The 72,089-nt window shown below is 38.5% G+C and overlaps 1 protein-coding gene across 1 annotated transcript; it reads right to left on the reverse strand.

Moving 5' to 3' along the window:
- Positions 1-15,127: 15,127 nt before the first annotated feature.
- LOC126163072 (specificity protein transcription factor 3-like) lies at positions 15,128-52,864 on the reverse strand. Its single transcript, XM_049919977.1, has 5 exons — positions 52,614-52,864; positions 52,458-52,514; positions 23,081-23,209; positions 17,204-18,959; positions 15,128-17,068 (listed from the first exon to the last, which is right to left on the reverse strand). The coding sequence occupies exons 4-5, from the start codon at positions 18,922-18,924 to the stop codon at positions 16,894-16,896; spliced, it is 1,896 nt and encodes a 631-aa protein (XP_049775934.1). The 5' UTR covers positions 18,925-18,959; positions 23,081-23,209; positions 52,458-52,514; positions 52,614-52,864; the 3' UTR covers positions 15,128-16,893.
- Between the last annotated feature and the right edge of the window lie 19,225 nt (positions 52,865-72,089).

Here is a 72,089-nt window from a genome sequence, read left to right on the forward strand (position 1 = left end):
TCTATTTCTAACTATTACGATCATTAAAAGACACAGCCAGTGTAGATCCCTTGAAGTTGGTGTACCATGCCCAGTTTGAGTCTGTCTTGAGCTATGGCCTAATCTTCTGGGGAAAGAGCTCTGATTCTCTCACAATTTTCAAGTTACAAAAACAAGTAGTAAGAATAATGAAACGCAAAAAAAGAACTGAACTCTGTAAACCACTATTTCAACAGCTAAAAATCCTACCACTGCCATGCCTCTATATATTGGAACTAGCTTGTTTTACAGTACAGCACTTGGACGCCCTTGACAGAAATGCAGACCGCCACACACATGACACCAGAAACAAAACACAGTTAAAAATTATAGCCCACAACACAAAATTATATGTGAATGGGGTTAAATGTATGGGCATTAAAATATACAACCACCTCCCAACAGACATAAAAACAAGCAAAAACCCAAAAATAATGAGAATTAAATTAAAGGAATTGCTACTAAATCAATGTTCCTATTCCGTACATGAATTTCTTGAAACAAAATTTTAATTACTTGCGATAAGCTGTTTATTCAGTTGTAGAAGTTTCTACTTAGTAAGATAATTTAATTATTGTTTGTAACTCATATTCTGTCTGTATCTCATATATGTATTCTGCTATGTGAACTATGTACCACAACATTTTAATCACTCCTAATAAGCTGTATATTCACTTGTAGATATTTCTACTTAGTAAGATAATTTAATTATTGTTTGTAACTCATATTCTGTCTGTATCTCATATATGTATTCTGCTATGTGAACTATGTACCACAACATTTTAATCACTCCTAATAAGCTGTATATTCACTTGTAGATATTTCTACTTAGTAAGATAATTTAATTATTGTTTGTTACTCATATTCTGTCTGTATCTCTTATATGTATTCTGCTATGTGCAGTATGTACCACTGTCATCTCTCATCACACACCACCTTTTTTATATTTTGTCTATATATCCTGTATGTATTCTGCTATGTGAGTTATGTACCACTACTGTCATCTCTCGTCATATATCATCTTAACATAATTTTTCAAATTGACTTGTCCTATATCATCATGTGCTTTGCTGTACAAATTGTATGATCTACAGGACCAATAATAAATCAAATCAAATCAAACAGTTCAAAATATTTAGTTGCACGTTTTACACTGGTATCCCCATAATATACAGAATGTGCATCAAATGAAGCCCCAACACAGGCTACAACTCCCTGAATTTGCCCTTCGTTTTCTGACGCGCACAGAAATGGATGACAAGTGACCAGGGAACATTCTTTGCACTGACAAGGCACATTTTACTCTGTGAATGCCCAAAACATTTTCGTTTGGATTTCTACTCTGCCACATGTCGTACAAGAATATCCACTGCACTTAGCTCTTTAATTATCAGTTTGTTCTCCTTCGAGATGATATCTCACAGGCCTATACTTGTGTGCAACCTCATTGTTCCTACATCTGCACGTTATAAGGATCTCCTTGTGCAACACGCAATTCCAGCTTTGCAAGAACATAACTGTGTTCACACCACCATTTTAATCCAAGGTGGGGCAACATCACACATTGATTGTCAGGTGAAAGATCTGCTTTGAGAAATGTTCAGTAACAACCACATCATTTGTAGGCAATCTCAAGATGTATGGCCTTCCAAAAACACCAACCTATATCCATGTGATATTATGGTTGTGGGGATTCCTGAAAGATCGGGTCTGTCAGTGGTTTATCCGGACTCTTCCTGATCTGGATAGCTTACAACAACTGATTACACCAGACATGCTGCTAACAATATGCCCTGTTATGGATGCAGCATGCTGCTGAGTCAGAAAATCATGATGAAAACATTTTGTAACTTGTGACTATATCCTAATAAACGTTCCAGAACCACCATTATGTAGTGTTTGATTGTTCCTCTCCTTTTTCTGTACCTTACCATATTCTGATCACGTACAGCGCCATATTTTCACATAGTGGCAGAAAGTGGAACTATCCAGCATCCTTCTTGACTGCCCCAATTAACAAACACACCTATGATGTATCAGATTCCTCCAGCAAGTACAGCTTGCACTACAGCACCTTGAACACCATCAGTTTAATTATAAACACACGGTATATATTTCTGAGAACACTAACACACTGGATCATTATCTTCTTTGTCAAGGTGTCTTAATAGAAATGTTGTTGAAACTGACTTAAAAGCACTCTCAAAATCTGTGAAGCCCAGGCAAAGCAGTAATTTATACTCATAGCCATGTTCAGTCATTTCATTCATGACTTTCAAGTAGTTTGCTGTGCTATATCCACTTCTAAATCCAGTTTGTTCCTTTGCTTGATGAAGATTCATTGGTTTATTTTTTCCTTTGTAGTTGGTGATAATTTTAGCGAATAGTCCGTACAGCACAGAGTAAGCCAATAGGCCTAAAGTTTTCAATATATATATCTTTTCCCCTGGCTACTTTCTTGTGAAACACACTAAGTATAGCATTGTTCCAATTTTAGGGACTTTTCTTCCTCTGCAGATACTCTGTAAATAATTTAATGCATTTCTCTTTCATTACTTTTGCTCCAGCACAACCAATCCCATTGGAGCCTTCCCATCAATATTATTTTTTGAATGTTCTTTCTTTACCCCTAACTTGTCATACCACCACACCACTACTAACTTCTTATGTTTTCAGATCTCTCCTGTTGCTAGTATTTTATTGACCACTGCCTTCTCATTCTGCACATATTTTTGGAGGCTGGTTTATTCATGTGTGTCCTTGTGTTGGTCAAGTAAACATGCTACTACATACGTGTATGTGCCAAATATCAAATGTAAGAGGGTTGCCTTTCCTCAATTTTCTTTTCTTTTTGTGTGTACTACACAGTGGTATACACATCAGAGAAGCAAATTTGATTTTTTTATCCTCTGAATGAATTTTTCACAGTTCAAACAAGGAATACTGTCACGTAAGTAAAGACAGGCTAGGAACTAGGGTTCAGTTTATCCCAGTGGAAAAAGGACACGATAAGAATACCAATGCAAATCTACTGTAAGATATGTCTGTGATTCTTAGACAAATAACAAGTACATCACATGTGCCAAATAGAAGTTTAAGTAATAGAACCCAGTACATTGTCTTGACAGCAAGTGTGCATCAGAAACAAGTGTAAATTCAGGAGTGCCCCAGGGAACTGTGATAGAACTTGTCTTATTCTCCATATAAATTAATGATCTGATTGATAGGGTGAGTAGCGATTTACAGCTGTTTGCTGATGAAGCTGTGGCGGATGGGGAGGTGTCATCGTTGGGTGACAGTAGGAGGATACAAGATGACTTAGACAGAATTTTTAGTTGGTGTGGTGAATGGCAGCTTGCTCTAAATATAGAAAGCTGTAAGGTAATGGAGATGAGGACAAAAAACAATCCTGTAATGTCCAAATACAGCATTAGTAGCATGCTGCTTGCCACAGTCACATTGGTTAAATATCTATGCGTAACATTGCAAAGCAATATGACATGGAACAAGCACGTCAAATAGGTAGTAGGAAGGCAAATGGTCATTAGCTCTATTGAGAGAATTTTGGGAAAGTGTAGTTCATCTGTAAAGGTGACGGCATACAGAATACAAGTGCAAACCATTATTAAGTACTGCTTGAGTGTTTGGGACTCCCACTAGGTCGGTTTAAAGGAAAACATCAAAGCGATTTGGAGGTGCGCTGTTAGATTTGTTACTGTTAGGTTCAATCAGCAAACAAGTATTACAGAGCTGCTTCGTGAACTCAAATGGAACTCCATGGAAGAAAGATGTTCTTTTCATGAGGCACTACTGAGGAAACTTAGAGAACCAGCATTTGAGGTCATTTGCAGAAGGAGTCTATTGTTGCCAACATTTATTCCGCATAAGGACCACAAAGATAATATGAGAGGAACTAGGGCTTGTATAAAGGGTTATAAACACTAATTTTTCCCTCACTCCATTTGAGAGTGGAGCAGAAAAGTAAACGACTAGTAGTGGTCCATAGTATCCTCCACTACGCAGCAAGGGTGGCTTGTGGAGTATGTATGTAGATGTAGAACAGCTCACAGTGTGGCTATCTCTAGAGACATTAAAAGCTACTTTAAGTCCCATGTTTTGATGACACTGTGCACCTACTTCCATGTGAATCACACTGTCAAATTCCTCTTAGGTCCAGTTCATACAGAAATGGTGTGGCACTGTTTCATGCCACTTCCATGTTAACAAATGGAGCAATTTGCACAGAGATGGTATGGTAACGATGTGCAGCTTCATGGTCCATGCCACATGTGTTTCTTGTCACTGGTGGCGCACTGCAGGGATGCATGGCAGAGATTCCAAGTGGCACGCTGCTGGTTTCATTAACTTGAAGTCTTCTTATGTGTCTCAAAAAAATTGATATTGAATTCCCCCCCCCCCCCATTATAACCCATAGTTATTGTGATACTTCCCAAATAAGTAAACCACTGGGCGGCATATTTCGTAAAGTTTGGAGTAAAGAATGTTGTCACTGGCCCGTTTACTTTCGGTAGGTTTTAGGACATAGGTTGCTGTGTATAAAATATAGCTAAGATATCAAAATTGTTTTTAACTGTGTAAGGAGAGCGATACATCTTTCCAGTCCCGAGCAAATAAGTGATGTATTTTGGCATTCGGCCGCAGTGAGCTATTATGCGTAACATTTGATGTTATGGCCGCACACTAAGCTTATTTGTAGCTTGCATTTCTCTTCCATATGTGGTTTATGAGGTCAGTTAACACATTTTAAGCTAATACTGAATTCAGAGTGATTTTCATTTTAAAACCAGAGGCAAACAATCGCTGATCCAGTGCAGGGTTAGCTATATACCTTATAAAGAAAATTTTTCTCGTCTACACTTCTACAGTCATAAAACACTCATATCTATTTTCATTCACATATTGTCGAAATAAATGGCGTGTGTTCCAACAAATGATGAATGAGAAATGGGATTTTGCTATTGATGTAACTTCAATATTCTGTGTTCCAACTGTTTTATGCTTACCTATTTTATGCTTGCACACATAGGTTATCGTGATCCAGACAGTGCATAAGAGGTAAAACACCATTTTGCATACTTTCAAAACAGTTATTACACAATTACTCATGTTATATTTGAAGAAAATAGCACTATCTTTTTTCTGGATGAACAATATTGAATCTATGCAGTTACAACATTGTGCTGCTGAAACACACTGGTTTCCCTGTGTTACTTAATGCAGGAATAGAAATCTTATTCCTAGAAAAGTACAATGCATGTAACATTTATTGCAATACAAATCCGCCCAAGCAGCATCAGGAGTTATGGTGAAATGTAACACCATTCCTGTTGCAATTACATTAAAAATAAACAATCAAAATTACATTTTCAGGGTTTTGCCAGACAGACATGCAAATCTATTATTCACTTGAAACTTGCTCAGAGAAATTCTGTTTTTCAGCTGAAATATACTGTCACATGTCAGTTAAGGCTTTTTTCTTGGCACTTTTAATTGGCAGAATTTTATCATATGAAGTAGGGAAACAGTATGTTCTGTAGTGGCATATTTCTTTACCCAGCACTTCGCTTCTTAGCAGTGATTTGACAAATCCACGATTGCTGGATATTATGACTTTCTCTTGTTCTTAGTGTAGTAGGGTTGTCTGATGAAATATGTAGCCAGGCATACTCAGTTATTCTGCCGCTGATAACCACGCAGTTGTGCGCCCCACAAACCAAACTCAGTTATTCTGAGTATGCCTCTGTGCAGGCTGTGGTGTAGTGCACCAAGATCTCTGAAATCTTCTGGTTCCATCCTGCACAGAAGGAATCTATTTTCCTTCGCATTTGCAATGACTGGAATCCAGTCTTCTGGGGGAAAGGATATTATGTTTCTCTCTATGAGGGCAAAATCTCTATCACATGCTAGGAAACTATGCCCTGTAATGAAGAATTTATGGTATACAGGGGAGTCATAAGGTTTTCCCCCAGTTTATCGAGGGTATTTCTTAGGTCATTTGGGAGAAAAAATGTAAATAAAGCAATGGGATCAGATCCATAATTAAGGAGCTACAGTAATTGAAAAACTCATGAAAATGACAGAAAAAACTTTTATTGAAGGATTTCACAATAAAAAATGCACATAATAATTAATTTAAACTATTTTGTAGCAGTCTCTTTGCAATCACAGTGGATTTAAAGCAAGTGATCAAAATTTCCTCCCTGCATTTGAAGGCAAAGATTCACACAGGAGTGAACTGCCCAAGTAGAATTTCGTAATTTCAAATGCTCGTTCCTTATTGAGGTTGTGGCATCAACAATGTGTTGTATCAATTCTTCTCTTGTTCCAACCTTAACTTCATACACGATGTCTTTCATCCACCCCCAAATGCAGTAATCTAGGGGTGTTAAAATCTGGAGATCTGGCAGGCCAGTTGAGAGGGCCCCCACGACCTATCCATCGATGTGGGAACTGCTGATTAAGATAAGCTGTTACCACATGGTGGAAATGTGCAGGTGCTCTGTCATGTTGGATGTACATGTGACGTCTTGTTTCTGGAGGAACATGTTCAAGAAGCTGTGGTAAGTCTTCTCGTAAAAAGTTACCGTACATCTGACCATTTAAATTTCCTGGGAGAATAAATGGTCCCAGTAACTGGTCACACTCAACACCACATCAGACATTGACACTGAATCTGCATTGAAATTGAGATACTACCACGGCATAGGGATTTTCATCTACCCAGATAAGCATGTTGTTGATGCCATCTCTTGTAAAGGTTGCCTCATCATTGAACATTCTGAAGCAATAGAGCTGCCGATTTCCATTTAACCAGTTACAAAAGTGCAAACAGTTGGCACAATCATGTGGCTCTAAATGGTGAACTTTCTGCACATGAAAAGGATACAGTCTATTCTCATGAAGAATCTTACTTACCTTAGATTGTGAAACATTTAATGGGGTAGCTAAGTGTCTTGTACTTGAACGAGATCTGCGCTCTACTAAATTAAGAATGTTCTCTTCTTGAATGTCACGATGTCTATCGGAGTGAATACGAATACTGTGAAGAGTACCAGTTTCTAGCAATGTTCGATATGTTCCACTAAATGTTTTGGCATTCTGAATCCTACAATTAGGATACCAATTGTGATATTCAGGAACAGCAGCTTTCGCATTAACATCACATAAGCCCGAAATGTACACCATCTCTCCATACTCCTGCGATGAAAACTTGTACGGCATCACAAAGTGTACTATACACAGGAGACAATAACAGTAAACAGTGACTGCAGTATCAACAATGTAGTTTTTATGCAAACATACCACTCGCTGCACTTGTCTACCTAAGGCTGATCATGTGTCCTGAGAACACAAGTGTAGCGCTCCAAACATTGTGCCATGTTTCGGAACTCTGTTGTAGCTCCTTAATTATGGATCTGATCACATTACTGTATTTACATTTTTTGTTCCAAATAAGCTAAGGAATAACCTCCAGCAACCGGGGGAAAACCTTGTGACTCACCCTGAATAGCAGCAAAATATTTCCAGATGATCAGATTTTGGAAGAGTGTCATAATATTTTTAACATCTCTCACAAAATCAGCAATGTTTAGGATTACACTTAAATGAATATCACACGAAAAACAGGATTTATGATCAAAAACATTCCAGTTTTGTTGCTTTTCTCTGAATGTCATTCCTCAATTTGTCTAATGCAATGTAGAAATATTTTTGAGACACACTGTAAAAAAGCTGGAAATGTTTGGGATACATATTCAGTTCTTTAATGATGTTGAATGTGCCACATTTCTTTCCTTTTTCCACCATAGTGGATGTACCTGGTATCTTCTTCACTGCTCAACTTTTACAGTTTATAAAAGTTTTAGTGCACCAATATCTTGATTGATAAAGATGACATATTCTGATCCATTTGTAGCACGACTGCCCCATGTCTCTCTGACATCGCCACATCAGTGCGAATTGCTCATGTCCTGTCCGTGCCACGTCCCAGACTCGCCACCGCTAGGCATCTGTGCCACGCCATTTGTGTGTGAATTGGGCCCGGTACATAATCTGGATGAGAAACATTTTAAATAACAGAAAGGGGGTCAGTTTACTTGTCAGAAAAATGAGAAGTTTTTTTGTTGCTTCCTTGTAAGAACTAATATTGACCACAGGTGGAAGGGGGCTAGTTGACCAGTATATAAAATCGAAATTCAGAACACTAAGAAAGACCTCCGCAGTGGGTAGCTGACAAACAGACAAGATTATGATCTGATGAGAAATTTTACGGGAAGATAGAAACTTAAAACATCAGTCAGAAAGTGAATGCTCCAGTTTTATGATCATATTTTCAGAAGTTTTGATTTTTGAAAGTGGGGATGATACACTACAACAGGCTTGCTTACAAGACTATTAGATAGGAAGAGATGTGGCAAGGTCTGAATAGACTGTAACTGTCAAAAAGAATGCACCTCAGAATCAGAAACATGTATAACAAATGTCTGAATTATGTTATAACAGACAGGGGGGAAAAAAAGATTTACAACAAATGGAGAGGCTCAACAAGGAAGTGTGTTTTCATCAGCAATTTTCAATACAGTCACAGCCAACATTATAAGAAGAATTCAAAAAGGGTCAACAGCAGATGATATGAAAATCATGTCATATGCAGATGATATGGGAAGACAATGAGCAGAAATTGCAAGAATAACCAAATATCCACCAGAGGGTAAGTGAAGAAGCAGGCATGGAAATAAGCTTAAAAAGTGATGTAATGGAAATTAGTGCGGAAAACTGAAAAATGATGGAAGTTGAAATAAAAAATTATTAATGAAGTAGATGCTTTCAAATATCTACAAAGTAAACTAACCAGGAAACAATTCAATAAGGAAAAATTTTTGGAGAGGATAGAAAATTTCTTAAAATTGTATTATTCTGTATCACATATAATGAATAATAGGAAAATACCTGCCAAAGCAAAAATCATTATGTACAAATCAATATCTACCAATTTCGACTTATGGATCAGATTGTTGCACCTAGACAAAGAAATAGCTGTGTAGAGCACAAGCAACAGAGATGCACTTTCTACAGTATGAAGGATCCTGGGTACAATGAGAAAAGGCAACATAAGATATGAAAAAATATGAAGCACACTTCAGTTCAGTCTCCTAAAAGAAACTATGGAGTGAAATAGGCTGCCAAGTTAAAATAATGGGAAAAGAAAGACTACCAAGAAAGGCTCTGGAACTGACAGAATATGGAAGAAGACCAATTGGAACACCATGAACAAGATGGTGAGACCACGTATAAGACGATGTAAATCTGAGAGCACTGCAATAGGAGAAAATGCTGAATGATAGCCTTTGAGAGAGGACTGGAAAAGGCTTTGTGAATGGTAGCATTAGTAGAAACGTTTCAGGATGATGAAGAAGATTTACAGAATGTCTGAAGTCCAGTTGAATAGGATCTGGAATTTCAAAAAGTAAAGAAAATGGAGTTGGTTAAATGACATAAGAAAGAGTTCAGACAATTTTGTAACACAGAAAACAGTCAATGACAAGAACGAATTCTGAAATATGGTTCAAAGCTACCAATCTTTCAAACTGGAACCAGACCCAGAAGATGGACAGGACTTTCTCAAAGTAGAGAAGAAAGCACTGATAGGACAGATACTGCAAGGAGGAGAATATCCAATCACTGACTGTAAATGCACCATCTCTATAGGCTCAACACAATAGTAAAATGAAAATATTCCTGATAAAACTAATTATGCACAGAGAACCAGTAAAGATATACCTGATAAAATCAACACTAATGTTTTTTATGGTACAATTTATTATTAACATGAATATTTGTACATCTCTTCCTCAGTTTTTCTTTGACTTCTCTTTCTTATATACATACATACAAACACGCACAAGCGCGCGCGAACACACACACACACACACACACACACACACACACACACACACACACACACAAATAATTACATTAACATATGTTACATACCTTTCCTTCGCTGGTAAACATCAATCGTAATACAATGGCAACTGCAATGAAATTACAATCTGTGAAAGGATATTACTGCATACGGTAGTAACTACTCCACAACTGATTTAAATAAATATATTTTTTGTACCAATAGGTCCAGAATACATACAGAGTTCATCCCTTCCATATACATGCTGGAAAACTTTATTTGTTTACTCATAGTTGATAGTGAGAAGCATAAAACCAATAATGATAACAAATGGATACTGTGATTATAAATCTCTTCATGGGGGCAGCAAATAAGGTTTACTTTCAACTTATGAAAGAAAAACATAAGAAAATTTCTATAAGCAAGTGAAAAAAAAAAACCTGTTGATAACCGTTGCCTGAAATATTAATGAAATATATTACCGAATAGTTTATTTCTTTTATTACAAGTACCCTTGGATTTAAATGGTGCTAAAAATGGAAGATGTCTCTTCATAATCTCACTTTTATTCTGCTTGCTTTATCCCAATATGTATTTCAAAAGAGCAACAATAATAAAGCTATTACGAAGTGGCAATGCATTATCAGTTTCAGTAATTCACTTTTCAAGTCACAAGTAGGAAAGACAAAAAGCAAAGTTCAAAACCTGTGCTATTGAAAAATGGATGAAAATAGGATTAAATGCAATAATGTGAATAGCTTAATAGAAATGAATGTGCCTCTCTATATACCCAGTGAACTCTCAAAAACTGCTGTTTTCACGAAGGAAGAAGAGATTAGGGCATATTCTACAAGAACTTATTCCTTTCTTCTGAGACTGGCATACAGCAAAATGTGACTTTCCTGTCACTAGATTTCTGATCAATTACAAAGTCTTCTATTGGCAATTTCAGAGGCTATCGAAAACTGAAGACCATCGTTATATGAATAAACTGAGTTTGTTAAATAACCAGCATTGCTATCTGTAACACTGCATACACTGTCATAAATTTCATAATGTTTAATGTTAAGATACTTAGCTTGAATTGAAGCCACACTTATATGTGTAAGTCAGAATTTTGCCAGATAGCAAAATAATCAGTACCACATAAGAATAATAAACTGACATTCTCAAGTAGATGCCAATGTGTACATAGTATCAACAAAAATAATCAATTTTTGAAAATAAATAGCGTAATTGGATAGGAAATTTGAAAGCTTTCGGAGTCAGTGGCTCCTCCTCCTGGCAGAAGGGTTGATGGGAAGGAACAGGATTGAAGGAAAAGGACTGATGAGGTTTACGACATGGGGGGAGTTCAGGAAAGTCATTGAGAACCCTGGGTCATGGGAGACTTACCAGATGGGAGGAGAAGGAGAGACTGTTGTCTTTTCATCCTGGCAGGTGCAAGTCTCCCCTTACCTCTGATTCTGGGCGACTTTTCCGAACTCTCCCCATGTCCTAAACTTCACAAGTTCTTTTCCTTCACCCGTCTTCCTTGCCCTTCAACTCTTCTGCCAGAAGGAGTCATTGGCTCCAAAAGATTACACGTTACAATTTTTTTTCATATGGGTGTGTTCTCTTGATGGTGCTTGGTGAGTGGATTTTTTTTTATCTGTCCAATTACAATGTGTATATCATAGTTCATACGTTCTACCACTTTTCTTCATCTGTCAAGCTCAACACCATGATGAAATGCAGTGGTTGGAATTAAGCCAAAAACTAAGTGAATCATGGTACATTGCATACTTCACTCTCTTAATAAACCTGAATAAATTACAATGAGAACAAATTTTTGTAAAGTCAAATGCTTTCCGAGAGCCACAGATAGAATCCTGGAACTCAGCATAATTACACTGTCATCTACTTAATGAAACATATCGTAAAATGAAAACTTTTGTTGGGTAACATATAAAGAATGTGAAATGTTTAATATATATGACACACACACATGGCACACCATACAGACAAGGATAGTAAAAATGACTGGCAATACAACCAGGAGAAAGATTTCTGATATTATAATTCCACAGCCTCACATAAGAAAATCAAAATATGCATAGCCAGAAGGAGAAAAGAGACTCGCCTAAAACATTGGACTTCTGGAACCTGCAGTCAATATGTTTCCTTCAGACTGCCATTAGCATAATTCACTCAAAGCTTAATAACAAATAGAACACACTGTACATTCAGAACTTAATTTCTGAGCAAATGTTTTGGAGAATACACTTTGAATCAGTTGTCTCATAGCAAAATTTACAGAAACCCATAACTAAACTGAAACGGCAAATTATATTTCTATCTGCGAGGCATCTGGAAATCTATTCATGTGTGTGCAATGCCCCCACCTACAAAAACTCGCACGGTCAAAAAAACCTGACAAAAATTGAGATTAAACAAGTGAAAACAGGAGGAGGAGGACGATAACAGTTAATTATGTTCCCTAGGTCACAACAGAAAACCACAGAACACACACATTCTAGAAAGATTACTATCCTATTCTGGTTATGAGTGAGATTTCAATAGTAATTATCCATGTCACAGCCACTACCACATCATTATATTTGATCTGAGCAGCGACTGTAAGGGTAAAGGAAGCTCAATAATTATGTTTTTGTACTGTGCATTTCACATTAAGGGGCAGAGTGTGATACACAAGAAATAACTCAACTTAGTTTCACAGTATTTCAATTCAATTAGAGTATAAATTTTTTTTAGTATGTTACTTATGACCCTTACAAGTGTATTTTCTGAAAAGAACAAGGAACTTATCTCTATGACAAGTGAACTGGCCTTAATTTGTGGATTATATAGCAGTAATGTCAATGATACACTGTCCGTGAAATGTAAATATACATACCTACATATAAAATAGAGAGCAACGAATTAAATGACTGAGGTTATGTAATGTTCACATAACTTTTATAGTAAAATCTCTCTGAAAATTATTCACGCTTTTACAGTCAAAGAAACAGTTAATCGTAAGCCATTTTTTAAAGTTTAGTTAATCACAAGCCATTTTTTAAAGTTTCTAGACTCAGGCACAAACATACCAAGCTCAAACCCAACAGCAAAAACACCTCTTAGAAGCTGGTAAAAGAATGCAAACAGTGTGATTTTCAAAAGTTAGTTAGCTCTTAGTGACATGTTGCCTTCAACATTGCAACATTCTGCAGGTTTCAAAACACTGTCGCATCTTTTCAAATCATTTACAAACATGTTTGATGACACAAGAAATGGTGTTCAATAAATTACAAACTAGGGCTTAACACAGATTTATTTTCCTCGGTGGCTTTGTTTTTCAATAACATTGAGACAAATAATTTCAACTTTCTTTGCCTGATACCTTGGACATAAGTAATTTTACTTTGCATGATTACAATATTGCCTCCTGACATGCCACATATATTCCCTATCACATAACAAAGAGCGACTGAGCTAGGGGGCTACAGAACACACTTTTTTTTTTCCTCAGAATGGATAAAAGAATATTTGAACACTCAGAATTTGCATAGTATGAAGAAAAAAGTACAGCTGCCTTAGCAATTTACTAGCCATTATTCTGTTAGAGATGGTATGCCATTGCCTCCCTTCAACCTCCAATCTGACGTATCCAACTGTAGGGGAGGACCTACAGTTTAATATAAACTCTGAACAACGATGCAACTCGGCATTTTTCATTTTAATAGATATTGGAAGAGGTGAGAGTAGTGGTAAGTGACAGATACGTCCTAGAACCAACTTAGGATCAAATTCAATACCTCTGGATCATCTGTCACTTTATCATTGAAACAAACTGTATTGTGCAAAGCTATTGAAAACCTTATGATGCTTTGGAAACTTCATGGATAAAAGATAAGTATCTACAGAGTTAAAAATGGATCTATACTTTACATCAACCAAAACAGTTAAATGAAAACTGATATCTTTGGCAATAAAAAACAAAGATCCTGGATGTGTTCATTTTCTTGCAATCCATATCAAAGAACATTTTCCTCCAACTCAAAAAAATGTGGTACACAACTGATGCACACATGTAAATCAAATCCTCAACACTGCAGAATGAGATTGGAAAGAGGAGAAACAACAACAAATATATATTTGCTTAAACATGAAATTGTACAAAGAAAAAGATGATATTTTAAGAGAAAGGACAAGAATTTTGGAAATGTAGATGAATGTGATCCTAGACAACAAGAACGTGTTAAGATCTACTGGACAATATGAACAGTTTGAGATATTAAAACCATTTATCTCAGCTCTTGTCCTAGAAGATACACTTTTGGCTTCCAAAACAACATTTTATTAACTGCCAATAAAGTAGTAATAATTCAGATATCTTGAAGACTATAATAAAGAAAAGATAAAGCTGTCCTGAAGTCAAAGACTTGTTTGAATACAACAATGCTTTCTTAGGCATAGTCCTGTTGAAGATTGTACACTCTGGGTTTCCTTTGATTTAAAGAAAGAACTGTCATTCAGCACAAACTCTGAAGCATGAAGAAACTTAGACATTTTTTAACATTAGCAAATCACTGAAACAGAAGCCAACAGATGAGCAGGATAAACTGATAGTATTGTAATTCTACCCTTCACCACAATTTGAAGTAGCCTGCTACAAATTGAGAGGTGGAGATTTAGGTAACGATGTCAGCCTTGCCCCCCCCCCCCCCCCTGCTCCTCCCTCCCAATCTCTCTCTCTCTCTCTCTCTCTCTCTCACACACACACACACACACACACACACACACAGAGAGAGAACTGTAATTACAACATAGCAATTGTGTGCAATCTTTTACGTGAAAATGACTAGCACAAAGAAACTGCCATGACAGCCTAATATGCATGGTCCATGATCTGTGCTTAAACAATGCACTGCCACTTCAAGCTTATGTAATGTACTATCCTCCAAAATAAATTACATAGCGCAATGCTAACAAGGAAAAAACATTATCCAATAATTCAAAATAAATCTATTTTGGTTTTAAACACAATTAGTAATGCAGTACAGTAATTGGTTTATTTTGAACAAAGGGTTACTGGATCTGATACAATGTGAAACTTAATATGCTGTGTTCTTTCAACTGGCTGAATCTCACTCTGTAACAACTCTCCTAGCCCTCAATTATATGTGTAAAAAACACCACTGATAAAGATTTGTGTATATATTTCAATAAAAATAATTTACAAAAGTGGAAACTATATAAGCATGTACAATTCATACTTGAAAATTATACACTCCATGTAGGCCACTATGTACAGGACATGCCTCAAAAATTCTATAAATAAAATTTTTAGAACATTGGAGTACCTAGCCTTTCCCCATAACACTAAAATGAAATCAGTAAGTTTCCATTGTATTTATATTTGAAATTTTTCAAGACAAAATAACAAGTAGTTCTGCAGTGATTTAAATAACATACAGGAATACACAACATAAACATAGACACACAGGTTAACATGAAGCTATGGGACATGCCAGACGATATAATCAACAACAAGGTCCTCACATGTCTGATTTAAACAGATATTACTGAACACACATTGCTGTTTGTCAATCATTTATGTAAAGGATTTACCTTTTTGTCTGCTTCAGTGGGGTGACAGAAAGTAAAGAATTTTGAGACACAATCACTTTGCATCACAAACAGGTACAGTTTAAGATAATAGGTGCTGAGTGTGGTGTGTCTGTTGCACAAAAGCAACTATTAACCATTATTCAAAATTAAAAGTAAAGTAAAAAGTGTCCGAGCAGTGTTATTCAATTTTTGCAAATAAAATATCAATAAATACTTTAAGTAGATGAAATAAGGAAAGAAACAGGATTTAGCTTTACAAAGAACCTTATGGAATGCAGTGTCATGAGGAGCAAACTCAATGACTTATTTAGAAGAAAACATAGAGCAAATTTTCACTGTGATGGATCCAAGGTAGCATAACGCATCGTAAAACACATAAATGTTATACTTCGTCTTTTTTGCAACAGTAGTAGTTTGCTTACAAACATCGGATTGATTTATATATCCCTGCCACCTGCCACTCAACTGTATTATCTGATGACTGAGACATATACTGTTCAATACCATACTTATGACTCTGTTTATTCAACAATATCAACATTCTACGTGGTATGGCATAAAACAAAACTTCTATGCATTAAGTGATCACACAAGATAAACAAAATAAAGTATTAAAATGTACGACTAGGGTAGCAACTATGTATTCTGGACAGATCTTTGCTTTGGCAAATTCACTGTACAAGTATCTACCACTTAGATGTCTGTCGATTCCTGCCGTAGTACAATGAACGTACGAAGTAGGATTACACGGTGCTAAAAAATAAACACATTTTCACCAAATCCAATTTAATTCTTATATATATATATATATTATATATCTGTTTATTATTCTGGACTTGGCAGTTAACTATACACATCTGTGTTAACACTATCTGTAAAACAATGAAATATTCATAAAATAACAGGAAGTTACACTCCCTATCATAATATTCAAAAAGGGCTGTAAGCCCACTGTGATGTACAAAAAGATGTACTCCATAACATACCTGGTAATTACCGTTTAGTTGGGATAATGTCCATATTCAACAATTATTTGCAGTAAGTTTTAATTTATAAATCATAGTGATCCCCCTCTCACACTGTTCAATCATTCTGAGCTCGGTATAAAATCATAAACCTGTACCACACACATAAAAGCTGTGTATATGATTTATCAAAAACAGTACAACAGTAACTCTGCAGCACAAGTGATCACTATCCGTAAGCAACATATGCAAAAGTTAATAGAAGGTGCTAAATATTAGTATATACAGCTAAGAAAAGTACAATGGTCTCAGGAGTACTGTCCTCACCCAGCATATTCCCTTTAAGGCTAGAAAATTTGTGCTTCGATTTTTTCAGCGGTGATGCTGCAGCAGCATAGCACCTGTTTCTGCTGCAGTTGGTAAAACCACTGTTGCAACCATGGTAGCAGCAGGGGCATTGACTTGCTGAGCCTCATGGTCTGTTTGGTGCTGTTGGTGTTCCTGTTCTATCTGCTGAGGCTGTTGCTGCTGCTGCTGCTGCTGCTGTTGTTGTTGTTGCTGCTGCTGCTGCTGCTGCTGCTGCTGCTGCAATGGTTGTTGCTGCTGTGGCTGTGCCTGCTGTTGCTGCTGCTGTTGTTGTTGCTGCTGCTGCTGCTGCTGCTGTTGGTGTTGCTGCTGCTGCTGCTGTTGCTGTAGCAGTTGCTGTTGGTTGTTAAGTTCCTCTTTCACGCGTTTTGTAAGATGGCTGCGTGCATGTTTTCGTAAATGATCTTTCCTGTAGAAACCTTTACCACACTCTGGGCAAAGTTCTGTCTTTTCTCCTGAATGTATAACGAAATGAAGATTTAGATGCTCTTTACGTTTGAAGCCTTTAAGGCAAACAGAACAAACAAATGGACGATCTGGATTATGACCCAACTTGTGCCTCTCCAAATGTTCCTTCCGTTTTAAACCTGCACCACAAATATCGCAAATGAACCTCCGTTCTATCTTGTGCCCGACAAGATGCTGTTCTAACAGCTCTTTTTCGGGATATGCCATATGACACTCGGGGCAACAAAATAATGTCGTGCCGTCCAACGCAGTTGCAATGTGCACTTGACCTGGCCTGGGCCGCCGGGGTTTTGGAGGTTTTTTCTTATACTTTTTCTTTTTCTTTGTTTTTGTGTTTGTTGCAGGGGCAGATGGCTCCTCAACTGCTGCACCGTTCGCTACTTCGACAATCTCAGGGTTTGAAAGGGGGGATGATTCGATGGCTGCTTCCCGTTTTATCGTTTCGGCAGAAAATTTCAAGAAGTGGTGCAAACTTAGTGGAAGTGTCGATGCTGGGATACGTGACAAGTAGTCTGCCACTGTTGAACCTGGGGTTGCAATACTCTGCCATGCAGCTGGCATGGCAGCAACTGTAGCATGCTGAGCCCCATTTCCATTAAAGTCATCCTGAGAATCTTTATCATTTTCCGATTTAACAATAGCCAGTTGCAAAGTTTCCTTGCCTGGTTCCCCCTGTATCTTTTCAATTTCCATTGTGGCTATACCGTCACGCAAAATTAATTCTTGTGGAAGATGTGCTACAACGGCTACAGGGAAGGCCTGCTGGTGCTCCTCTGGCTTATCATCTGTTGCAACAGCAATTGTGTGTGTTTGGATCTGCTGGTGATGATGCTGTTGCTGTTCCTGAGGATGCTGCTGTGGCTGCTGATGTTGATGTTGCTGCTGTTGGTGATGCTGTTGTTGTTGTTGCTGCTGCTGCTGCTGCTGCTGTTGTTGCTGTTGCTGTTGTTGTTGTTGCTGCTGCTGCTGCTGCTGCTGCGACTGCTGCTGCTGTTCCTGTTGAGGTGTTTGTTGTTGCTGTTGCTGCTGCAACGAAACCTGTGCTTGGGAGCTGTTATTGGAGGCATCTGATTCACTCTGTGGCTGAGCCGGTTGTGGTGTTACCTGAATGTGAGGATGCTGCACTTGCAACTGAACAATTTCACCACCTTGCTGTTGACCACATAATGTTAAAATCCCTTGTGAGAAAAGAGGAGATATATACTTGGGGCCCACATTACTAGCAGCACCATTAGCACCTAGCGTTGCGTTCGGGTTAACTACTTGAATGTGAACTGCTTGCTGTGGCTGTCCAGGTTCACCAGGCTTTCCAGCAATGCTGATAGGAAGGGTTATCAGTGCTTGCTGCGCCTGTGGATGCTGGCTGTTTATGGCACCTTGGGTTGTCAACGTAAAACCATTTGGATCAACAGGGCGCAAATAATGCACTGCACCATCACCACCACTAAAAACACCCAGAACTTGGCCACCAGCAGCAACATTGTGAGCAAGCTTTGCAGTGGCAACTTGATGAACAGTAGCTGTAGGAACTGATCCAGTGAACGGACTTCCAAATGGTGTGAAGTTCATTTTAGCTCTGTCAAAAAACTGTAAAATTACAGAACCTGCAAATAAGATAATGCACAGGATTAGAACACAAAATATACAAGAATTTTACTATTTTCTACAGAATTTTCCACTGTTGCTTTTTGCCCCCCCCCCCTCAAACACACACACACACACACACACACACACACACACACACCACACACACACACAAAATTGTTGTGGAGAAACAACATACGCATTAAAAGTTTTTTTCCTGAATATGTAACAATTATTATTTACAAATGAAATTAGTTAAAAGTGATTGAAAAAAATCTTGTTCACCACGGCATCCACAAGGTAATTGCTTCCTGTTCTTTCAAAAGTATTCTGTCCCAAGCTAAACATGGAAATCTTAACAACAGTGCTCAAACCAATTAGGAGACCGATACAGATATCTGATACATTTTGGATGGAATGATACATAAATTAAGAGAAAGGCAACCCCTCACCCATAGGCGACTTTTATGTGGTGCATACACATGCCTAACAGAAAACGGTGTTCCCCAGCTTTTGAGCTCTGGTTCTCCTTCTAGTAGAAAGTACACACATTGAGACATACACCTATGCAGATGCCCAACACACTATGACAACACAATTCCCACCTATGTCGTTTGGAGGAACTTGTGCTGTCAGAGAGTAACCAAATGGTGCATGTAATGTAGCAGCAGTTAAAGCAATTCGTGTTGTGGTGGGCAGCATGTTTGGCAACTGGATGGTCAAATATGGATTTGGTCACACTTTGGTGGTGGAAATTTATGCAAGGAAACAGTACCTGCAGAATAGCGCATATACGTGGCTGCTTCCACATATGGCCCAATTTTTTTGGGTTTGGTCTTGGTTTGTTGGTGGTCATTTGCACAATTAGATAGTAATTGCAACATAGCTGATATATAACAGGGTGCTTTCACATGTGGTACTGCCTTTTATAGGATAGCAAATACCTGAGACTGGAATGTGGTAGGAGGTGATGGGTGGGTGTATGGGGCAGGTCTTGCACCTGGGTCGTCCACAAAGGAATGACTAATGGCGTGCAGGACTGGAGTAGGGTTAGGTAAGGATATTCTGTATGTTGGGTGAGTGGCTGAGCACTACCTTGGGTGATGTGGTTACTATTTTGCCTGGGATATCCCTTAACTCAGAGAACGATGAGAGATAGTCAAAGCCCTGGTGATGGTTGTACATGAACTTTTCAATGTCAGGGTGATACTGGGTGATAACAGGAGTGATGGTTGGTGGCTGATTAACATGTTTACTCATGAGAGAGGAGGATATGGCAGGGGAGATATGTTTATGGATGAGCAGGGTAAGACATTGTCTGTCAATAAAGGCTCTGGTAAGATTATCAGTATATTTCAAAAACTCCTGCTTTTCACTGCAGATACATTCACAGGTGGTGAGGTTGTAAGGAAGAGTCGTCTTTCTGACATGGAACAGTTGACAGCTGTCAAAGTTGAGATACTATTGATGGCTAGTGTGGTGTATATGAACAGACATCTTCATGGAGCCTTCTGAGAGGTTGAGATTGTCACCTAGGAAGGTAGCTCATCGAGTTGTCCTTGGCATGTGCCCATAACATGAAAATGTCATCAATTAATCTGAGGCTGACATGGGATTTTAAGTACTGAGTGGATATAAAGGATTTCTCCACATAGCCCATAAATAAGTTGGTGAAGGATGATACCATGTGACTACTCATGGCAGCAACACAGATTTATTTATAGATTTGGCCTACAAAAGTGAAATACTTGTGGGTCCACATCTGCTTTGCAAAGAGGATTTGGAAAGAGGTAATGGCTCTGGTATAAGGAGGAAGCTGGAAAAGATAGTGTTCATGGTCGCAAGGTCATTGGCACCCTCTTAGAACTCCTTTCGTCTTTTTGTGCAGCCACTGAGTCATCTGTCTTTCCCACTCTTGCCTTGTACTACCCTGTTACTCACTCCTTGCTTTGTGTGTCCTTCCCTAACCCCTCCTCACACCCATCAGCTCAGGCAACCGAGCTCAACAATTGATAATCAATAATTAAAGTCACCACAGCCACAATAATGTGCATTTGTGTGTCTGTGTGGTTGTGTGAGTGAATGTGTGTACTTCTTACTACATAAAGAGCCAGAGCTTGAAAGCCAGTGAACTGTTTTCTTTTACATTTGTCTTTGTGTCAAACATCTGTCTGCTATAAGTGTCTGGTTGCCTTTCCCCTATTATAAATAATGTTGAGATGAATGTTGTGACTTGGTCAATTTAAGGGTACACACTGCTTGGTATTGCTACAGGATCAGGAAAAGTCATCTCAACTCGCCTAGATGCGTAGGCCGACGTATTGACATATTAGTAGTGTGACATGCCCAAATCTCCAAAAGTATGGTAGAAGCTAGTCAGTTGCAGGCAGAGGTAGCAAATGACATTTGAGCTTCCAAAGTGTAATTTCACAGGTGATCAGTGAGGAGCTTAGGTCATGGTCAAATAAAGGCCTAACGTAACTTTAACTCCATTGACTTCGATTTGGATAAAAGTCCAGATGCCTGGAAATTAATTATTGCATTCACACAATGGGATATTGGCATATACAACATGAATATCAGCACAGTATCTTCGATAAGCCAGTCCATTTACAGACTGATGTCTCTTGCTCAAGGCCATCACAGGATGTAGCAGACTATTACTCAATTGTAGGAAACAGGACACAGAATATCACAGAAAATGCTCATTTTTATTTTTGTGAAGCTAACTTCTATGCACATAGGCTTCGGTGTGTATCCCATGAATTACATATCATATCATCTTAGTACATAAAAGATGATGGACAGAGGAACATTGTGGGTGGGGATATACTGAATGCAGCCATATATTATTCTTTGAAAAGTCACAGTTTAGTACTGTCATGTGAGGTGTGAGACCAAGGTACTACTGAGCTATGATGTATGCTGGCGGCATGGACCACCAGTCTTAGTTTTATTCGGACAGCTATGCACGGCTCCAGAGAGACCACTTGATGGTTTGATGTTGTCAGGAGATGTCCTTCCAGTGCTATGGTCACAGCAATATCATTTCACTCCCGCTGGAAATGTCAGGGATTCACTTGGAAGACAAACTGCAAGAACATCCCATAACTTTGTACAATATCCACACTTGCCACACACATATGGAGCATGAAATAACCCACACATTTTGCCTAACTTGCACCTAACAACATGCCTAATATTTCAAAGATTTACTAATTGGAGAATTCTGTTTTCTTGAGCAGCACTAAATACATATATTTTAATAACCTGTAACTGGGTTAGGGATTGTCCCTGGTAACAATTATGCAGGCAGGATAAAAACACCATCATGTTGTCCTTTTGTGTCTTTTACAACTTGGTGTGAAGTCTGATCATGTATGAATAGAGGCTTGAATTAACTTTAAATTTGTTGTCTTTGATGTGGATAAAAGTCCAGATGCCTCAAAATCTAAATCATAATTTTCTAAAATTGGCTGGGTGGTGTACATATACCAGAGCTCAAGACTGCTTTTCTGTAGGAGCAGCAAAAATCACTCAGGAAGTCAATGATAATCTACCTGAAGCAGGGTTGGTCATTTGTAATGGCCACATATACAATGTTATGGAACTGCAACGGTTCCTTCTCCATTTTATTGTTATTACACTACTCTACAATTTGTCAATCATAGCTCCAAACATACGGACAAGATTTTATATAGCCTCCAACAGTACATTCTATAACAGTATAAGTTATCCAAAAGTATATCCTTCTATGGATCTACATCTGCACTGCTACAAAGGCACTGCTTATATTCTAATGGCAAAAGCAAACTTCACTAAATGTTATATGACAGTAAAATGTTTTATAAAAGTAAACTAAACAAACATCTCAAACAACTGGTGCAACAACAATGAAAAACAGAACTATAACAGGAGCTAAACAAGTACAGCTCGCTTTGAGCATTAATTAACCTACAATACGCAATCAAGAAATGACTGAACGAATGGTTATCTGAAAGGTATTTTTGCAGCTAGTGGGTATGAAATCTGAACAGGCTATTTTAGTTCTGGAATTAATAAATGAAAAGTGAAGATTGAGGCAATTCAAGAAAGAATAATGTGAAAGTGCACAAAAAGTAACAATCAGAAATATACATACAACAGATTCATTCACAGCACTTGTCAGAGACTACGGCTGGCAGCCTTGCAGTCTGGACAGCCTGAACGATCAGAATCTAATGCCCCAAAAGACATTCCGCTCCTCTGGAAATGTTCTGTCGGTGAAGTCCTGCAATGAGAAGTAATATGTATGAAAAAAACAAGGCACATAATGACATTCCGAAAGCAAATTCATGATGTATCGGAATGAAAACTAAAACCTAAAATAGCTCATAGCTAAGAAGACAACACTGTGGTTCCAGACATATTCAGAAAAATCAGGCAGGGAATAAATAATTAAAAAAATGAAAATATGGCATAAAAAGGGCACTTATAAGGTAACAAAGCTTCAGTTAGCAAAGTAATACACCGAAAAAATTACACCTGCAAAGGTCCCTGCAATTTACTGTCACAAGTTTGAACACAAAATTAATTTATGTGCAAAAAAATCCCCCAACACAATTTCATAACATACACGAAATGAACAGAAAAGCACTAAAATAATTAACAACAATAAACAGCAATTATTTGCTGCTATTAGCTGCAACAGGCAGAAGGCATGCTTTGTTGGTGCTGCACATTTTTCTAGATTTTGACTGAGATAAATTCAAGCTGCAGTGTTCTTCTTTGACATGCCTGAGTAGAAATTGTCACAGAAACACTAAGTAAAAAATCTGTGCAATTCGCACATTTATTTATACGTAAAAGCAGACAACGTAATTTTCCTTTGTATGAGAATGCGAGTGCAAGATTCATGAGCAGATTTGAAATTACAGATTCACATATTTTACCGATTGCAGCAATACCCATTTGTACTGTTAATATAATGTAAAATTTTGAACATTCGGCGAGTGTTGTGATAAACTCCTACTGTTATTGTCAATTTTGGGCTTAAACTTATTTGTACTCTTTTAAAAATTTTAGTAAGGGTAGGGCTAGGTTCATTTAAAACAATCTTCCTCTAATTTCATTGTATAATTACAGGTGAAACAGGTTATTTCTGAGAATTTTCTGATGCTTACAAAACTTTATTATCGTAAGTTACTAGTGCGAGTATTTTTACATAACTTACTTCATGGCAACTCAGCACTGTGATTCACAATTACTGTCAAAGAACAGATCACTCCAAATTTCATTGTATATCAACACAAATAAACACACATTTTTCAGAACTTTCGGAAGTTACCGTTGTTCTGCACATAACCTAATATGCAGTAAATCAGCATGTATGATTTAGTTACTGTAGCAGATATTATAATAAATGTATTTTGTTACATCTAGTTTTCCCTTCAACAAGAGATATTCTCAACATTTATTATAAATCATCTCTATTTTCAAGTTTACTAATAACTATAATAAACCTCAAAAAGTTTTAGGAAATTAGTAATTTTTACCAAAGGTTTTTTTGTTGCCTTAATAGAAATCTTGTTTTGGGTATTTTCTTCAATTCTTTTAGGGAATTACTAAGTTTTTAGCTCAACAGCATAAAAGATAATTAGCAGGCTTAGCTCAAAGTTATTTGTTCACAGTCCTGTAATACACTGCACTAGGCAATATGCAGCCCCAATAGGAACGCTTTCTCGAATACAGGATGAGTCAGTTGATGATTATAAGCAGCTGTAAATCATCCTGTCTACTGTCGAACGATTGGCAGGTGCTGCGAATTGATGTGCTGGCAGAGCGCCAGGGAGCCATGTACCTGTGGTAGTGGTATCATAGGTACCTCGAGTACTATGCTCTCCTGTGGATACTATCTCCTCTGCAGAAAGTACAGGATCTGCCATTACTCATTCACTTGACTGTGAGTGGTGTTTCAGTGGTAGGTCTAGACATCCGCACAGCATGGACGGGTACTAGGGAGGACTCACGACGTTATACTGATCCTCCTAAGCAACAAGTTTGAGGTGCCGTCTTTCACTGAAACTGAGCCAGTGGGACTCACTTCACCTGTTACGGGGAAACGTGTTTTGTCTGGTGTTGAGAGGAGGCAAACACAAAAGAGTAGGGTTTATTAATTGTTGGCAGTTCAAACGTATAGCAGCAAGGGACAGGAAAGAATACTAGATGCACTCAGTATGTATGCCTGGGGACCTCATTCAAAATGTTGAAGAGGCTATTCCGGCAGCCACTGAGGGAACGGGGTGCAAGCAACTGCATATTTTGACGGACGCTGGAAGAAATGATGGTGTCGTTTGGGTTCTGTGGTCATACTTGGATTATTCCAGTGACTGGCAGAGAAGGTTGAGAAGCCCAGCCTTGTGAATGAAGTTTCAATGAAACGATTTACAGCATTGTCCCCAGAACTGATTGTGACCCCTTGGTTCTGAGCTGAGAGGAAGGAATGAACCAGAGACTTCAAAAGTTCTTGATGAGCTAGGTTGCAATTTCATGGACTTGCACCATAGGGTTGAGAACTGTAGAGTACCACTAAATGGATCAAGTGTGCACCACATGTCACAGGCTGTTACCCATGTAGCTGACTGTATGTGGAGTGCACACAGGTTGTTGTTTTTTTTTTTTCTTTTTTTTTTCATCCAATCTAGGTAATGAGATCTGTGGTGAAACCCAGAAGTATCAATGTAGGATTCAAAGGAAATTCCACCCATAGGTGACAGTACTGAAATCCTGGTGGTTAACTGAAAAAGTATTTGCAACCCAGTGCCAAAGTTTGGAGTGCTCCTGAAAAACAGTGAAGCTCACATAATACTTGGTATAGAAATCTGGTTGAGACCTGAAATTGACAGCAGTGAGATTTTTGGAGAAAATTTAATTGTATACTGAAAGGATAGGCTAATAGGAAATGGAGGTGGTGTATTTGTCACAGTAGACACAAAACTCAAATCCACTGAGACGGAAACTGAAGATGCATATTAGATTGTTTGGGCAAGACTCAATATCAGGGGTGGGCATAAAATGAAAATTGGATCCTTCTATTGCCCAACACCAGACTTGTCTCCTGATGTAACTGAAAACTTTAGAGAACACGAGTTGGCTTGTATGTTAAGTTTGTACTACCATCAACGGTGGAGATTAATCATTCAACAATCAATTGGGAAAATTACAGTTTTGTTAGTGGTGGGCATGACAAGACAGTCTGTGAAACATTATAAAACGACATAGATAAGATAGTTCAGAACTCCATAAGATAGTTCAGAACCCCACTCATGATGAAAATATATTACACCTAATGGTAACAAATAGACCTGACCTTTTTGAGGATGTCCACATCAAAACTGGTACCAATGGCCACGATGCAATTGTGGCAAAATTATTACCAAAGTACAAAGGAGAACTAAAACAAGCACAAAGATATAGATAAAAAAAAAGCAGTAGTGTCATACCTCAATGAGGAACTTGAAACTTTCAGCACAGGACAGAAGCATATGAATGAACCACAGATTAAGTTTAAAGGAATAGTTGACCATTAACTGGACAGATATGTACCCAGAACAGTTCATGGTATACTACCACTGTAAAGAAACTTCTATAGAAACAGAGACTACTGCGTAATAGGTGTAAAAAAGGATAACCTATAGATAGAGAGATGCTGAATGAAATGTGTTTGGCTGTAAAAAGAGCAATGGGTGAAGCATTCAGTGACTACCATAACACAATATGATCATTCACAAAACCCAATGAATTGTGGTCATATTTAAAGGTTGTTAGTGACACCAAAGTCAGTGTCCAGTCACTCTTGAATGAGACAGGCACTGAAACTGAGATAGTAAATCAAAATCTGAAATGCTTAACTCTGTTTTCAAATGTTCTTTTACAAAGAAAAATCCAGCAGAATTGCCTCAATTAATCCTTGTACCACTGAAAAGATGAATGAAATAAGTATTAGTGTCAGTGGTGTTGAGAAACAAATGAAATCATTAAAAAAGAACAAAGCTGGAGATCCCAATTGAATCCCTATCAGATTCTATACCGAATTTGTGGCCGAGTTAGCCCCTCTTCTAACTATAATCTATCGTAAACACAAAAAACATGTTCAGTAGTTGGAAGAGAGCAAAGTTCCTGCCAGTCTACAAGAAGGTAGTAGAAGTGATCCACAAAACTACTGTCCAGTATTACTGACATCAATTTTTGTAGAATCTTGGTACATATTCTGATCTCAAATACACTCCTGGAAATTGAAATAAGAAGACCGTGAATTCATTGTCCCAGGAAGGGGAAACTTTATTGACACATTCCTGGGGTCAGATACATCACATGATCACACTGACAGAACCACAGGCACATAGACACAGGCAACAGAGCATGCACAATGTCGGCACTAGTACAGTGTATATCCATCTTTCGCAGCAATGCAGGCTGCTATTCTCCCATGGAGACGATCGTAGAGATGCTGGATGTAGTCCTGTGGAACGGCTTGCCATGCCATTTCCACCTGGCGCCTCAGTTGGACCAGCGTTCGTGCTGGACGTGCAGACCGCGTGAGACGACGCTTCATCCAGTCCCAAACATGCTCAATGGGGGACAGATCCGGAGATCTTGCTGGCCAGGGTAGTTGACTTACACCTTCTAGAGCACGTTGGGTGGCACGGGATACATGCGGATGTGCATTGTCCTGTTGGAACAGCAAGTTCCCTTGCCGGTCTAGGAATGGTAGAACGATGGGTTCGATGACGGTTTGGATGTACCGTGCACTATTCAGTGTCCCCTCGACGATCACCAGTGGTGTACGGCCAGTGTAGGAGATCGCTCTCCACACCATGATGCCGGGTGTTGGCCCTGTGTGCCTCGGTCGTATGCAGTCCTGATTGTGGCGCTCACCTGCACGGCGCCAAACACGCATACGACCATCATTGGCACCAAGGCAGAAGCGACTCTCATCGCTGAAGACGACACGTCTCCATTCACGCCTGTCGCGACACCACTGGAGGCGGGCTGCACGATGTTGGGGCGTGAGCGGAAGACGGCCTAACGGTGTGCAGGACCGTAGCCCAGCTTCATGGAGACGGTTGCGAATGGTCCTCGCCGATACCCCAGGAGCAACAGTGTCCCTAATTTGCTGGGAAGTGGCGGTGCGGTCCCCTACGGCACTGCGTAGGATCCTACGGTCTTGGCGTGCATCCATGCGTCGCTGCAGTCTGGTCCCAGGTCGACGGGCACATGCACCTTCCGCCGACCACTGGCGACAACATCGATGTACTGTGGAGACCTCACGCCCCACGTGTTGAGCAATTCGGCGGTACGTCCACCCGGCCTCCCGCATGCCCACTATACGCCCTCGCTCAAAGTCCGTCAACTGCACATACGGTTCACGTCCACGCTGTCGCGGCATGCTACCAGTGTTAAAGACTGCGATGGAGCTCCGTATGCCACGGCAAACTGGCTGACACTGACGGCGGCGGTGCACAAATGCTGCGCAGCTAGCGCCATTCGACGGCCAACACCGCGGTTCCTGGTGTGTCCGCTGTGCCGTGCGTGTGATCATTGCTTGTACAGCCCTCTCGCAGTGTCCGGAGCAAGTATGGTGGGTCTGACACACCGGTGTCAATGTGTTCTTTTTTCCCTTTCCAGGAGTGTATGATGTGTCCTGAACAGAATGATCTCCTTCTTGCTACCCAGCACAAATTCTGAAAACATTGACCATGTGAAACCCAACTCACACTTTTCAAACATGACATACTGAAAGTTTTGGATCAAGGCAGTCTGACAGATGCAGTATTTCTTGATTTATGAAAAGCATTACCACATGTACACTTATTGTCTAAAGTATGATCATATGTGGTATCAAGTGGAATTTGTAACCGGAATGAGAACTCTTTGGTAGGGCAGATGCAGCATGTTATCTTGGGTGGATAATTATCATCAGATGTAGAAGTAACTTCGGATGTGCCGCAGGGAAATGTGTCGGGACCCTTGCTGTTCATGTTCTACATTAATGACCATGTGAACATTATAAATAATATCCTCAGAGTTCCTGCAGATGATGCAGTTATCTGTAATGAAGTACTGTCTCAAAGACATTGCATAAATATTCAGTCAGCTCTTGATAAGATTTCAAAGTGGTGCTAAGACCGGCAACTCGATTTACATGTTCAGAAATGTGAAGTTGCATTGTAAATAGCGTTTGCTCCCCGTACTTTACCCCTGCCACATTCAGAATTTGAAAGAGAGCATTCCAGTCAACATTGTCAAAAGCTTTCTCTAAGACTACAGATGCTAGAAACATAGGTTTGCTTTTCCTTAATCTATCTTCTAAGATAAGTCGTAGGGTCAGTATTGCCTCACGTGTTCCAACATTTCTATGGAATCCAAACTGATCTTCCCCAACATCAGCTTCTGCCAGTTTTCCATTCATCTATAAAGAATTCGTAGTCATGACTTATTAAACTGATAGTTGGTAATTTTCACACCTGTCAACACCTACTTTCTTTGGGATTGGAATTATTATATTCTTCGTGAAGTCTGAAGGCATTTCACCTGTCTCATTCATCTTGCTCACTTGCTCACCAGATGGTAGAGTTTTGGCTGGCTCTCCCAAGGCTATTGGTAGTTCTAATGGAATGTCGTCTACTCCCAGGGCCTTAAAAAAACACCTTTCAACTCTGTCAAATTCTTCACGCAGTATCATACCTCCCATTTCATCTTCATCTATGTCCCCTTCCATTTCCACAGTATTGCCCTCAAGTTCATCACCCTTGTATAGACCTTCTATACACTCCCCCCACCTTTCTGCTTTCCCTTCTTTGCTTAGGACTGGTTTTCCATCTGAGATCTTGATATTCATAAATGTGGTTCTCTTTTCTCCGGAGACCTGTTTTTAATTATTCTGTAGGCAGTATCTATCTTACACCTAGTGATATATGCCTCTACATCCTTACATTTGTCCTCTAGCCCCCCTTGGTTAGCCGTTTTGCACTTCCTGTCGATCTCATTTTTGAGACGTTTGTATTCCTTTTTGCCTGCTTCACTTACTGTATTTTTTTAATATTTCTCCTTTCATCAATTAAATTCAATATCTCTTCTGTTACCCAAGGATTTCTACTAGCCCTAATGGTTTTACCTACTTCATCCTTTGCTGCCTTCACTATTTCATCTCTCAAAGCTACCCATTATTCTTTATACTGTATTTCTTTCCCCCGTATTTGTCAATCGTTCACTAATGCTCTCTCTGAAACTCTTTACAACCTCTGGTTCTTTCATTTCATCCAGGTCCCATCTCCTTAAATTCCTGCCTTTTTGCAGTGTCTTCTGTTTTAGTCTACAGTTCATAACCAATAAATTGTGGTCAGAGTCCACATCTGCCCCTGGACATGTCTTACAGTTTAAAACCTGATTCCTAAATCTCTGTCTTACCATTACATAATATATCTGAAATTTTCCAGTGTCTCCAGGCCTCTTCCATGTATACCACCTTCTCTCATGATTCTTAAGCCAAGTGTTAGCTATGATTAAGTTATGCTCTGCGCAAAATTCTACCAGGTGGCTTCCTCTTTCATTTCTCAACCCCCAGTCCATATTCACCTACTACTTTTGCGTCTCTTCCTTTCCCAACTATCGAATTCCAGTCCCCCATGACTATAAAATTTTCATCTCCCTTAACTATCTGAATAGTTTCTTTTATTGCACCATACATTTCTTCAATCACTTCATCATCTGCAGAGCTAGTTGGCTTGTAAACTTATACTACTGTGGTAGGCCTGGGCTTCGTGTCTATCTTGGCTACAATAATGTGTTCACCATGCTGTTCATAGTAGTCTATCTGCACTCCTCTTGTGTTTTTTTTTTTTTTTTTTTTTTTTTAAAAAAACCTACTCCTGCATTACCCCTATTTGATTATATATTTATTACCCTGTTTTCCCACTACACCTAACTTTATCCTATGCATTTCCCATTTTACATTTTCTAACCTACCTGCCTAATTAAGGGATCTGACATTCCATGCTCCAATCCGTAGAACGTCAGTTTTCTTTCTCCTGATAACAACGTCGTCCTGAGTAGTCACTGCCCGGAGATCTGAATAGAGGACTATTTTACCTCCAGAATATTTTACCCAAGAGGACACCACCATCACTGAACCATACAGTAAAGCTGCATGCCCTCGGGAAAAATTACAGCTGTAGTTTCCCCTTGCTTTCAACCATTCGCAGTACCAGCACAGCAAGGCCATTTTAGTTAATGTTACATGGCCAGATCAGTCAACCATCCAGACTGTTGCCCCTGCAACTACTGAAACGGCTGCTGCCCCTCTTCAGGAACCACACATTTGTCTGGCCTCCCAACAGATATCCCCCGTTGTAGATGCACCTACGGTACAGCTACCTGTATTGCTCAGGCACACAAGCCTCCCCACCAACAGCAATGTCCATGGTTAATGGGGGCAAATTAGATTAACAGGGGACATTTAACATATACAGAGAAGGGCAGCACATACGGTTACAGGTTTGTTTGGCCTGCAGTAGAGTGTTATAGTGATGCTGAAGAAACTGAACTGGCAAACTCTTGAAGATAGACATAAAATATCTTGAGAAAGCCTGCTTACAAAGTTCCAAGAACAGGCTTTAAATGATTTTCAGAGTATACTACAATCTCCTACTTGGATCATGAGGGCAAGATTAGATTAATTACAGCACATAGAGGCAAATCATTCTATCTGCACTCCATTCAAGAATGGAAGAGTAAGAAACCCTAATAACTAGTACAATGGCATTTTCTCCGTCATGCACTTCACAGTGGTTTGCTGAGTACAGATTTAGATTGCAAAATGCTTTCCAAAATGTCACTATTATCAAAAACCCAGCCTGAAATTGTGATAATATCTCTGATTGCTGTTTTCTATGATTCTCAGTTTTATTTTTTAATTTCTCTCATATTTTGTCACCCTCTTCTTCAACTGTCATTTCATCTTTTTTCATCTCCTCTAGCCAACCACAGTTGCTTGATAGCGTTTCCTTTATTATCTGATCTCCATTCTCAGCTGCTTCTTGTCTTCTCTCTTAATGCTGGTTTCTGAAAGACTTCATTGCTGCTGTCCTAATTTGACAGTTCCACATGACTGTCTAGGAAGCACAGCTTTTCCACATAGTTTGCTTACTATGAACTTTCATTCTCCACACTGGTTTCCACGTTATGGAAAATAACCAGAAAGCAAAATCGTGGGGAAACAAAAAACAACTGACAGAAAAGCTAAATATACTGTAACCACAGTAGTGATGTACCAAACTACCATATGCAAACTAGCAGTGCTGCTGTCTGTTTGCGTAAACTGAATATGTCAAACTACCAAATGTAATAACAATGGAAAACGAAATTATCAGTCAATACATAAACTACAATCATGGCACAGGAAACAGAACAGTATTGGATACCATTGTTGGATGGTAGGACTTTCAGCAAATGGAATTCTTTAGTTAGTAGAAAGGCCTACACAGAATGGCAAGAGTCTATTCACGACAACAAAGTTGAACAACTTTTCTAAATGTAGCAGGTCATTAAATAAGCTGCCTTCATCTATAGCATTTGTCTTGCAGCAATGTCAAAGAAAGCATCAAGGCATGTATGGTGCAAGGTCTAAATATACTTGTTACGGACATGGGAAATATTGGGGCAGAATGTAGAGCATGCAAACATAAAGGAAGAATTCCACAAATATAACAGCTAAGGTACAAGACACAACTGAAGTGAAGACAGCTTTTCTTTGTCAGCTGCTTCTGAAAGTTTGTCAGATAACAAACTGGAGTGATTTCTCACATAGGGACAACAGAACATTTAGCCAATAAATCTGTTTCCTTTGACAAATGTGAGGGAACTTGAAACTCCAATAAGAATTATAGTTGCCAGAACAGATAAATTTTTGTCTGGCAGAAAGTTTGGAGAATTTGATGTTGAAAGCACAGTTTACGGAAATAAATTTCAAATAAAAATAAAAGTCATTCTTGCAGTACCACGTTTCCTAACAATCTTTTGTTGGTATGTAAACCATGGGCTACAATATTGTTTTTGAAAGTTAAGCGGGCTCAGTTCAAAGAGGCAATGAAGTTACAGCTGTAGCTCAAAGGAAAGATTCAGGTTTGTATACCTTTTAGTGTATACTTACTATGAATCCTATGTTTAGTGCTCCAGATTCAGACAAAAGCTTACGACATTTGAGCTTTGAAAATATGAAAAAACTTCATTATCTAGCAGATGGACTGGACGAAGTACAGTTTTATGAACCTGTAACTAAATGTTTGATCTGCACCGAAGGTAAAACAAACATGATTATCACACAATGAGTCTCATGTTTGAGCAGGTGATCACACAGTAATGTGCATGGCCCTATACTGTCCATCTATTTTGATGGAATGATGCAGTGACTTTCACTGATGATCCTACTCTCTTTCCAGTAGCTTATGTAATTCAATCAAAACTGAAAGTGTTTCATTATTTTAAAGTATATTATGAAGGGGCTACTGCTCATTTTGAGATGAAAATCGGGAGATTTAGATGTGGTAATGGTTGTGAACACATTTCGAATGAAATGATGAAATTCTTTGTAGGAAAGGGTGTGCAGTTAGAGTTTACGATAAAGTACACATGTCAACGAAACAGAGTGGTAGAGCAACTAAATCATACTATAACTGAAAAATCTCACTGTGTAGTTCTTGCATGCAAACTTGGAAAGAAATTTTTGTCAGAAGCTGCAATTGCAGCTATTGTTGTCATTAACAATTGTCCTATGTCGGCTTTATGTGGAGAATTCCAGCAATGCTGTGGTATAGAAGGAAGTTAAACTTGAATAAACTGCATGTGTTTAGGTGCACTGCATACCTGTACACTCTAAAGGAATTAATGACAAGAAAGCCTGATAGTAGGTTATTAAAGTGTTTCATAATTTGCTATTGTCCTAACAGTTACAGATTATGGTATACCAAAGAAGATAAAAAAGTATTTGAAAGATATGTAGTTTTTAAAGAAGACAAATTTTTGTTTGAAGGTGGAAGTAGTGATACTGGATCATTGTGGAGACTGTTCAAAATGGGCAATGCAGTGCATAACAAAGCAGAAGATCAGGGTCATCAGACTGAAACAAACTGTGGGGAAACTCAACGAACTGTTGAAGATAACTCAGAATTTATGAAGTTGAAGAAAACAGAACCTCTGTGGAAAAACACAACAGCTACATCACTATTCTGCAATTCACACTCAGGTCATAGTGTTCATAGTACCACCTTCAGACTATTTCTCTACCGCTCTACTCTCGAACAGCACATGAGAAGAGCAAGCACTTAAATCTTTTCATGGGAGCTCTGAGTTCTCATTTTTTTAATTTTTTAAAACAATGATCCATTTCTCCCCATGTAGTTTAGTGTCAACAAAATATTTTCATATTTTGACAAAAAAGTTGGTAATCTGATTTACCATGTAACCAAAATACAACAGATTTATTTTAGCACTCATATAGATGACCTCATACTTTTCTCTATTTACAGTGAAAGACCACTTTTAGCACCATACAGATATGTTGTCTAAATAACCGTGCAATTGGTTTTAATCTTCTGATGACTTAACTACAAGGTAAATGGCATCATCATCTGCAAATAATGTGAGAGGGCTGCTCAAATTGCTTCTAAATAGTTTACATAGATTAGGAACAGCAGAAGATCTATAACACTTTCTGGAGATCACCAGATATCACTTTGTTCTACTCATTGACTTTCTGTCAATTACTGTAAACTGTGTTTTTTCTGATTGGAAATCATGAACCCAGTCACACAACTGAGATTATACTCCATAGGCATGCAATTTGATTTCACGTCATTTGTGAGGATTGGTGTCAAAAACCTTCTGGAAACTAGAAATATGGAATCAATTTGAGATCCCCTGTTGATAGCAGATTGTTTTCTTTGAGATAATTCATAATGTTTGAACATAGTATACGTTCCAAATTCCTATTGCAAATCATCAGGTCTGTACTCTAGCATGTACTTTAATTTCCTTTCCTTTCTTGGGTAATGGTGTGACCTGTGCAACTTTCCAGTCTTTTGGTAGGGATCTTTCACTGAGTGAGCAGTTGAATATGATTGGTAAGTATCGAGCTATTTATCATCATACTTTGAAAGGAACCTAACTGGTATACAATCTGGACCAGAAGATTTGCCTTTATTAAGTGATTTAATCTGCTTCGCTACAATGAGGATATCTACTTATGAATTACTCATGTTGGTAACTGTTCTTGATTTGAGTTCTGGAATATTTACTTCATATTCTTGGGTGAATGAATTTCCGAAAATCATGCATAGTAACTCAGCTTTAATGTCACTGTCACTGGTAACAATACCATCATTACTGCACAGTAAGGCTATTTATTGTGCTTGCCACAAGTTTACTTTGTATACAACCAGATCCTCTTTTGATTTTCTGTCGGATTTCAAATCAGAGTTTTGTTGTGAAAATTATTAAAGGCTAAGTTTTGAGCTTCAGTCTTGAATATTTTACTTTCTTTTAAATTTGGCATTCTTTTTTTATTGCTATGTCAATCCAAATGAAGTGATCCAATGAAAATTAAGTTGTTTGCTTGACCATTTTTAATTATTTCAATTTTTTATATCTGATTACCTTATAATAGAGAAGTTTTTTTTAAAAAATTTCCTTGTGCCGTCATTGAATGGCCGCGACTCAATTGTAAGAACACGACCCTTTTTCAATTTGGAGATATTAGCATTAATTTGAATATCTCAGCACTGGGTTAAGTTACAACATTGCAATTGACATGATTGTTCTTAGAAAAGTCTCCTCTACAACACTGTTTATTACCCAAAATACCCTAATTCAAAAATAACCAGTTGAAATGATCTCCAAAGTTTGGTACTGAAAATTTAGAAAATCCACTTTTGGAGACCCAAAAATAACCACTAAGGAATGAATCAGAGTGTGTTTCTATCTCTAGTTTGCCTTATATAGAGCAAAAACACTGACAAAATTTCCTCTTTTTTTATGAATTTTTGAAATTAAAAAAAATCTTTATTTTTTGTAAAGTTTGTGGCAAGAGCACCAGAGTTATCTGGTGGGACTGTATATAAAAATTTGTTTTTGCACATTTTTTACACCTATATGATAGCAAAGTACTGTAAAATTTCAACATTGCTATATGACTGTGAACAAAGATATGAATTTCTGAAAATGACGAAATGTTCACATTACACTACAACTGATCTTACGGGTGTTGCCTAATTCATCTGTGATATTGGTTAGATGTAATCAATTGTTATTGAAGTTAAGGTACTGAATTATATGCAAATACTTGAAAATTACTGAACTAAACACTTATATTACCTTGACAAATTTAAAATAATTATTTTCAATTAACACACTTTTGAGATACAATGCTTCCTAATCCTAGTAGTGATGGACAAGAACACTTATTTCTTCAGACAGCTTTAGTGATACAGAATAAGACCTCCCAGATGCTGTCATAAGTTCACACAGAAAGCTTCCTTAACACGTTCTTCACTGGTATCCAAACTTTGTCCCTAGAAGATTTATCACTAGTAGATTTATTGAATGATGCTCTTGGATTAGCAGGGCAGTAAAAATGCGCAAAAACATCACTGTTTCCCAAACTAATTCTTTCAACCTGTGCTAGCCACCACTGTCCATCATACACACATGCCACAATGTCATTCAACGTTATATAGTTTTACTGACAAAATGATCCTTGTAAGTTTCAGTTTCTGATGTTACATAGCATCGAAATACGTTTTCTGCAATGCCAAGGAATTGGTGGAATTGCTTTGTCCCTTTTATTGCTATACATTTTTCAACTCTGGTTTGAAGTGTTGTTTTGATGTGAAGAACTACCTCTTATTTCTTGATGAAAAAATAGGTGATGCCTTTAATATTATGCTTGCAATTGCAATAAGCATACATATCCTCTACTGTAAGAATATGGTCCGTGGTTTTCCTTTGTAGGCTGGCTTCACTCACATCACATGCATTTTTACCATGGCAAGAGGCAAAAAAGTGCCATTTGGCTTCCAACCCAAAATCTACTTTGTGGTTGCAAAGATTTGAAAATTTTTTCTTGTTCTTGTACTGACTACCACTTCCATCTAAAAAGTAGATGAGCTTCTCAGCCTTGGGCAACTTTTCTTTTATGTACTTTGTTACATGCTTTCGAAACACAAGGACAACTAAAGTGTTGTGCTTCAAAGTAGACACTTAGAATGCAAATTGAAGAATAGCAAACTTCATCTCTTTCATTTCTGAAGTACAGAACACATGGGCACACTGTTGCCTGGTCACTGACCCAATTTTTTCTTTCACACTGAACCACCAATTTAAAGTTTTCTGCAAAATCAGCTAGGATTATGCATTCAGTTCCATAATATCATGCTTCTTTAGCCTTAAAAAACTTAATTGTAGTTCAGAAACATAGTGGTGACTTTTGAGATTTTTCTAAATTATCAATTACAGATTCAAATCACTCTTCCTGAGATTTAACCGCTGTTATCATTTCAACCCTGTCGGTTGTGACCCACTGTTTGAAGGTAACATTGTTGGACATTTCCCCCTTAGACTTCTTAAACGATTCAAGAGCAGTTTCTTTACTATGGCATTCATCACACGCACTCATCACGCAGCCATAATTGTTAGTGTCACAGGGCATTAAATCCAGTAACTCTTAGTAGTTAACATCAATGAGCTTAGCACCTGCAGTCATCAGCCAGAGATTTTGATGATATAAACAAACACATAAGGATTGTGTTCCTGAGGAGATGGCCAAAATAAACCACTTAGGGCAAAAGCAACAAAATTTTTACCTTCCAATTCTGCATTCAGTGTGAGCATTTTTGAAAGCTACATAAAGTTCATTTAAATCTGACAGCCCTAGTCATTTCTGCTTTGCTACTTTAACTCCATTTTCGCTGCCTTTGTTACCTGTGCACATTCTACTGTTTTCATCACCTTCAAAAAAACTGCTGAATCTTTTCAGTTGTTTCTTCACTTACACCTAATCCTTTCTTCTTTCCTAAAACTTGAAGAATGCCTTGCTCTTTAACTAATTTTTGGGTTAGTCTAACCAAACAATCAGAAATGGTGAACTCATGAACCATTTTTTTCTCTTGACCATGAGTCAGGGAGCAAACTTAAAATTCTAACGTTTCTTCTTTAAGTGTCATTGAACACTTACTTCTTAATTTCTAAATTAAGCTCAAATATTCAGTGTCAGGTGATTATGGAGATAGGTTTTCTTCTTTTTTAGAAATACTGTTGCATCTGTATTACTAAGGCATGATTCTAAGTCTTTTCTAATTTTGTCTAAAATTCACTGTACCTTGCTTTCAATAGCTGCTTTTCTTTTTCCACTACTCAATTTTCTTTCTTTTGAAGCAGGAGATACCTCTAAATAAGAACAATTTGCTAACAGCTTCCTCATTAGTAATACAAATGTCATTAACAAGTTACATGATTCTGGTTCTGGATTCACGATAAACATTTTTGAGTAACAATTTGTGCACAGGGAATTTCCAGAAATCACATTAAGTTTCACTTGAGAAGCTGTTTTATTCACACTTAACAAGGACAAATGTTTAAGTTTTATTTCCCTCAAACCTTTAGTAACTGGCTTTTTATGAACTTTGAGTGGATCAGAGCATTTTTTTCCCAAAAATATGATTGTACTTCAGAATATATTTTTCTTGTGATACAAACAGCTGATACAGAAGGACCTACTCATAATTTAAACAAACTTCATCAAAGTCATTAACATTTTTTAAGTTTTTTGAAACTGAACCATAAACTGTTTCGTGACACACTTCCCTTACTATATGTCCAACAGAGCATTGTTCGTCCACTTTTTTGCATTCCAATTAGACTCTCAAATTTATGTATTATTAAATTTTAAAATTATTTTAGTTAATTAAAAATTACATTCATGACAAAAGCACATAAAATATTCTACACTCTTAATGAAGTATATACATCCAGTCTAACATAGGTTTTTGAACAGACTGACTATAACAATGCCACACCCAGCAAATGTAGTGGAGGTACGCAATTGATGTCCACAGAGCTCCTGTACACACTTATGTTGGGGACTAAACTCATGCGCAAAACTGTAGCCTTCTCAACAAGAGAAATTTTACATGTTTATTATTTTAATTTTAACATTTTGAACTTGTAATAATGTGCTACTTAATTGAGAATAAACCTACATGTAAACTGATAATTTTTTCAATACAGAACTAAAACAAAAGCTCTTATTGTGTAATATTTTACTATCAAAATAAATAATACTAACTAAGTATAGGATGATAGTGTTAACTAAATATAGGTTACAACTAAATTTTATTACAATGAAACATTTAAAGAGGCAACAACCATAAGATCAATTATTTCATCATTTTCAAAAATTTGTATCTTTGTTCAGTCAAATATCAATGCTGAAATTTTTACAGTACTTTGCTATCATATAGCTGTACAAAATGTAGAAAAATCCAATTTTTATATTCAGTCCCACCAGAGATAACCAGCCCCAAAATTTACAGAAAATAAAGATTTTCAAATTTCAAAAACTTATAGAAAATTAAGGAAACATTTGTCACTGTTCTTGCTCTATATAAGGCTAGTAATTTATGAATCTATCCAGAGGACAAAAATACACTCTTGTAAATCATTCCTTGGATGTTACTTTTGGGAAAATTTATTTTCTAAATTTTCAATACCTAACTTTGGAAGCCATTTTGACTGGTTATTTTTGAATTTAAAGTATTCTGGGTAATAAACAATGTTGTAGAGCAGAGTTTTCTAAGAAATCATGTCAACTGCAATGTTGTAACTTGAACCAGTGCAAAGATATTCAAATTAACGCTAGTGTTTCCAAACTGATAAACTGTCGTGCGCTTACAAATAAAAATGGGGGCCATTCAATAATGGTGCAAGGTAACTAAAAAAAAAATCTGTCCTGAACTTCTTTGTTATAGGGCTATCACATATAAAAAAAATCAAAATATTTAAATTGGATCACTTCACATGGACTGACCCTGCTGCTGTTCTGTGTACCATGGAGGATCAGTAACATCTCTTATTAATTTACAAGACATAAATCTCTTAAGTGTTATCAATGCTGTTTCTTTGAGTTTAAGCTGTATTTGGTATACACATACGTAGTTAGTTTGGAAGTTTTCTTCTTTCTTTTAATAGATATATTTTGTGTCTGTTTTTGGTGGATTATGATGTTATGGGATCCAGTATCGCTACAATGACAATGTGGTCCAACCCCTGGATCTGACATGATGCTTCCTATTTGCTCAAGATTATTTTTTGCTTAGACGTCAAGCACGTAAACTCCTGAACTAACTGTTCACAATAATAGAACAATATGCAGATACCTGGCTGACTACAGTGTGTTGACACTGAATGCAGAAGTTTAAGGATGTGAAGGATCGGCATGGTGAGGAAGAATGGACAAAAGCAATAAAGGAAGAATTGGACCTCATTTTCCCAGAGGAACCTAGACTTATGTGCTATTCCCAATAAATAAAAGGGCTATTAACAGCAAATAGTGTTAAAAGTAAAAAGAGATGCATCTGGAAATAATGAAAAGTATTAATGCATGTTTAGTTATTACGGGTTGTGTAAAGGTGAACACACATGACTACAAAGAGACATACACTCTAGTTGCCTGACTCATTGGATTGTGTGTGATTAATGAACAAGATATTTTTATGGAACAATTGGACGTACAAAATGCATTCCCACATGGAGAGTTAACTGAAGAAACTTATATCAAAGTGCCTCCAAGTGTTAAGAATTAGGAGGGGATTGTACGTAAACTCAATAAGGAGGGAATTGTACAGGGTGCAGCACGTAAAACCGGCCCATAAAGTCAACACATGAACAAACATAAATGACACACCTCTTCTGTCAAGTTTGAATAAAACTCCTACCGGATTCCTAAATACACATCACTGTTCACTGTCACCTCAAAGAATGTGGGCCCCATAATGCATGTGGTGGAAATGGCATACCAAACACCAATCTTCTCATCATGCAAGGGTACCAGGTGGATCGTGTGAAGATTTTCTGTTGACCAATACCGAATGTTTTGGGAATTTATGTACCCAGACAGGTGGAACCATGCCTTGTCAGTCATGATGAGCCTTAGTGGGTCCAAGACAACACTGGCAACATCCCTCGACAACTATCAAGAGAAATCCATTCTCTTCTGCAGGTCAGGCTCATTCAGTTCTTGCACAAGACTTATCCAGTACGCTTTTAACTTCAGTCCCCTTAAAACACATCTGCAACTTTTCTCACTTGCATGAACCTGTTGACTCAGTTTCCTGGCTGACTTACGAGGACTTCTCATCATTATCTCCTGTGCCAGCCTCTTTAATTCAGGTGTGCTGACAGGTGGTGATCTGTTCCTGGGAGCAGTTTGAACCAATCCTGTATGCTCCCATTTTCCAATCAATTCATGTATGGTGCTTTTTGCTGACCAGAACGTGCTGGAAGTTTCTCCTGAAACAAATTCTTGTATTCACACAAGATCCTGTGCGAACAAATGCTTCAACAACGGCAATATGCTCGGGTAACAAGTATGGCACGCGCGCACCCCCCCCCCCCCCCACACACACACACACACATTAACCTGGCTTCACATAATGCGGCCTTTTTCTCAACTGGTTTTGACAACTTTCACTAGCTGCGACTGCAGCTGCCTTATACAACAACAAAGTTCCCTGCAGTGTCAGAACATCAGAGGAAATGGTTAGTTCGAGCACGACTGGACGGCTTTTATCGTTTTACATAATTATAGACATGCGCACATGCACTGAAACGTTATCGATGTGCACAACAGGCCGGTTTTACATGCCACAGCCAATATGTAAACACAATAAAGACTGAGCGAGGTGGCGCAGTGATTAGACACTAGACTCGAATTCAGGAGGACGACGGTTCAATCCCGCGTCCGGCCATCGTGCTTTAGGTTTTCCGTGATTTCTCTAAATTGCTTCAGGCAAATGTCGGGATGGTTCCTTTCAAAGGGCACGGCTGACTTCCTTCCCCCTCCTTCCCTAATCCGATGAGACCGATGACCTCGCTGTCTGGTCTCCTTCCCCGAAACAACCAACCAACCACACTAAAGCTTTACATGGATACAAGCAGACACCAAGAACTTGGAATTCTACGTTTGACAGTTTTCTAACACAATTGGTTTTCAACAACTCAAAGCTGAAAAACACGAAGATTAAAAATAAAACTTTGAATGTGAGAACTTGGTGGTAAAAAATTCTATCTCAGAATTGATGTACAGAGAACCAGTGGCAAAAATGTTTCTTAGTCAAAGTGTTTATCTTCAAAACTTACTAAAAATATTAACATGGAAGACTATTAACCCTGTAAGGCACTCATGGAAGTCAAACCCAGTGAACACACTTCTGGAGACATAGTTGAAAACAAACCATGCAGAGAACTGGTAGGTTGTGTGATACTTGTAATGACAGCAACAGAATCAGACATTAGTTAACTACTTTAGTATGCATCAAAATAAACCAACAGAACTCTAAAGTAAAATTCTTTTATATATTAAAAGAACAATTGATGATGGTATGTGTTACAATGAAAGACATGTGGATATCAGCTCCAAGGAACAAGTGGCAAGTATCTTAACAAAAGACATTTTGATTATACAAATGTAGTTCAAAAGACTATGTCTCAAGATGAGAATAGTGAAATTGTGAGACACTTGAGGTTTTCACATTTGTGCAAATAAGTTGTTATTACTTGTCTAACTATGGCTTACCATGTTTTAACTTGAATTTTCCAGTTATGACAACAGATTTCACCATCTAACCACTGACTTTATCAAGATCCAATTAATTTCATTAAAATCCTTCTAGTAGTACCGTCATTTCACTTTACAGAGAGCTTCACACAGTAGGCAAAGCAAATTATTTTAGAAGACAGTAGTACAGATTAATACAGTCTCATCATCACAATCCCTGCAGGAGTGACATGTAATGGTTCTTGAAACTTACTAAAAATGTTTTCACAGTATCATTTATACCCATCCTCAAGCATTTGCCAGTTACGTTCTTTCACGTCTCCGTGACACTTAACCATGAATCAAACAAACCTGTGACCAATTGTACTGCCCTTCTTTACATGTGTTCAATATCCCCTGTTACTTCTGTTTGTTACAATCCTACACATTCGAGCAGTATTCTATGATGGATTGAACATTTGTTTTGTAAGCAATCTTCTTTATACACCAATTGCATTTTCCTAATATTCTACCTATGAACTACGGTTTGTTACCTCCTTTATCTATGACCCAGGTATTTGCATGAGTTGATTGATTCCAACTGTGACTCACTGATATTGTAGTCATAGAATACTATGTTGTTTTGTTTTGTGAAGTGCAAAATTCAACATTTCTGAACATTTAAAGCAGGTTGCAAATCTTTTCACAACTTTGGAACCTTATGAAGACCTCACTGCATATTTGTGGAGCTTTTTTAGGCAGTACCTCATTATAGATAAATGTATTATCTTCAAAAAGCTTGAGGTTAGTATTAATATTGCCTGAAAGATCATTAATATACAATTTGAACAGCAAGAGTTTCAACACACTTCCTTGGATGCTTCTAAAATTACGTCTACATCTGTCAAAGACTCTCCACTGCATCCCCTCTGCCAAGAAAACTTCAGTCCAGTCACAAACTTCACTTGATATCCCATACAACTATATTTTCAGTAATAAGTGTACATTTGATACCAAGTCAAGCGCTTTTCAGAAGTCAGGAAATACTGCATTTATATGACTGCCTTGATCCATGTAATTCAGGATGTAGTGAAAAAAGAGTCAGTTCAATTTTCACATGAATGATATTTTCAGAATTCATGCTGGTCTGCATGTAGGAGATTATTCTGTTAAATATATGTCATTACATTTGCACTCAGGATTTGGACAGTGTTTTTGTGGAACACTTCTGCGACCTGTGCATTCTTTCAGCCACTGGGCAGATTTTTTGTTCTTGGGATCTATGCTATATTATTGTTAAAAGATGGTCTAACTCAACAGCATATTCATTACACAATCTGATAGAGATCTAATCAAGCCATACAGCTTTGCACACTTTTAACAATTTCAGCTGTTTCCCAACGCTACTGCCCTGTTTTACTCACCTTTGTAGTGGTATGAGAATTAAGTTATGCCCATACTCCTACTAGTAAAGGAACATTTGAAAATGGATTTCAATATTTCTTCATTTGGTTTGTTATCTTCAATTTCAGGTCGTCACGTCCATCAGTGTTTGGACACTAGCTTCGCTATTACTAACGATACAACCGTTACAACGAGTACTGCTTTCGATTTTATGAGAGATCTTATGGCTGCAGTAGTCATCGAAAGCTTCATGCAGTCAAAAAAGTTTCCTTCAGCAGCTCTCTATTTATTGCGATACACTTTGGTTTACACCCATTATACAGCAGTGTTTCTTCACAGTTTCTTTATAGTGATGGTATATTGTGGAGGATCCCTATCATCATGAACTGTTTTGCTAGGTCATTGCTGTTCCAACTGCCTCACAGTCACTGGTCATATGATCAACTCTACTTGTGTCCTAAGAGCATCAGTCTCTGTTTTAAATATTTACTGGCCCTAAAATATCACTAGCTTACAGTAAGAACAGGAAGAGGGTATGTGAGACCACTTTTATGACTTTCCAAGCCCACTGATGATTGGCAGCTCTCTATCAATTGGCAATTAGCTGGCATAGTGGCAAATGTACAACAGCGGTTTTGTCCAGAGACAAGAAAACAAAAGTGACTTCCGTCCTTGAAATAAAATAATGTTACACACAGTTTCCAACTTTTTGGTCCCAGCAACAATTCTCCTTCTCAGGTAAAGTATTCTATATCAAATACTGATGAACTACAAGACTGATTTTTAAATTACTTGATTATTGAAAGACTGCACAATACTGGTGTACTGTTCAACACTTGGTTTACAAAGTTATATTAATAAAACACAATACTACTGACTGCTTTCATAGCTGAATGGTAGGTACCCTTTGATGCGGAAGGACCTGGTTTCAGTACCCAGTACAACTCCTCAGTTTTTTTTAAGCCTGGAACAGAATACACACTGTCTCACAAGATCAAATGAGGAGCTGCTTGAATAAAGAAGCAATGGCAGCATCAGCATCATGTGTCATCTACCTAAACAGGCACAATAACAGCTGGAGGGCTTGGTGACAGGTTGATCACTGATCACTCCTCATACTGCTCTGTAGGCAGCAACCGGTCAGTCATAACAGGGCTAATCCCTGAGGTTTCTACTATTAGGTAGAGAGCTGGAGTTTTAATTACACTAGCTTTTCAATCATTTTTGCCATCACCAAATCTTATATCGCCACACTTCATATTTAAAATTTGTTCCTTTTCTTTGTTAGTGAATTTCTAACTATGTTAAATTATCGTACGACTAGATATGATGATGGGAATACAATGAAACTTCCTTTGCTGTAATTCATAAAGGAAGATATACTACCTTAGAAGCCACAAATCTTAATGTCTATTTCTTAATTGTAATTTTAACTCTTAATTTGTTCACATTCTATCAAGTCCCTCTGATGTGATAACTCTGCTGTTATCAGTTTTAGAAAGGGTCCAATAGCGAACCAAAAATGATCATGTTAAGGAAATGGTGAAATCTAATCTGTTTGTGCAAATTCTTCAACTTTTCACTTCTCAAACTTCAGAGAAATTCTCTTGCATACCTTGCAAGACTGTTTTGTTGTTGTGGTCTTCAGTCCTGAGACTGGTTTGATGCAGCTCTCCATGCTACTCTATCCTGTGCAAGCTTCTTCATCTCCCAGTACCTACTGCAACCAACATCCTTCAGAATCTGCTTAGTGTATTCATCTCTTGGTCTCCCCCTACGATTTTTACCCTCCACGCTGCCCTCCAATACTAAATTGGTGATCCCTTGATGCCTCAGAACATGTCCTACCAACCGATCCCTTCTTCTGGTCAAGTTGTGCCACAAACTTCTCTTCTCCCCAATCCTATTCAATACTTCCTCATTAGTTATGTGTTCTACCCATCTAATCTTCAGCATTCTTCTGTAGCACCATATTTCGAAAGCTTCTATTCTCTTCTTGTCCAAACCATTTACCGTCCAGGTTTCACTTCCATACATGGCTACGCTCCATACAAATACTTTCAGAAATGACTTCCTGACACTTAAATCTATACTCGATGTTAACAAATTTCTCTTCTTCAGAAACGCTTTCCTTGCCATTGCCAGTCTAAATTTTATATCCTCTCTACTTCGACCATCATCAATTATTTTGCTCCCCAAATAGCAAAACTCCTTTACTACTTTAAGTGTCTCATTTCCTAATCTAATTCCCTCAGCATCACCCGACTTAATTCCACTACATTCCATTATCCTCGTTTTGCTTTTGTTGATGTTCATCTTATATCCTCCCTTCAAGATACCATCCATTCCGTTCAACTGCTCTTCCAAGTCCTTTGCTGTCTCTGACATAATTACAATGTCATCGGCAAACCTCAAAGTTTTTATTTCTTCTCCATGGATTTGCAAGACTAGCACACAAGAAAGGATGTTCCAGACAAATGTACAATTTTTTAGTGTTATGCAAAGCACAGCTGGAAAATTCAGTTATTGTTATTTCAAGTAAACTGCAACCAAAGATCCAGAAACAGATATGACACTTTTAAATAATCAAGCACTAAGCACAATGATATTATTCCCACCTGCAGAACTTGAAGTCAGAAAAACAGTAGCCTATAAAAATTGAGAAACAAAAAGTATCAGATTCTGAGCTGAAACAAAATGTAAAAAGCAGAGAAGTATCTTTTTTTTTAAAAAAAAAAAAAGAAAGAAAGAAGAAGAAGAAGAAGTGAGGAAGGTAAAAAAGGGAATATTAGGGTTTCACGCAGAGTGATGCAGATGATATTAGAGACAGAGGTCACACATCAATTGGAAAGAATAGGAGAGGCATTTGACCATTTCCTTTTCAAAGTAAGCAGCTGGAACAAGTGATTCCCGGAGACTATGGAAAACATAAAACTGGATGGCCATACAGTGTTTGAACTGCTGTCTTCCAAGATGCTACTCAATAAGCTGAGGTCATTCAGATTGACAGGTGTTGTTCTACCGGCTCTGATCATATCTGAAATATAGGTAGAGATAACAAAACCTCAAATATGGCTAAACTTTTAGTGAAACACTTGCCAGGACCACAATACATTAATCTGATGGAATTATATTTTCCTATCCTTATCGAAGATAAATTACATCAATGTAAGAACATCACAGGGTAGCATATTAGAACATATAACCTCCTAATACACAACAATGAATTTCTCAATATTTTAGCCATGGGAAAAAAAGTCTTTGCTGCTGAAGGTAATACTTTAGTCACTAATCGTTCGTCATTCGGGTAATCGAAAATCCAGGTAACCGAATTTATGAAGAAAAGTAATTTTTGCATTGTTAATTCTACAGAGGTAATCTGTCACCAATGTATGGTTATCTTTCTCAGATTAGTACACAGGGTAATGTTAGGCGTTTATTTAAAACAACAAAAACAAATTAAACTTATTTAAAAAAAAGCAATATTTATTAAAAGATTAGAAACACATTTTCATATGTAGGTAACTTTCTTAAAATTACTAAAATACTGCGACCTTAATTATGTATTAGCCAACAAAAGCCACATAGGACAGTCGGTGTAGTTAAGTTAAAAAAAAAAAATATTATGCAATTATTATCTGATGTAAATAACTTCTTCTCTTCACTGCTGCTACATCACAAATTTGTTTTAATTACAGTAAACTTCCAGTTATCATACTCTGTTCCTTTATGAACCTTTTGAAAACTGTATCCAGGGCTTGAAATATTTTCGCATGAGATGGTCTTCTTCTGTTTCATCTTCTTGGCTTTCCTACTGTTCGTTTGCCTGCAATATGTTTTCAACAATTTCGTCATCTGACATGATTTGAAAACCTTGATCATTAGTGTCACAAGTGAGTCAGTCTTCCATATCTTAGGCATCACATTCCTGGCATATTTGCATGTTTGACATTAGCTCACTTATGTCATCAACAACAGACTAATCCATATCAGTTTGAATTTTCGTGCTCCCGTTTTGAAATTCTGTTCTGAGTTTTGTTCAACGTCTTATTTCAATCAAATCCGACGCATCTAAAACCGTGTAAGAGAACTCCTTTAAATTCAATTGCTTGAATAATGACAAAAAGACTTCAACATTATCTTCATCAACAATTACAATCTACATAAAAGTTGTTTTCTATGAAACTGTTTTAATTTTTCAGTAACTCTTTGACCCATTGGTCGTAGAAAGGATGCCCCTACTTATACCTCCCGAGGAGATCACGAATGTAAAATTAGAGAGATTCAAGCGCACACTGAGGCTTTCAGACAGTCGTTCTTCCCGCGAACCATATGCGACTGGAACAGAAAAGGGAGGTAATGACAGTGGCACGTAAAGTGCCCTCCGCCACACACCATTGGGTGGCTTGCGGAGTATAAATGTAGATGTAGGAGACACGAATTTTTGTGTAAACACCCCTTATTCTCTGTCTAACAGTTCAGATGAAGGACAGGTTGGCACCTTATCCAGTAACAATAGGACATTTCCTTGTTCACCAATTATATTTTGAATTTTTTGTACTTCATAGATAAAAATATTGTCATACCAATCAATGAATATTTCAGTATTCTACCATTCCCTTTTTTTGGTGTTTATAAATTATGGGCACCCTAGTATATAATTGCGAATCTGAGGCCTGGATAACCAAGTCTCCACTGTTCCAAATCATCAAAGTACCTAAAATCCAAATGTGTCAAATTAACATGGGTCTCTAAATGAATCACCACTGTATAACGATGTTGCTTAATAAGAAAGACATGATCACATGGAGATTCTTCACAAGTGTGATTGGTTTAAAGATGTTTTGACTGATAAAGTCCTGAATATTACAGTAGACGGCAAATGTTTAAGTGAAGCAAAAGTGACATGAAATGTGTCACAGAAGCACAATATAGGATTACAAATGAGTCAGTGTCAGAAGATGACAATTGCAGTGGGCTAGTTGCAGCAGCTTCTTGCCCCTTTCTTAACCATTCAAGTAATGCAAATTTGTAAACATTTCTATGGTAACCCCTTTGTTGTCACAGCTCCATTTTAAAAATGTGAAATGTGGGTAGGGCATTCTTTGGCCATGGAGACCCCATCTGAGATATTTAGTCACCTGGTACAAGTCTTTTCACTTAACACTACTTTGGCGACATGCGTGTCAATAATAATGATGAGGACTGCATGTACACCCAGTCCAAATGGAGAATATTCTTATCCCAGTCTGGAATTGAATCAGTAGTGCCATGATCGAGAATCAGCAATGCTAGCTGCAAGGTCAAGAGCTGTTGATATAGCTTCAAAGATAACTGTTGTTTTTCACCAGCACCGATTTGCTGAAAGCTAGCAACAGAGCAGCAAGCTGGCAGAGATCCTTTTACATCTACTCAACAATAGCAATGATCTCGGTATACAGAAATGGTGTGTGTGTGTGTTTACTGACAAAGGCCGAAAGCTTTACATGAGTGTCTTTTAATCGTGCCTGTCTGCAACCTCACATGTCTTCTTTACAGTAAGCAGCAATCTATCTTTTCCTACATTGTTGATATTTCTACCTGGAGTTTCCATTGTTTGAAATGGATTATCAGATATCAAGCATACATTAAACACAATTAATACTTTATCCCTAATTCATATGTGGTCAGTGTGTTCACAAACCATAAAAATCAGGTACCATATCTGCTACCCTGCATCCTTTAATTCAACAAACTGCCACCTGTTATCCACCACACAAAAGAGTAGAGTATGCATACCACCTGCAGCAAATGGCGTATATTGTTATCAATGATAACAGATTCCAATGAAAAAGGCAGTGCAAAACCAATCTCACCAGACAATGTGCACAATTCCAGAATATAGTACTCATGAATCACCATGGTTTTATAGTCATACTTTTCTTAGACACTGCTTCAAAGTAGAAGCTTTAAGACAGTCTGCTGATTGGCACTGGTGCTCAAAAACAGTTAACCTTCCAATTATTAGCACAGAATCCATATGATGTGCATTCTTGACATTCAGCATTAAGGTTTTAATATAGGTGATCAAGTTATTCAGTAACTGGATTTAAAACAAACTTCATGTGAAATTAATAAGAGTTAGGGGCATACTCATCTCATAGTTATTACAGAAATGCAGTAGTTCCTATATTCAAGATGTAGTGCACACTGTATTTTTTTTTAACACACAACTTTTTAAGTTGTACACCACACTTTCTTTCAGCATGCAAATGAAAACAGGGACAAAAATCAGATTTGCAATGAAGATTCTGATGGTGTAGATGTCTTACATTACTCTAAATAAGAAAGATACCATAAAATAATATACATAAAGCTGAACAATACACCATGGTATGGAAAAAAATGCCCATCCAATAACAATTCTGAATAATCCAAGGCATTATGCCTAAAAGAGGAAATAACATACTCAGTTAAAAGATAATAAGACCATATGAAATTTCAAGTTAATCATTTTAATTCACTATCAGTACACTGAATATAAATGACACAAAACACCTATGAATATCCAAAACCTAAAGACACATGAAAGAACTCACTTCACAATCATGCTGCAAAAGTAAGATAATCAACTGAAAGTTGCTCTGTAATCACTTTCGGTATACATCTGCAAGACAAAATTCAAACTTTTGCAAATGAAAGACAAAAATAAAACAGTGAGTTACCAAATAACTAACCAAATATTCACCAGTTTTCCAGATCATCGTTCTACCATAAAAGTGTAACTTAACATCACATTAAATATGATCATACCATAAGAAATAAAAACTGTTCCAGTGCCCATATTTAACATAAAACTACAGGGATCTCTGATAAAACACTGTTGCTCACTGTAATAAAGTTTATTAATATACAAAACAGTATTGCCCTTCAAATTTGCCTGATAATATAAACTTGAATTGTACAAATGTTTGTAATCTTTTATTCTGATGCTTCTGTATGTTATGTTATACATTGAGCACTACAGGAAACTTGCTTTGACTGATGATGTCAACTACATAGCAACTGTCCTTGAAGTGACTGTAATCTCTAAACATTACTGTCTTCTGAACTGCTACTTAAAACTGTTCAGAAACGACAGCCAAGCTGCTTCTAGTATTTTCTCATTTGTTTCAGAAACTCACAACAAACCAGCTGTCAAATTCCAATTTACCCTCAATCTCAAGCTACAATTTGTTCTATACACTTGTTACTGCCACTATTTGTCTACGTTCAGTGCCAACCACCACTATTAAACAAACTCCGTTTCACTCAAAAATTTGGCTGAGGACTCTGGAGGTAAAATATGTACAGGTAAGCTTGATGAAACACCTTGCACTTGCACATTCTTCATTTATGAAACCCATATTTTCTCTCTTTCATGACAAGCGTTCATATCACATGCCACCATGTAAACAAATACAATCACTGCATTTGTGAAGTTTGTACCCTATTTTGCCAATCAATCACCTTTCATGAAAAAAATTACTAAATATTAATAGAAATCGTAAAAATTGCTTTATCTCTATAGCTTAGTGTTATATGGCTATTCTCTAATGCCTCCTGTGCATTTTGTTTATCTGATCTACACAATGCAACAGTCTATTCACATACAAAACATATAACAAGGTAAATTGCACTGTGCTGCATATTTTATCCTTAAAATCAACTATGCCATTGCATTAATTTACTGTAAGCTAAGCTACTGATCAATTGTCATTATGACAGTTTACAGTTAAATCTTCAACTCCGTATAAAAAAAAAAAGGTCCACATGAATAGCTGCCACACAAAATATGCGACCCATTAAGTGACAGAACAGCAGTATTTCATGCATTACATGTTTTTGCACAAGAACGTACGTATTAAGCAAATTTAAGAGGTAACGTGTTGACGTGGTTACAAGTAACTTTGCTAAAATATGAGACAAGTTAATGTCTTTAATTTCCTGAGAAATGCCATTAACAATTACGCAAATTAAAATTTTAAAAATTTCACGGAAAATATCTGTGTCTATGGTTATTTTCGATTAATATCACTATCAAACGACGAAATGAAACTGAACTTGTTTTTTTGAACTCTTTTTCACAAAACTTGTAAGATAACAGTCATAAACCACATATTAGTAATTCGAAATTAGGAAAGAAAAAGTAAACCAACAAATAACTTATATGAATTGACTATAACATTTTTACCACAGACGTATTTACCACTTCTACCGGTTTGGGTACGCGTATTCACGGAGACCTACTTACCTCAAAATAAGAACAGCTCTCTACAATTTCACTGCCATTGCGCTCCCACATCGTCATCTGAAATAAGATTACATATGTTACGTTTCGTAGTCATGCAGAACAATCGCGCAGTCCATCACACACAGGAAAACAATTTAATACTTCACATCACATAACTGTTTTGCAGCCACAAGTTAATCCGTTGTCTCCTAAAATAGGGTCACAAGATGGCATTAAAACCACAAGTATTAACCACTTACACAACTAATCTGGAGTTCACTACAAACTTCAGTGCCTCTTGAAAGTACTGATGATTACATTCATGTTGAATCTCCAGTCACAGAGACAAACAATACTTTGATACACTCAAATTTCGGAAACTGACAACAAACACGAAAACGAAAACACCTGCTGTGCTTCACGATATTGCGTTGTTTTCTTATCGACATTCAGCGATTGTTCTTTCGGATATCAGTATCGATATATAATATCTTACTTTCCAAATTTCGAAAACGAGGTATACTTTTTGGTTTGTAACTGTAGTAGTAGTAGAACAACGAGCCTGAAAAACACCTCATTTCGTAGGAAAAGCGTCTAAAAATCAGGACTGAGGATTTTAAAGTGAAGAACAAATGTCACATCTATGATTCCATTAAAAAACATAGACATGCAATTGACAATCAATACACATGCAATTTTTAAATATTATCGCATAATAAGAAACATTTACAGATCAATAAATAACTGTTATCACTACTACGACACAGCGATTGGTTATCTCTATACCTACACTAACAGGCTAACCTGTAGTTAAAATATGTGTATCACCATTAAATTACTGTGAATACTACAATTTCTCCGAGTTTCCTTCAAATACAATGTGCGAGTCGCTAAGGAAGGTCAAAATGTCGAAAACAAAGAAGCCTTAGATGATCAGGACGCTGTGTTTCTTTATGACTGGTATCAGCGATTTGCGGCCTATTGCTGTGCACTGAAAAGTGTAATATCGGAAATGAGTAGCGTACCAAGTAAATCCACCAATACTGAAACCAAATGGGAACAATTCGCATTAAGTATTAAAACTTGATGTAAATTAGTTGAAGGTGAGTCAGAGTTGCACGTAATCATTTTTTAAATGAATAAAGACCTTTCATCAGGTGTAACCGTTTACCATTATTCTAATATATCCAGTGTTTTAGTACACCCATGAAGTTCCTCCATTCACTGTGAACAACGTACTGACTTTCACTTTCATATTATCATTATCTATGCCAGTCCACATATACACTTACACTCTACAATATACTGTGAAGTGTATGGCAGAGGGTACATCCCACTTCGCCAATTATTAGGGTTTTCCCGTTCCAGTCAAGTGAGGAGCACGGAAAGAGTGGTTGTTTAAATGCCACTGTGCTTGAAGTAATTAATGTAACCTGGTCCTCACGATCCTTATGGGAGCATTGTGATGGGATTTGTAGTAAATTCCTAGAGCAATCATTTAGAGCCAGTTCCTTAAACATTATTAGTAGACTTTCTGGGTATACTCTTCAAGAGTATGCCATTTCAGTCCTTTCAAAATTTCAGTGACACTCTCCCAGTCTTCAAACAAACCTGTGACCATTTGTGTACTGCCCTTCTCTGTATACGTTCAATATCCCCTGCTAGTCCTATTTCGTGTGGGTCCCACAGACTAGAGCAATATTCTAAGATGGATTGCACCAGTGATTTGTAAGCAATTTTTATGTAGGCTGATAGCATTTTCATAGTATTCTACCAATAACCCGAAGTCTGCCAACTGTTTTACCTACTACTGAGCTATGTGATCGCTCCACATCATGTTCCTACTAAGCGTTATGTCCAAGTACTTGAATGAGTTTATGGATTTCAGTTGTGACTATCATATTGATAGGTAGCTATGTTTTTTCGTTTTGTGAAGAGCATAATTTTACATTTTTAAATGTTTAAAGCAAGTTACCCATCATTAAACCACTTTGAAATCTTATTAAGGTCTCACAATAGTTATACAGCTTCATTCAAACTATACTTCGGTATTACCTGCGAAAAGTCTGAGGTCACTGTTAATGTTAAGTACAATGTCATTAATATACAACATGAATAGCAAGGGATCGAATACACTGCTCTGGGGTAATACCAAATTTATTTGTACAATTGTCAATGATTCTCCATCCAGGATAACATGCTGTGTCCTCTTTACCAAGAAATACTAAATCCAGTCACATATTTCTTCTGATACCCAATATGAGGGAGCTTTTGCTAATAAGCTTAGGCGTGATACAGAGTAAAATGTTTTGCAGAAACTGAGAAATACTGCATCTACTTGACTGCTTTGAGCCATGGCTAACAGCTTGTCAAGCGACAAAAGTTCGAGTTGGGTTGCACATGGTCTATTTTTTCGAAATACACTCCTGGAAATTGAAATAAGAACACCGTGAATTCATTGTCCCAGGAAGGGGAAACTTTATTGACACATTCCTGGGGTCAGATACATCACATGATCACACTGACAGAACCACAGGCACATAGACACAGGCAACAGAGCATGCACAATGTCGGCACTAGTACAGTGTATATCCACCTTTCGCAGCAATGCAGGCTGCTATTCTCCCATGGAGACGATCGTAGAGATGCTGGATGTAGTCCTGTGGAACGGCTTGCCATGCCATTTCCACCTGGCGCCTCAGTTGGACCAGCGTTCGTGCTGGACGTGCAGACCGCGTGAGACGACGCTTCATCCAGTCCCAAACATGCTCAATGGGGGACAGATCCGGAGATCTTGCTGGCCAGGGTAGTTGACTTACACCTTCTAGAGCACGTTGGGTGGCACGGGATACATGCGGACGTGCATTGTCCTGTTGGAACAGCAAGTTCCCTTGCTGGTCTAGGAATGGTAGAACGATGGGTTCGATGATGGTTTGGATGTACCGTGCACTATTCAGTGTCCCCTCGACGATCACCAGTGGTGTACGGCCAGTGTAGGAGATCGCTCCCCACACCATGATGCCGGGTGTTGGTCCTGTGTGTCTCGGTCGTATGCAGTCCTGATTGTGGCGCTCACCTGCACGGCGCCAAACACGCATACGACCATCATTGGCACCAAGGCAGAAGCGACTCTCATCGCTGAAGACGACACGTCTCCATTCACGCCTGTCGCGACACCACTGGAGGCGGGCTGCACGATGTTGGGGCGTGAGCGGAAGACGGCCTAACGGTGTGCGGGACCGTAGCCCAGCTTCATGGAGACGGTTGCGAATGGTCCTCGCTGATACCCCAGGAGCAACAGTGTCCCTAATTTGCTGGGAAGTGGCGGTGCGGTCCCCTACGGCACTGCGTAGGATCCTACGGTCTTGGCGTGCATCCGTGCGTCGCTGCGGTCCGGTCCCAGGTCGACGGGCACGTGCACCTTCCGCCGACCACTGGCGACAACATCGATGTACTGTGGAGACCTCACGCCCCACGTGTTGAGCAATTCGGCGGTACGTCCACCCGGCCTCCCGCATGCCCACTATACGCCCTCGCTCAAAGTCCGTCAACTGCACATACGGTTCACGTCCACGCTGTCGCGGCATGCTACCAGTGTTAAAGACTGCGATGGAGCTCCGTATGCCACGGCAAACTGGCTGACACTGACGGCGGCGGTGCACAAATGCTGCGCAGCTAGCGCCATTCGACGGCAAACACCGCGGTTCCTGGTGTGTCCGCTGTGCCGTGCATGTGATCATTGCTTGTACAGCCCTCTCGCAGTGTCCGGAGCAAGTATGGTGGGTCTGACACACCGGTGTCAATGTGTTCTTTTTTCCATTTCCAGGAGTGTACATACTGATTGGGATGGACGAAGTCGTTCTTTTCAAGATACATCATTATGTTTTAGCTCAGAATATGTTCTAAGAATGTATAATTAATGGATGTCAGGAATACTGGAGGGTAATTTAGTGGATCACTTCCGCTACCCTTCTTGTAGACAGCCATGACCTGTGCTGTTACAGCTACTAGACACAGCGTTTTGTTTAAAGGATCTAAGACAGATTATCGTCAACAGAGAGGCTAACTCAGACGCGAGTTAGGTATAGAATCTGATAGGGATTCCATGGTCCCTGGAGGTTTGTTCAGTTTTAAGGATTATAGCTGTTTCTAAATGCCACTGATACTAATATACATTTCACTCAGATTTTCAGTGGTATAAGAATTAAATGAGGGAAATCCACCTGGTTTTTCTTTGTAAAGGAACATTTAAAAATAGAGTTAAGCATTTCTGCTTTTCCTTTGCTACTCTAAATTTCAGTTCCTGCATTGTCCATGAGGGACTGGATACTAACTTCGGTGTCACCAACAGCCTTTACATACGACCAGAATTTCTTTTGGTTTTGTGAAAGATCTTTCGATAGTAGTCTGAAGCAGCAGTAATTCAAGTATTCATGCATTGCTGTCGTAACTGGCAAATGCGTTTCATTCGGCATCTCTCTATGTATAGTCACGTACTTTTTTTATGCCACTTTCGCAGTAGTCTCTGTTTCTTTAGAAGTTTCTTTAAAGTGACTGTGCACCATGGCCAGCCAACAAGTGATATACATATACTAATTTGTATGCCACTGACAGCCTTAAAATATGATTACAATTCCATGCGTTTTTGAGTGAGGTCCTGTGATAGGACTTTGTTACAGAAATAACCGACGAGTTTGTATATTTCTCTTCTCATAGCCAAGTGTGAATTGGGTAGAATATATTTGCCTACAGATATACAGGGTGTCTTAAAAGAGTGATTGTGGTTTTATTGGCACTGTAATTATTCGTTTTGTCCTAAAGTAAGGAGAGCTGATCAACAGTAACGATGTAAGACACTTTATTCCCCCCCCCCCTTTTTTTAGAGTAAGACGGTGAGCGACCAGCTGTGTATTGTTGCCCAGGGTAGATCATAACTGTACTGTTCCTGCTTTAGAGAGCCGTTACCAGTCGAGCCCAGAATATCTGCAAAAGTGGGGTAACATGCGGCTTTGCTGACCAAAGAGTCTGCTTGCAGAATCTGGGGCCGCCGGGAATAGATGGGAATTTGGAGAGCATCTTCCATCCTGCTCAAGCTAATTTACCATCAGAAGGTCTTGACGCTGTAGATGAAATACAATAGTGGGAGGTGGATGCTGAGGCTGGTGAAAAAGTAGTTAGTAGAGTCTCTTACGCTTCTGTCTATCGGACATAAGTCTGTGCTGGGTGAATGAGTGAGATGCCCAGCGTGTACTGGTTGGTATGTTTAATTTTAGAGCCTGTTCGAATAACAAAATTTGGTGGGGATTGATCTTTGAAAGTCGGTGAGTTGCATGTTGCAGGTATTGCTGATGGAACGGTATCGTTGATGGCCTGATATGGTGAAGCTGCAGTGGTGTTCTCCTCTGAGGATTCTTTGTTTTGGAAAAGCTGCATATGTCGTCTCTGGACCCTCCTCCTCTGTGACATAAGCAGGCTTAACTCTCTCAACAGGCACTGTTGTGGCCTTGGAATCTTGCAGTATTATGATGGTATGCAAGCTGTGTTGTAATACTGGATATGATCCCATGTATGGAGGACACAACGGTGGTTTGACCGCATCAAATCATAACCACATGTGCAAACAGTTGTGAAGGTTATTATAAAAAAATGTTCACTTGGTGCCATGACGGGCTAGTGCTGCTGGAATGAGCCACTGCATTGCGTGCTGCTGTGTCCATGCGAACTCTTGCAGTGTGGTGGACCAGGGAAGTTGTAACCTCCTGACTCTCTGTGATGTCTACTGGAACATGAATTTGCTCTCTGTAAACAAGTTGGCTTGGGGCCAAAAAAAAATGGTTCAAATGGCTCTGAGCACTATGGGACTCAACTGCTGTGATCATAAGTCCCCTAGAACTTAGAACTACTTAAACCTAACTAACCTAAGGACATCACACACATCCATGTCCGAGGCAGGATTCGAACCTGCGACCGTAGCGGTCGCGCGGTTCCAGACTGTAGCGCCTTTAACCACTCGGCCACTCCGGCCGGCGGCTCGGGGCCACAACAAGGTATGTTTTAATAGCAGTTCTCAGTCTGAGTAATACGACAAGCAGTGCATCACTCCAGGTACTGTTATGGTACATGAGCGCTGCTTTGAGTGTTCTATGTGACCATTTCACATTTTGTTACTTGCAGGGTGCACCTCTAGTGTTCCATAAAAAGTGAGCAATTAAATTGACGATTACAGTCCACAGTCATTGTAGTTGGAATTCCAAATCTGCCAATCCACGTGTGAACAAATTCTTCAGCCACGGTTTCTACCAAAATATCGGTAATAATGGAGTAAGAGAGTGGTCCAACAATGTCGAGGTGCTCACATGTAAATCTTGTTGCTAGGTTGACTATATGTCCAATAGGTGTGAATATGTGCTGACCGACTTTGTTTTGCTTGCAGTGTAAACAAGCTCTTACCAGCTTGCGGCACTGTTTAATTGCTCCTGGCCATGTAAAACATAGAGTCACCATGCATGAAGAAGCATGAACGTCAGTCTACGGCCACATGAGCGTTTTATTCACTCGCGTTTCTGCCGGCGTTCACGCCGACTTTAGGCTAAGGCCACACGAGCGTTATTTCCACGCGCGTTTCTGCCAGAATTCACGCCACACGCGCGGCCACATGGCGGCCTCTCTCACGCGGCGTGAAGCCCAGCGAAACGCCAGTGGTGCTTTGGTGCAAGCTGTGACAACATCTACTGTGCGCAGTTTAGTATCAACTATGAGCGGAAATACATTAAACAAGAACGCGTGTAACAACAACAATGTTGTACTATTGTACAAATAAGTAAATTTTTTCTTCTGATTTTTCGTTAAATTAGTGTAATCGATGTTCTGATTTCATTTCTTTTTTGTTTCATGTCATTGTGTTAAGAAAACTGTAAACAAATTTCAATGTGGATTTTAATGTTTATGTCAAATATCAAACAATATTGTAACAGAATTGAAATGTAACAAATGTTGAAACTATTGTGAGATGTTTAAAATTGTAACTGTGCATCTGGTCCATACGTAGGCAATGTGTTAGGATATGTAGAATGCAAAACCTTGGGTGAATACCCGGCTTGTAAGGGAACGGTAAAAGGTGGTAGGCAGGCGAGCGAGGGGAAATGCGCACGGGCGCTGCACGGCACAACGGGCTCAGCAGTAGTAGTTGGAGTTTGGCATTGATCTGAGCAACACGTTCTGGAGCGAGGAGGCTCTTTTGGAAGAAGTAGTTTCATTGAGCCTCGGGTATGCCGTTCCAATGCCCATACAGCATGGCAAAATTCCATAGGCACTAAATGGAAAAGTATTGCGACGCTATGAAGAAATAAAGTGCCGATACGTCAAGAGCCATAGCTGTGGTTGTATGTGTGCTTTGTGCCTCGCCATCTCGCCGCCTGCCAACCGCCGCATCGATACAAACAGGTTGAAACTTTTAGAACTGTATTCGTATGGACCAGTGTTACTTTTGTTCCATACTGTTCAATAACAACTTAAATTTCACCAGAACTGTCCTATCATTTAATTATCCTCACAACTAACCTAGATAGGGTCCTTTCCAAATATTGTGCAATCCGAGTGTCCCTAGATGAATAATTAAAGTTTGCGTTAATAATAATTACCTGCAGACCTAGCTATGTTAGAATGATGTTTAAAGAACTGTTTTGTTAATGAACCAGTAAATGAATAACGAAGGTCTGACAAAGTTGGAAGATAACTTTAATATTGATTTAGAACTGAAGTTTAATTATTTTGAGACAGATATAAAGGTATTTAAATAAGCAGGAAATAAGATAAAAAGAGTAGTAACTCATATATTGGAAATTTCAGTAATCAACTTTTTTAGACAGTGATCATAACAGTTTCAGGGTCCACCCCCTTTTTTATTCATTTGAATTCTGAAGTGTTCTAAACTCATTTGACCAGCAAAGTTAAAGTCAATATAAAAGCCAAAATTGATCAGTGTTTTATCTTTATCTAAACTGACATTTTGTTTGTGGCTCGAAATTACTATTTCTAGGATAACCTATGCCCGATTTTAATCAGATCAATAGACAGTACGAAGTTTGGTAGTAAACATTATAGTGTATTGTTATGTATTTATGGTTTTTCCCTATCAGTACAGAAAGTGAAACTATCAGCTTAATAGATTTTATAGTTCTAAAATTTACCATATTATGCAGTGTTACTACTTGTTGCTCTGCACGAATATCTGCCAACTTGTACAGGGAAGAAACTCAGTTAATGCCTAATTAGGCTGGCGACCGTATTATTAACAAATTGGTAGCATCTTCTGTGTTGCTTTTCGTCCGTCCTGAAGTGTACTTGCATTTCGAACTTGCTTGACGTATCATTGTTATTACAGAGTGGGTGTAAGTCTGATTTTTCCACCATTCAGGTATACGCGGCCAATATATATACGAAAATCCTTTCTCATAAGGTGAAGCCCGTCAACTTACCATAGTACAGGCCTTAATGAGTATCGTGTGCCCCAAGCGCACGTTACAAGCGGTTCTTGCAGTATGTGCTGCGTTAGTTGTACATAGGCGTCGGAAACGACGACAGGAAAAAAATATTGGATTCATCCCATATTAAGCGACAGATCAACTAAAGGAAAGTTCGTGCTTCTACACAACAAACTGAAGGCAAATCCAGACAAGTTCTTTGAATACTACAGGATGTTGGTTAACGCATTTGAAATGCTTCTGAATATGATTGGAGAGAAAATTTCTAAAAGGAACACGAACATGAGGGAATGTATCAGTGCAGAAGAAAAACTCACAGTAACCTTAAGGTACGTTTTATTTTTTAATTTTTTCTCTGTTTACACATTAATATTAATTAAAAATGTTTATGCCAAGGAAAAAAATGTAGATCTGAAAGACCTGACATAGTTTTTAATTACAAGTCAAAAAGAGTCACAAAAGCAACTTCTCTTTCCTCTGTGGACTCTCTTTCTTCTGTGGACCGTGACGAATAGCTTTCGTAGTGATGTACAAAAGACTGATTAATTGCGCTGACACTTGGTGAAGATGGTGAAAGTGGTGAAGGTGAAGACGTCAGAATTGTGTAAGACCTTAAAAGTTGAATGAATTTCATTTGAAAATCTAATTTGTCCTCCGTTTTAAGCTTCCTAATAACAGGAAGTTGTGACATGAGGAACATCTCATCCGCATCAGGCACGTGACGTGCAGGTTGTTCCAAATGCCCTTTTAAGACCTTCACAATTTCGTCCTCGAACGTATCTTGTTTCCGCTTTTTTGGTTTTGGCCTTGAAATATTTTCTGCACTTCGAGGTTCTGGTGCTAGTACACTCTCTGTTCTGTCGTCATTCTCAATGACGTTCATATTCCCAGCAGTTCTGAAAAAATAACCTTTTTTTATAACTTAAAACAGTATCCTTTCATATTAAACCTACTGAAACAGCTACTATGTTCAACAAGTGACCTTATAATCCACAGACAGTAAGGGGTAATTGCCACTTATGTCCTTTGTTGCAGCACTCCTTCAAGGAACGTCATTTGCTTGTAAAATACATATGGTTTGCCTGGACGTAGCAGCATTACCACTTCTTCCTCGGCTTTTCATATATTTTGTATAGGAATCTCTCATACTTTCCCACCGTTTCTGAACTTCTATCCCTAAAAGATAACGAATGAAAGTATTGTAGATTTATGTAATTACCTGGAGCTCATTTAATTTTTCCTATTTAAAATGAAATCATTTAACAGGTTTGTGCATGAAACAATTTTTCTACTACCAAGAACGATTTTTTCCATTTATATTTTCCACAACATGTTTTATGAAATGGTTCCCATTTTCAAGTGAATTTCTGCGTGCTGTGCGGTACTGCAGTCTTGTGTTGTCTTTAGTATAATGTATAAATCCATGTGCAGTTTTTAACTAATGATCGACGTTTTTGCAGACTTTCACTATTAACTATATATAAAGACAGACAATTATTTCAATATTCCTCTTGGTTTTATATATTACATTGAAGACAACAGGACAATGGAGCACCTTACACATGGAAAAAAACACAATACAGTAACATAGCACACAAAAATATGTTTGGCAGTGAAAACCATTTCCTGAAACATAAATAAAGAGAAAATCCATTGGCTTTCCCCAACCATTTCTAATTGATCAAATCAAATTTTACAGGCATCTGGGGACTGGAAATTCGATGCGTTTCCTGCATTTTGAGTTTCTTCTCAGCCGATCCGCAATTGCTGATATTATTAGAGATACTTGCACTTCCATATGGGAGATGCTGAAAGTGAAGTATATGAAACCCCCGACTACAGAAGAGTGAAAGAATATCAGAGACCAGTATGAGAAGACAGCAGACTTTCCTCATTGTGTGGGAACCACAGATGGAAAACACCTTAGAATCGTTAAACCATGGACATCAGGCAGCGAATTTTATAACTACAAAAAGTATTTTCCTATTGTATTGATGGCCATAGTAGACAGTAAATATTGTTTCAGATTCATAAATGTAGGGGCATTTGGTCATCAAGGAGACTCCAATATATTCAAAGCAACTGAATTGGATAAAAAACTTTACCAACAAGCCTCGAATTTGCCAGAAGCTGCGCCACTTCCGAATAATCCTTGTGTACTGAAAATTCCTTATGTGTTTGTGGCTGATGATGCTTTTGCGATGAGTGACCATTTAATGAGACCATATCCCGTAAAAAACCTTACAAATAAACAAAAAGCGTTTAACTACAGACTTTCACGAGCACGACGTTATATGAATGTGCATTTGGCATTTTATCCAATAAATGGAGAATTTTCCATCGTCCAATCGATGTTAACGTGTATGTGGCGGATACTATTGTTCAAGCATGTTGTGTACTTCACAATTTTGTGAGACAACATGATGGTTACAATTTTGAAGACACACTGACTTGCACAATGGAAAGTATTCCGGCACATGGGAACGGTCAGTGGCAAAAGTATCAGAGATCATTTTGCTGATTACTTCTGTTCCCCTCAAGGATCTGTACCATGGCAAGATCACTATGCAAACTTCTTCGGATGAAGACTAATTTTTGTATTGGCTTGTTAACATTTTATTCATGTATAAATTTCATTGTACACTGTTTATAGCAATTAATAAAATATTTACTGTCTGTAATTACCTAGATCTGATTTTTGCTTGTTATCCATTCCATCCCATTTTTCTCCCAGAACGGCCGCTGTACCTGCTCGCCACGATTCTCTTTTTCTTTCTCTAATTTTGTATTCCGGATCCCTTGTATTGTACAGCCATGGATGTTTCTGCACTTCCATAATAATGATTTCCCTGTCCAGACGCTCCATTCTGGCACTTTATAAAATACAAGAAGACTGCTACAATGACAACGAAGCGCGGACGGCAAAGTCTGTCCGTAAACTGAACAGCGAGCTGCCGAGCAGGGTTGCCAACCATAGAACTTTTTTCCTCATACATAAACAACTAAAATCTCGTACTTTGGCTTTCAAACCACGTATATTTATCATGCATTTGACATGTTATATAACCAAAAATTAGACATGTGTGGCTACTTCATTATGAAATACCTACTTTTTATAATATCGCACCACGCATTGTTAGACTGCATATGTTCTTTATTATGAAATACCTATTGAAATAATACCGTTCCACGCATTGTTGCATATGTTGGCATCGCTACGATTTCAGTTCGGTAATTGTCGGTAAGGGCTGAGGTCCCGGACTCTGCCGCAGCGTGTCTCCCGCCCGTGTGGCCAGCGCCCAGCGTGAAAAACACGCAGAACGATAGCGTTCGCTCAGTGTGAACGCCAAAGTTTGCGGGCCCGCGGCGTGCGAAAACGCCTCGTGTGGCCAGCCCCATTCAACACGCAGTGGTCTATAATGTCGGCAGAAACGCGCGTGAAAAAAACGCTCGTGTGGCCGTAGCCTCAGGGTGACAAATATCATGAAAAATGTGATATATTTTCTCATAGTGAGTTGAGCGAATGTATGGGTGTGGTTGGTCTTGTGATCTGCCGCATAATAAGGTGACTTGCAATGCCTGAACAAAGATTTCCTTAAATCTGTAGCTGGAATTACCACTGTTCAACAGCATTTGTAGTTCTGGATCCATGCACTGAGTGTCAGCGATGTCTGGACATGACACTCCGGTGATTGCACGCATATTGGCGAGAGGCAATATGTGACAACGTTTTTTATACCATTTTATATGGCGAATGTCTGTAGTAAACTGTCCTATATACTCCAAACGTCTTATATGGCGAGACGGGCTTTGCTGACTAATTTTCTAAAAATGCATGTTGAGATATCAGTGACCCATGAAGACGGCGAATGTCCATGCTTCAAGTTCACTGCAGAAGTGTTTCACCACTTCGTACATTGCCAGTAACTACCAGTCCATTGCCGACCGAAGGGTTTCAGCCTTTTTACTTTTATGAGGAAAAAATGCTCATAGGTGCAAAGGTCTCAACACACGTTGTTGTAATAATGCACTGATGGCCATTTAGTTAGGGAGTAGGGACTATTGTTAAAGCTAACAGTGCAGAGTGACTTCGATAAAAGAGCAAGTAGCCACTGCCAATGCATCCCTAAGTCTGTTGAAGACTTCTGACTTTGTTTGTGCCCATGGTGACAATCGTTTGCTGGTGGTGTATATTTGTTTAGGGACGGCGTTGAGAAGGAGTTGGATTTGTGCAAAATTTGGTAAATGTCGTTGGTAAAAGTTTACCACACTTACGAAACGTCTTAGCTTTTGTAAGTTTTTGGCTGAGGCATATTCAAAACTGCCTAAACACGGTCTGGGAGTGGTTTTATACACTAAACTGACACTTCATATCCAAAAAATTTAATAGATGGTTTCCCTAATGTATCCTTGTGTTTGTGTTAAGGAAGACACAGCATTGCTGGAGATACTGAAATAGCTTCTGCAAATGCTCCTTGTGGTCTTGCTCATCACATGAAAAAACCAGGATGTCGTCTATGTACGATAAACAAAAATTCAGACCTCTCAGAACTTCACCTACAAAGTGCTGCCACGTCTGGGCTGCCTTGCACATCCAAAAAGCATATAGTGAAATTTAAATTACCGGATATAGGTAATGAGCGCCGGCTTAGAAATGTCAATGGGGGCGACTGGAATTTGCATATAAGCCTTGTCACAATCAAATGCAATGAAAATCGTAGCACCACATAAAGGAAATTAGGAATGGCATAATGATTTGCGACAGTCGTAGCATTCAGAGCCCTAACATGGCTCGATAGGCAATGTCTTTTTTACTCGTCAAATGAAGCGGTGCAGCTCAGGGGCTCTCCCATCTCTATATAACACCTGTGTCCAATCACGTGCTGCTTCGCTGCAGTATAACGTTCTGGTGCTAAGCAGCGGACACGGCCAGAGACAGGCTGTTCAGGAATTATCCGAATGTAGTGCACTGTTGAATGCTGCGCTTCCTTTCAGGGTATATCTGGTGTGATTGAGTCTTGGAAGCTCCATAGGAGTTGTTGAAATGTACTGTTGTCCTCACTAGCAGCGGTGGTTATATTTGTTGCAGAGATTCACCGTTGTAAAGCCATCATGATTAGCTGACGAATATGTACTTCCACAAGAAGCTGGAAATTGTTTAAAAAATCCACTCCTAAGATAGGGTGATAGATGTGGGGACTGTAAAAGCCCATTGCCATGTATTTGTGTGATAAGGTTAGCTGGCAGGCAAGCTACACTGAAGATGGGAATGACTGTATCATTCACAGCTTTTAGTGTGCATCTCTGCTGATAATGTGTAGGCCTAGTGCACGATGGAGTCACAGTGCTAATGTCTGAACAATTGCCAATAATTATTCAGTGCTGTTCACTGTCTCTTTAACCTTTCGTCGGGCGCGGCTGTTCAAATTGATACACCTCGAAGTTTACTGTAAATTATTTGTCAACGAGTGGCAGCACTGACGCCTACTCGCTAGTAGCTAGCCTTTTCCGAATGCTTGTCATTGTTGTGTGCTTCAGTATCGATACGATTGCTCTGTTGTCGATACATGTGCTGATTGATCAGTTTGATACACTGCACCCGTTCGTGTTGCATTTCAACAATTCATTTCTTTGGTTATCAACATAACTTAGTAAGTAGTACAATGTTAATATACAATATGTAATGCACTTATTTTCTTTATGGACCGTTTAATCGTCAGTTAAGAATGTTTGAGTATCAGGTATCAAATTGATATACTGCGCCTGACTGCGTTATTTTATAGGAATTTTATCATTTTAGGTGTGAGACACTTGATCAAGGCAGCCTACTGTAGCCTCCTTGACCCAAATCATGTTGCAGAAATACAAAAAATGTTGTTCGAAGAGGATAATGATGAAGTTCAAGAGGATTTTGAAGATGAAGTAGACACAGATTGTGATGACGCAGTTGACGTTCTGCAGGAAGATTCAGAAACAGAGGAAAACGACAGTGAAAACGACGAGGAAGTACTTCAAGAAAGCCAGCATTATTATACTGGAAGGGACAAAGAGGCAAAATGGAATAAAGTTCCACCATCGCAGAGAGTACGTTTCAGAGCCCACAATATTATTCGAAAGTTACCTGGTCCTATAGGTGTGGCGAAAGCATTGAGAACGCCTTTGGAATGTTGGAATTGCCTCATAGATGACTTTTGTCGATTATAGTTCTGTATACCAATCAGTATATTGAGAGCATCAAAGCTTCTTTTCGGCGAGAGAGAGAGACGTAAAACCTATAGATATTATTGAATTAAAAGCTTTCATTGGTCTTCTGTTTTTGGCTGGTGTTAACAAAAGTACCAGACAAAGCTTAGAAGATCTGTGGGGAAGTAATGGGGATGGAATTGAAAAATTTCGTCTCGTTATGAACATAAAACGTTTCAGATTCATCATGCGGTGCCTTAGATTTGACAATCGTGTGACTCACGATGAAAGGAGAAAATTAGACAAGATAACAGCGATTCGGGAAATATTTTCTCTGTTTGTACAGAATTGCCAGAAATCCTACACCCTCGGAGAAAACGTTACAGTAGATGAGAAACTTGAAGGATTCCGTGGAAGGTGCAGTTTTCGCCAATACATACATAGCAAACCAAACAAATATGGAATTAAGATATATGCTCTTTTGGATTCCCAAGTATTTTATCTCTATAATCTGGAAATATACGCTGGTCTGCAGCCAGAAGGATTGTACCACATAGGCAATAAACCTTCGGGATGTTGTTCTGCGACTATATGAACCAATTTATCAGTAAGGTCGAAGTGTGACAGCAGACAATTGGTTTACTAGTATTGTTTTGATAGAAGAGCTAAGAAGAAAAAAAATTCTTTTGTTGGGACGATGAAGAAAAACCAGCGTGAGATTCCTCTGACGTTTGCTACCAGTAAACGCAGGGCTGTCCATAGTTCACTTTTTGGCTTCAAGAAAGGCTGTACTCTAGTTTCCTACATTCCTAAAAAGGGGGAGTGTGTTATCTTGGCATCAAGTTTGCATGGAAATAATTCAGTAGATGCTGACACTGGAGATAAACAGAAGCCATCCATTGCAACATTTTACAATAGCACCAAAGGTGGAGTCGACACTACAGATAAGTTGACCGCTTCATACAATGTAGCAAGAAATGTGTACCATTGGCCCATGGTCATATTTTTTGCAATGATCAATATGAGTGGAATCAATTCACAAGTAATTTACTATGGCAACAACGATAATTTTATCTGAAGAAAAGGATTCCTGAAGCAACTCTCACGTGCGTTAGTTCTACCTCACTTGGTTCGTAGATGCTTGGACACCTCAGGAACACAGAGATCTTCAACTGCGGCTACAACAATATAGGCCAACGTGTGAAGAAGAAGCAGAAGACACAAGCAGAAACGAAGAACAAGGGACTGGGATCAAGAGGAAAAGGTAATACCTGCACAGAAAAAAAAGACTGACAAAATATTGTTGCAGAATGTGTCAGAAGCCTATCTGTTTGATACACATTGAACCTTTTTGCTCTGAATGTGGAAAAATTCCGCATTTGTTACCACAGTCAAAAAGTGACGATGAAACAAATGAATGAGTTGTAATATCGTTGTTGTTCTGCTCCAGTGTAATAATAGCCTTTCTGTAAAAATAATTTTCATTTGTAATGTGTTTTATTGGTGAAATATAATAAAGAAGCAAATTAAAAAGCGACGTTTTTATCATTTGTTATTAAAGCCCAACATTGACGATAAGAAATCTGAATGATGAATATTTCTACTGCAGTTGTGCTCATATGTCATCTTTGTCTTTCTTTAAATATATTTGGCACTCATTATATGTTTTGTGAACAGAATTTAATAAATGATGACGTGAATAAACGGTGTGATCAATTTGATACACCGCGCCCGATCTCGCTGCGACAAACACCGCGCCCAACAGATGGTTTATAAAGACACACATTATTGTAGCACTTGATACTTGTGGATATCCACGTCATGAGGCGGAATTGTGTCATACACTTGTTTGCCTGATATTGGCTAAAAAATTTTAAAAGAAATTTTTCAGGCATTAAAAAGTAAAGTAAGTATTCATCTATGGTACAATGTACATTCTATGGATGCAGTCAGCAAAAGTCCCTATTAAATAATACACATAATTTCATACATTTTTATAGTTATGATAATTAGCCCTAGGGCATTTCTAGCTACATATTATATTGTTACATACATGTTCATAGATATCAAAATTCCTATTACCTGTTCAAGGATATTGTACGTTTATCAAGAGCTATTTTAAATATTTATTTAGAGTGTAATAACTTTTATTTTATATATGTTTTTAAGGCTTTGGCTAAGGCTGCTGGGATCAATTACATCTATAATTTCCTGTGACTTCTGTTGTACAATTTAACTCTATGATATAACACACTGTATTCTGGTTCAGATCTTTCTCCTGTTTAGATGTGAGTAGTGACTCACTCTGGTCCTACGTTCATGTTTTTCTCGTGGCATACAGATCAACATATTATACTCTGAAAGACATATGCCTGTGGAACAATAAGCATTTCTAACATTTTAAATAACTCAACACACTGAGCACTACTGCTGCAACTTGACATTATTTGCACAGCCTTTTTTGGTACATTGTAGACCATCAGTATGTTCCTAGCACTTGCTTCCCAACACATGAGCCCATAACTGAGGATTGCATGTATACATCCAAAATACTCCACTTTGAGGTATGAAATGTTCTTCTGAGAGCATTACATACTGTAGAAATCTTCTTTGCCAGAATCATCACATTTTCCACCCATTTCAGCTGGCAGTCTACATTCATCCTCAAGAATTTTATAAGAAATTTATCTGATACACATTCTAATACACATTGTTGACTTTTAGTCTAACACCACTGTCCCCTGAGTTTTGTATTCAATATATATATATATATATATATATATATATATATATATATATATATATATGTGTGTGTGTGTGTGTGTGTGTGTGTGTGTGTGTGTGTGTGTGTGTGTGTGTGTGTGTGTGTGCATTAATAGCATATACGTAAGTGCATACATACACTCATACTCATAAATTAAGAATAATGCTGATACATAGTGAAACAATGCTCTGGTGGGCGGTTTGCAGGTTTAAATCACCTCAGGGTATGACCACGGGGTGCAGACGTTTTCAGACGTGCTAATGGTGACTATACGTTGAAAATGGCTCAAGGAACACATATTGACAATGTTATGATGGGTATAATACTAGGGCGACTGGAGGCTGGTGAAATGCTGGGGCCCTCCGTGTGCCACAAAGTGTGATCTCAAGATTATGTCAACGATTCCAGCAGACAGGAAACGTGTCCAGGCACTACAGTAAGGGACGTCCACAGTGTACAACACCACAAGAAGACCAATATCTCACCATTAGTGACCGCAGGCGGCCATGGAGTACTACAGGTAGCCTTGCTCGGGACCTAACTGAAGCCACTGGATCAGTTGTCTCCAGATACACAGTCTACAGACGACTGAAGAGACATGGTTTATTCGCCCAGAGACCTGCAAGGTGCATTCCACCGATCCCTAGTCACAGGGTCCGCAGCTCGTGGTCGTGCGGAAGCGTTCTCGCTTCCCACGCCCGGGTTCGCTTCCCGGCGGCGTCAGGGATTTTCTCTGCCTCGTGATGACTGGGTGTTGTGTGATGTCCTTAGGTTAGTTAGGATTAAGTAGTTCTACGTTCTACGGAACTGATGACCATAGATGTTAAGTCCCATAGTGCTCAGAGGCATTTGAACCACTTGAACCTAGTCACAGGAGAGCCCGTAAAGCCTGGTGTCAAGAACACAGTACATGGTCATTGGACCAATGTACACGAACAAGTCCAGGTATAGTCTGAACAGTGATTCTCGCCAGGTTTTCATCTGGCGTGAACCAGGAACCAGATACAAACCCCTTAATGTCCTTGAAAGGGACCTGTATGGCGGTTGTGGTTTGTTGGTCTGGGGTGGGATTATGACTGGTGCTTGTACATTCCTGCATGTCTTTGACAGAGGAACTATAACGGGTCTGGTGTATTGGGACGTCATTTTTCACCAGTATATCCGCCTTTTCGGGGGTGCAGTGGGTCCCACCTTCCTCCTGATAGATGATAACACATGGCCCCACCGAGCTGCCGTCATGGAGGAGTACCTTGAAACAGAAGATATCTGGCGAATGGAGTGGCCTACCTGTTCTCCAGACCTTAACCCCATCGAGCACTTCTGGGATTCTCTCGGTCGACGTATCGCTGCATGTCTAACCCCTAGGACACTTCAGGAGCTCCGACAGTCACTGGTGAAAGAATGGGTGGCGATACCCCAGTGGCTGCTCGACCAGCTGATCCAGAGTATGCCAACCCATTGTGTGGCCTTTGTATGTGTGCATGGTGATCATATCCAATATCGATGACGGGGTACATGTGCAGGAAACAGTGGCGTTTTGTACCACATATGTTTTGGGACGGTTTTCTCAACTTATCACCAATACCGTGGACTTACAGATCTGTGTCATGTGTGTTCTCTGTGTGCCTATGCTATTAGTGCCAGTTTTGTGTAGTGCCAAGTTGTTTGGCACAACATTCTGCAATTATCCTTAATTTATGAGCGTTAGTGTACATTAATACTTGTTCCATAGCTCATGAATACCTCATTTCGTAATAATGTGGAACATGTCACTTTAACATAAGTTTTCTTTACACAAAATAAATAATTTTTTTTCACAAAAATCATTTATTGGGTAGAACGAGTTGTCATTTACAAATTCTTTTAATTTGTTTTTAGATGTTGGTTGGCTATCTATCAGACTTTTAATGCCACTGTCAAATGACCAAAGGTTTTTGTGCCACCATAATTCAGCCCTTCCCCGCCAAAGTCAGATTTAACCCAGAATAGTGATAATCCTTTCTTCTAGGGTTGTAGCTATGCACTTTGCTGTTATTTTTGAATTGGGATGGGTTATTAATAACAGATTTCATAAGTGAATATACATATTGCGAAGTTACTGTGATATCCCGAGTTCCTTAAATAAATGCCTACAAGGTGATCTTGGGTCGTCTCCAACTGTTATTCTGATTATACACTTTTGTGCAATGAGTGCTTTTTCTCTTAATGATGAATTACCCCAAA

Source organism: Schistocerca cancellata, chromosome 2 (genome assembly GCF_023864275.1).
Source record: "Schistocerca cancellata isolate TAMUIC-IGC-003103 chromosome 2, iqSchCanc2.1, whole genome shotgun sequence".
Lineage (NCBI taxonomy): Eukaryota > Metazoa > Arthropoda > Insecta > Orthoptera > Acrididae > Schistocerca > Schistocerca cancellata.

Bases quoted from the DNA above. Each gene is read 5' to 3' on its own strand.
- LOC126163072 (XM_049919977.1), bottom strand. From the start codon at position 18,924: ATGAACTTCACACCATTTGGAAGTCCGTTCACTGGATCAGTTCCTACA. The intron at 17,069-17,203 runs GCAGCAGCAGCA...GCAACAACAACA, and splicing joins CAACTGCTACAGCAACAGCA to ACAGCAGCAGCAGCAGCAGC.